The sequence below is a fragment of the Pyrus communis genome, chromosome 8 (assembly GCF_963583255.1).
Source record: "Pyrus communis chromosome 8, drPyrComm1.1, whole genome shotgun sequence".
Taxonomy (NCBI): domain Eukaryota; kingdom Viridiplantae; phylum Streptophyta; class Magnoliopsida; order Rosales; family Rosaceae; genus Pyrus; species Pyrus communis.
In genome coordinates this window covers 13,696,755-13,768,843 of record NC_084810.1, presented here as the reverse complement: position 1 = coordinate 13,768,843, position 72,089 = coordinate 13,696,755, and the positions used below count along the sequence as shown (strand labels likewise).

At 36.8% G+C, this 72,089-nt stretch overlaps 2 protein-coding genes across 3 annotated transcripts; both read left to right on the top strand.

Moving 5' to 3' along the window:
• The first annotated feature begins 19,170 nt into the window (after positions 1-19,170).
• Positions 19,171-23,589, top strand: LOC137742560 (uncharacterized). Of its 2 annotated transcripts, none has more exons than XM_068482464.1 (3): positions 19,171-19,392; positions 20,374-20,552; positions 23,064-23,589. In XM_068482464.1, the coding sequence occupies exons 2-3, from the start codon at positions 20,385-20,387 to the stop codon at positions 23,229-23,231; spliced, it is 336 nt and encodes a 111-aa protein (XP_068338565.1). In that variant the 5' UTR covers positions 19,171-19,392; positions 20,374-20,384; the 3' UTR covers positions 23,232-23,589. The 2 variants fall into 2 exon arrangements, with proteins under 2 accessions (XP_068338565.1, XP_068338564.1); XM_068482463.1 differs by lacking the exon at positions 23,064-23,589 and adding an exon at positions 20,879-22,427.
• A 34,241-nt stretch (positions 23,590-57,830) lies between these two features.
• LOC137742689 (ubiquitin-conjugating enzyme E2 variant 1D-like) lies at positions 57,831-64,116 on the top strand. The gene is made up of 4 exons (XM_068482622.1): positions 57,831-57,991; positions 58,864-59,003; positions 62,913-63,038; positions 63,731-64,116. Exons 1-4 carry the CDS (start codon positions 57,958-57,960, stop codon positions 63,869-63,871), a joined length of 441 nt encoding a protein of 146 aa, XP_068338723.1. The 5' UTR covers positions 57,831-57,957; the 3' UTR covers positions 63,872-64,116.
• Positions 64,117-72,089: the final 7,973 nt, after the last annotated feature.

Below are 72,089 nucleotides of genomic sequence, written 5' to 3'. Positions count from 1 at the left end.
GCTAAGTTTAGCAAGTGCCAGTTTTGGTTAGACCAAGTTGCATTTTTGGGGCACGTCATTTCAGCTTAGGGTATCTTGGTGGATCTTCAGAAGGTGGCAGCTGTGGAAAAGTGGGAGCAACCGCGAACAGTGACCCGTCACTGAGGTGAGGAGTTTCCTTGGTTTAGCAGGGTATTATTGACGGTTTGATAAGGAAAGATGTTAAATTTGAGTGGGATGATAAGTGTGAGCAGAGTTTCCAGCAGTTGAAGTATTGTCTCACTCATGCACCTGTTTTGGCGCTCCCGGACGATAGTGGTGATTTCGAGGTCTATAGTGATGCTTCTTTGAATGGTCTGGGATGTGTGTTGATGCAGCATGGTAGGGTAATTGTTTGTGCTTCACGACAATTGAAACCTCATGAGTTAGATTACCCTACACATGATTTGGAGTTAACAACCATTACTTTTGCGCTGAAGTTATGGAGACATTACCTTCATGGAGAGAAATGTAAGATCTTTACAGATCATAAGAGTCTTCAGTATCTTTTTACGCAGAGGGATCTTAATCTTCGTCAGCGGAGGTGGTTGAAACTGCTTAGTGATTATGACTGCACGATTGATTATCATCCTGGTCGTGCAAATGTGGTAGCTGATGCACTTAGCAGGAAGTCTCAAGGCCGTATTAATGCGTTGTACGCTAGCTGCGTTCCTCTTCTGGCAGATTTAAGATCCACGGGAGTGAGGTTGGAGGCAGAAGATCGAGAGGTGGCTTTACTTGCTAATTTTCAAGTTAGGCCAATTTTAGTTGATCGAGTGCTTGAAGCTCAGGTAGTTGATGAGGAAACTTAAGAAATAATCCAAGCTCGAGATCAAGGGAGGAGGAGAGACCTCAGAGTTCGTGAATCGGATGGCATGCTGATGCAAGAAGGTAGGATGTTTGTGCCTAATAATTTGGATTTAAAGAAAGAAATTCTTGATGAAGCACATATCTCGGCTTATGCTATGCATCCAGGAGCTACTAAAATGTATCATACCATTCGACCATTTTATTGTTGGTCGGGTATGAAGAGGGAGATAGCTGAGTATGTGAGTAGGTGTGCTGTTTGTCAGCAAGTTAAAGCGGAAAGGAAAAAACCGTTTGGGTTGTTGCAGCCGCTTCCCGTTCCAGAGTGGAAATGGGAAAACATTACTATGGATTTTGTGTACAAGCTTCCGCGTACACATAATGGTCTTGACGGCATTTAGGTGATTGTTGATCGGCTTACTAAGTCAGCACATTTCATTCCAGTGAGGGAGAAGTATTTTGTGGGCCGATTAGCTGAGTTGTTCATTTCGAAGATCGTGAGGTACCATGGTGTCCTTGTAAGTATTGTCTCGGATCATGACCCAAGATTTACATCTAAATTTTGGGTGGCGTTTCATGAAGCGTTCAGACGGAAGGACAGTCAGAGAGAACCATTCAGACGTTGGAGGATATGTTGCGATCCTCGGTGTTACAATTTGGTGATGCTTGGCACAAGTGGTTGGATTTAATGGAGTTTACCTACAACAACAGCTTTCATTCGAGTATTGGCATGGCACCATTTGAGGCGTTGTATGGTAGATCTTGTCGCACACCCTTGTGTTGGTCAGAGGTCGAAGAAAGAGTTTTGGTGGGCCTGGAGATTGTTGAGGAGACTACTCAAAATGTTCAGGTAATTAAGTCTAACCTGAAGGCGGCCGAGGATCGAAAAAAGAGTTTAGCAGATCGGCATGCTACTGACAGAGTGTATGAGGTTGGCGATTGGGTGTTTCTGAAGCTTTCACTGTGGAGAGCCGTTGTACGATTAGGAAAGAGAGGTAAACTGAGTCCCAGGTATATCGGACCGTACATGATCACCGAGCGGGTTGGTGAGGTGGCTTACAGGCTGGAGTTACCTCCTGAGCTAGCTAAAGTACATAACGTTTTTCACGTGTCTATGCTTCGACATTATATTGCAGATCTGTCTCATGTGATACCTCATTAACCCTTGGAAATCAATCCGGATTTGACTTTTGATGAGGAACCAGTGATGATTCTAGATTTGAAAGAAAAGGTTCTGAGGAACAAGACAGTAAATCTAGTAAAAGTTTTGTGGAGAAATCATTCCGTGGAGGAGGCTACTTGGGAAACTAAAGATCGGATGAGAGATTTATATCCTCGGTTGTTCTTTGATCGCTAGTGGTTGTTGTGAGTGGTTGTTTTGAATTTTGGGACGAAATTTTATTAAGGTAGGTAGGTGGATTGGCCCGCTCCACCACCGTAGCATGATATTGTCCGCTTTGGGCTTACCATTCCCTCACGGTTTTGTTTTTGGAAACTCACGGGCAACTTCCCAGTGGGTCACCCATCATGGGATTGCTCTAGCCCCCTTCTCGCTTAACTTCGGAGTTCTTACGGAACCCGAAGCCAGTGAGCTCCCAAAAGGCCTCGTGCTAGGTAAGGATGGGAATATACATTTAAGGATCACTCCCTTGGGCGATGTAGAATGTCACAATAAATGGTATCAGAGCCTAACCCTGGCCATGGTGTGCCGACGAAGATGTCGAGCCCCTAAGAGGGGTGGATTGTGACATCCCACATCGCCCAGGGGAGTGATCCTTATATGTATAGTCCCATCCTTACCTAGTAGAGGCCTTTTGGGAGCTCACTGGCTTTGGGTTCCATAGGAACTCCGAAGTTAAGCGAGAAGGGGGCTACAGCAATCCCATGATGGGTGACCCACTGGGAAGTTGCTCGTGAGTTCCCAAAAACAAAACCGTGAGGGTGTAGTCGTGGCCCAAAGTGGACAATATTGTGCTACGGTAGTGGAGAGGGCCTGGGTTGTGATGGGGGCCCGGGCCAGGATGTGACAGTATAATTGGATTTAGGGCACATTTCCAACAGCTTCTATAATTTTTGGGATTATTTTAGGCTCCACAATATGGTCTGATATGTTTTTTTATCAGAACAAATGGTGTTTCAAAAAAAAAACATTGTCTTGACAAATGTGTGCTTTTGGTATTTCATAATTTAATTGCATTGGGGAATGGTTGACTGCGCCAAGGATTTCAATTGATTTGTGAATGTATTTGGTTGGAATTATTCCTTCCTGAATACAATTCAAATCTACTCTTGAATTGATTAGGGCAATTATTTCTAGTTGGAAATCTTCAATTATTATTTTGACTTTTGAATACCATTTTCTGATTCTAATTTTGTTAAGTAAACTTAAAATTAAATTTTTTGGTCGAACCTTTATCATTTTCTTCATGGTTGTTTTCTCTTCGTTCTTCATCATATGAGGAAGAAGTTGATTCATTATTTTGTTTAAATTCTTGTTCAATTAATTTTTGTGTTTGAATGAAGCTGAGATGTCATATAATTTCTTGATTGTCTGTCTTAAGGATTTTTATTTCTTTCTTAATTTTGTTTACTTCGTATTGTAAATCTTTAATTGTAATTTCCTTTTTTGGTTGATTAAATCTTTCCAAGGTTATCCTAAGACATATTTTATTTTGTGGAGTTGGCTGCTGACTGGTGCCAGCTTCTTCTTAACTTACTATTTTCTTTAATTTTTTCAAGTAATGGGATTTTAATTTTGGATCATTGATTTTACTTAATTAATTCAATTAATAAACCTTCTTGTTTTTCTTGTTTGTTTAAGACTGAAATTATTTCACAACAACTATCTCTGCATCCCATATTTATGTCGGGGGAGTCAAAGCTGTTTGAATGGTTAGACTCTGTGGAGTTAGAATCGAACTCTTGTTCATTTTCACTTTGGTCTGTGTCTTTTAACTCTATTACCTAGATTAATTCAGTTTTCACTTCTTCAGATATTTTTAATTGATTAACTGTCTTTTTTACTCTGTATTTGTTTGCATAGTAGCCAAATTTACCACATTTATAACAATTACCTTTGTTTTGGTCTTTGGAATAATTTTTATTAAATGAATTTTCCTTCCAATTTTTGTTAGGTCTGCTTTTTTCATAGAATTTATTGGTGTTAAAATTCTTTTTTTTGTTGTGCTTGTCATATTTGTGAATCTTTTATTTGGGTATTTACTGAGATATCTTTTTGTTCTTTTCTTTTTACTAGAAGCGGCAATAAGGGGTAAACCGTATTATTCACAAAATGTTCCTAACTCATATTTGGCTATTGATTTATCATTGTTGACTTGTTTTGTTATTTTCATATCAATATAAATTTTTAATCCTTCCTTTTGGATAATATTAATAAATTTCTATAAGTAAGGGTATTATATGGTATGATACCTTCTTTGTTGACTAAAACTTGCATGATTTTGTGTGCAAACAAGTTTGGTAATCCATTTATGAACTTTTCTTTCCAAAATGACTCTTTACTGTCTTCTCTAAGCATTACTCTAGACATGAAATCGTCTTTGTACCACCTAAAATCGCTTAAAGTGGGGTATATTAGATTACTTAGTTGATCATTTATTATGGAGGTTACGTTACTTGGTGTTCCTATGAAGCGTTCAATTATTGTGAAGAGTAATGTGTAGGCAGCGCCTGGGACTCCCTTACCGATTCTTTCATCGAATACAGGGTTTCCATCTTCATCCCTTTTTACTGCATGTTTTATTGCATTTTTGGATTGTTCAGTGAGATGTTTTTCCCACCAGGAATGTAATATTCCTGTAAATCTAGTGACTAAGAGATCAACAACTTCTTGTTGACTGAGAGTATGATTGGTAACATAACTATTAGCAACCATAGACACATGTTGTAATTTTTTTTTTAAATTTCTTGTTCGGATAAACCATCTATATTCTATTCATAGAGTTTATCCGCCGACACTGAGAATTGACTTTAGAAATTTCTTTCTTCAAATTGAATATCAGGAGATGTTGGCCTTGGATACCAATTCTTGGTAAGAATGGTTGGATTTATTTTGCCTTTGTTCGTTATTCTTTTTAATTCAAAATTTTGGAAAGCTTCTTCCAATTTTTTTATTGAGTTGCTACCTTCTGATTCTGAGTTTTCAGAGGTTGTTTCTGATTTCAATTCTTGGTGTCTTACTACATTAATGGTGATTTGTTCCCTTTTTAATCCCTTTAACATTTGGTCTATTTTTTTCTCTAGTAGAGTTTGTTTTAGAGCTATTTTACTGGATAAGGCACTTGGGAAGTTTACTAGGGGTTTTTCTTTGGTTATGGTTTTTAGGTTTGGTAGTCTATTTATTTTACTTTCAATATTATCTAATTGTTTTCCTATGACATCTAGGCTTTGGTTTGTGAAATTGTTTTGTTATATGATAGATTTGATCCCTACATCTTCTTTAGGGATTTTATAAGGTGTGGTTGTTACTTGTGCATTTAAGGTGGTTATTAGTATTGTTTCTTGTGGAGGTTGACTCGAATAAATTACTGCTTTGTCTTGTTTGACCCAATTTTCTTTTGTCATCACTTTAATTTTCTTTTCTGATTCATAGTATTCTTCAACAAAATCAAAGAAGAATATATCAATCTTGTGTTTATTCATAAAGTTTTCCCATTTTTCGTAAATATCTAATTTTTGATCTTGGGTGTAACTCTGTTTGATCTTTCTATCCTTGGTATATTTTCTTCTGCTTTGATGTCAGCTTTTAATGATTTCCAAAGTATTTTAAATGGCTTGCTTAAAACTAATAATGGTTATTTTACATCAAAATCAGTTGTTGTTGGTGAAGTTGGCTCTTCTTGAGTTTTGATAGTTTTGGTTTGGGCTTGGTTTTCGTAGCAAGAGTGAGCAACTTGGAAGTTTGTCCTAATTTATTTGCGTCTCATATTTATTAAATTATTTTTTAACTCTCGGTCATGATCTAATGTGTTTGTTGAAATAGATCCTGACAAAGAATTTCTAACTGGTTATTTGGACCTCGTTGATTGACTTAATTCTTGAAGTTGGACGTTGGACTTCCTAGATGGAGTGTTGATATTGATTTTAAATGTACCATCAAAGTATTGTTCTATGTTGTCTACGTTGACTAAGTTGCTTTGAATATCAACTGGCTTACTTTCATTAATTAGGAACCAATCTGATGGTAAACTGATGTATGACCATTTGATGGTTCTGGGTATTTTGATATTGGCATTTTCTTGATTACTTTGGATTAATAAGGTATATTCTCTAAGACTTTTAGCTATGGCTCTGAAGTTCATGTTTGTACTTGTGCACTTGTAATAGACTCTGAAAATCAGAGCTATGGTTGGACACCTTCCAAGACTTGATAACCATAGGTTTTTATGTTTAACGTGAGTGCTTTTAACACATGTGGGTCCGTTAGGCTTACTATGAGGTTTGGGAAACAATCAAAATTGATTGGTCCGTTGTATAGGCTTGACTCAATCATTCCAGGAATGTTATCACTAAAGTCAGTCAATCTTTCATCTTAGAGACATAATAGGATATAGGTGTTGAGACTTCTTCTTGTTAATGGTTTTACTACGATATGTACAAGACCAATGTGAATGTAATTATGATTGTCTTTTCTATGAGCTCTTATTTGTTCTAGTGTGAATAGTTGACAAGTCTCATGTTCTTTACTGATAGCATAGGCTTGCTCAACTGTTCTTACATGGTGTTCACTTTTAAATGAAGAGAGTGACTGTTTTTTCTTATAAATCTCTTTACTCGATACTTTGGGGATATTCCAATCTCCAAAGTCGACACTTTCGTCTGACTGAAATTCTAACTTTTGTTCTTCATTTACTATGTCTGGGATCCTATTTAAATTGGATCTAGAGCTAGTGTGTGTGTGTATGTATGCTTAATATGCACATGCATATTATTAATTTATTATGTTAGTCTCTGATGAGACTTGTGATGATATTTGATAATATCTTTGGATCATCAATGATCTATTTTTACCACATGATCATCATGTGATATTTCATATAGCTATCTTCGGCTGTTGATTTATTTGCAAGCGATATTTGTCCTAATAGATGCTAGGGTTGATGATTATTACCGGTATTGAGATTAACTAGTTGATGTTAATATATTGCTTGCTTGTTGTACTTATGTTAGTTGATGCTAGCATGATTGATTGAAGGAAGGTATGATTTTTGAACTTGACTTGATTATTTTTGGTGGTATTGATGAATGAGATTTACTATTATCATAGTAAATATTATTATATAGTTTTTATATATGTTTTCAAAACAGGAGTTATTATGTTCAACGATGATTTTATAACTGTGATAAAATTGGTACACTCATGTTTTGTTTAAATCGACCCCTTAAGGATGATGCGAGTTTTATACGCGCACAAATTAAACCCTCTTTTTGTCAAATTGTAGTATAGGTGCAAGTAGGGATCGTTCTGGACCGGGGATTAGGAGGGATTGTTAATCTCTTGGAAACTGACTTAAAAACGTAAAAACAATATAAAACACTAAACTAGACTCAAAGAATTCAAAAATACTTTAAAACATAAACTAAACAGATTCTAACAAGTTCAAAAGACTCAAAACTCTTAAAAACACAAACTAAATTGATTTCTAACTAATTTGACATTAAAGTAAAGGGGGATTTAGGTTTTGACAAAATTAAACTAAATGAACAAATTGCAATTAAAACAGAATGTAAATATGAATGTGAATAAAATATGGATGATGGAATAGCCAAGGGGTTCTTCTCCACACATGTTACACTTGCATACAAGATTGATTCTCAGTTGGTCTTTCGATAAATTATGAAACTCAATGCTCCAAGTTAATTAGGTCCGCTTAAATTAACTTTCAGATTTCCCTAGATTCGTTGGATTGAATGGAATACGCATTACAACCAAATTATTCTTAATCAAAGTCCCTAACTATGGAATACGCATGATAGAGACATTCAACAAAGATCATTAAGTTCAACGGAAATCATAAACATCGACGAGGCATTCGTTACTATGGAATACGCATGAAACTTATGCCAAGAATTCGTTTAACGCGATTGTTTATAAGCAACCTCCACTACTTGTGAATATAAGTTCATTACGATTAGGTGAAATTCACTTATATTCTAGCGTCATATTTATGCATGAAAATTAAGCGCGCATTCTTAATAAACATTCATAAATAAGTTATCAATCAAACGGTTAAACAAATTGAATCCACAACTTATTAAATTCCAACCAAAAGTAATCAATTCATAATGCAAGCATAAACATGTATTTTGAATCACCCCCTAGCTAAAGGGGGTTTAGTTCCTCATAACTTTGAAATCAAAGAAACACCTAAACATTCCAACAACTCAAACTTGAATTGTATGAACGTTTAGGCACTCTTCTCTTCCATTCCTCATACGTACAAAACAAAGAGAATTAAATTTAAACTTTGAAATCAAAGAAACACCTAAACATTCCAACAACTCAAACTTGAATTGTATGAACGTTTAGGCACTCTTCTCTTCCATTCCTCATACGTACAAAACAAAGAGAATTAAATTTAAACTTTGAAATCAAAGAAACACCTAAACATTCCAACAACTCACACTTGAATTGTATGAACGTTTAGGCCCTCTTATCTTCCTCGTTGTTGTAGCACAAGGTCTAAGGTGAGGTTTGGGGGATTATGGAAATGGATGAGGAGTGGTGTTTGGATTATAAGGGAATGGATGGGAAGCTCACGGCTAGGGAAGGGAGAATGTGTTTGTAATGTGTTGTGTATGAAAATGAGATCTTTTTGAATGAATGAATGCAAGGGTATTTATAGGAGTAGTGGAGGGAACATATGGCTATGTCATTTGTAGGTGAAGTAGGTGGATGTTGTAGGTGAAGTAGGTGGATGTTGTAGGTGAAGTAGGTGAAGTAGGTGGATGTTGTAGGTGAAGTAGGTGGATGTTGTAGGTGATTATGAGTGATAAGTGATAAGTGTATGATATGTTAAGTGATAAGTGAATGATTATGATAAGTGATAAATGAATGTATGATATGATAAGTGGTGAATGATATGTGGTGAATGATAAGTGGTAGTGTTTAAGTATTTAAAATAGGGAACAAAGCCCTTCCTTGCATGGCAAGGAAGGGAGACACAAGGAAACACACGACAATGTCCTAAGGTTGCTAGGAATGTTGTTTTTGTGTTCTAAAATGCGTAGGAATTTTCAATGATGCTCAAACATGAGGTCTTTTTAGGATTTAACTTTCCTACTTCAAGTCTTCAATTTCGTCCATCCTTTTGGCTCCAAGCATATGATATCCATTCCAATCTCTAATTTGCTCCAAAAGGCTCCAAAAGGCATCCTTTTGCATACTTTGCCCTTAGAACCTGAAAACACACAAAAGAAGCATAAAGAACTAAAATAACTAAAGAAACATAACGTAAATGTACGAGAACAAGCCATTTAAGTCGCATAAATATGCTCCTATCAAAGGACATAACGAGAGTAAAGAAAATATTGGTAGGGATGAGTGCGCTTGGCAGTGAAGCCTTCATACTTTGGACTTTGGGTGTTGGTTCCTTTACTGCAGTTTTATCTTAGTTGTAATAATTATGACATGATTGTACTTTTGATTATGCATAGCACTGCACTCTGTTGTATTTACTGTTGCTTGAAACTTTTAGCTGTTCTAGTTATATGATAATAACGAGGTTAAACCCAAGATAATTTGTGTCCCCAAGTGGGGAGGCTGATAAGTGATTTCTTGTAGCAGCTTTGGATTTATATTACGTGAACATCTTTGGTTCAAATTCTTACACATCATAAATATCTTACTATGGTTTCATCATTAAATTGGCTATTGACATCATCTCCAGATGAGGTTATATGGTCAATTTAGTGTCGACTAACATACATAGCCTCGTAACTTATGTTATTGGGGTCGGGGTACATAATCAACAATTCTAGACACAAAAGAGGCCACTAGTTGTATAGAAAAATTACAAACTCAGGAAACAAAAACATATTTCTTATTGAAGGAATGAATAGTTGCACTATTTTCTTATCCAGTATAATTGTGAAGGAAAATATTTGAGAAACTAAGTCCATTAAGCAACATATTCCATGCATTCAACAATTAAATGGTGGAAGCATGCTTGTATGCACTTTAAAACAAAGCTTAGACCATGAACTTCAAAGCCTAATAGTGGTGGTAGACCATAACTCGACTCATATCACAAAAGAGTTGAGATTTCTTTATACCTTTATAGTTTCTCTTTGTATGAGAACAGCTAATCACCCATGAAAATGTCTTCATTCCTCTCCTTGAGTTGAACTCCATCCCCATCACCTTCATCTTGTAGTCTCCTTGGATTCTTGGATTTGGATGCTTGAATGATTTTCCAAAAGTCCCCCAAGTTGAAAACCTCCAAATTCTGACACTAAGGATGATGAAGGAAGAAGATGAGTGACATTGAAAGAGTTTGATATGTTATCCTTTCTTCTGGATCTACTGGATCAATGTTTCTGAATGTTTTTATTTATTTATTTAGGGTATGTGGAATGCCTACTCTTGGCAAGACATGTACATGTTGATCTTGCTCTCAATGATCTTTCAAAGAACTAGAACTCTCACCAATTCTTCAAAGAACTACAATTGAGGAATCAACTACCTCTAGTCACACAAGGGAAGAACCTCCACCAGGAGATCAAGAGCAAGATCAACATGTACCCATCCCACCATGAGTAGTCATTCCACATGCCCCAGATCACAAAAACTTCTGGAACATTGCGAGTAAATCCAAAAGAAAAGGCAACCTAATGGGAAAATGGTTGCCTAGGAAAAAGGAGAAATTCTCATAAATCCTACTTTGGAATTCAAAGAAGTGGCAGAAAGACTTGCTACGTCATTAACAGGATCACTTTGCAAGTGGTGGATACACTTGGAATAAAATACAAGACATGCTTGTCTGAACACACAACATCCGGTGTTATGTCTACTTACTCTCGTCTCTAGAGAGTTTGTAGGTGTGCAAGAGATAGAAGCAAGGCATTCAGAAAAGGAATTCCTTCAAAACAAATGTTGTGATGTCCTTAAGTTGAATGATTATTATCTTAGGCAAGAATAGTTATTCGTTAGCTTCAACAAAAACAAAATGTGACCCAAGGAACTTTCATCTCGAACATGCCAGCACCAATCACGGAGATGCTTGAAAAGAAGCTCCAAGATGAAGGCATCCAAGACTTAACTACTTGTAATCTAGCAAGCATGTACCAGAAAGCGGAAGCCTGGCTCAAAGAGCATTGTCAAGCTCAACATTTAAGAAAAATCATGAAAGTTTTTTAATAGTCTATACTTGCAAAATTTTGCAAGAATGATGTACAAAAGTTTGGATGCACAACAACAAAACCTTGGAACTGTTTCAAGAAGAAAGACAAGCATTGGAAGAAGAAGAAGAAACATTGGAAGCCATACAAAGGAAAGAAGTACAGGATCTTCAAAAAAAAGGAAAAAATCATCTTCCTAAGTCCAATAAATGTTCTTGTGTCGAAATCAAGGGCATAAGGCAAAAGATTGTCAAAAGAAGAAGAAACCTTTGGCACACTTGATTCATCTGATAGATGATCTAGAATTCCAGGATGATTAATACGAATGACAAGAAATCAAGAAAGGTCACATCATGTTGAACTATTTAAAGATTCAAGCAGTCAATCTTCAAACAGTTCTAATGAAAAAAACTGTATTTCCAATTCAGGCTACATATAACCCAGGAGATTTGTTCAAACCACGCATTCACCTGATTATTAAACCTCCAAATGAAGGTTCTATTGCAGTCACAACATTAGTCACCGATGCTTCCATATCTACTATTCATAGTAGATGTTTCGTGAAAGCTATTGGATTCCCAATTCATATCAACTTTAGGAACTTTTAAGTCACAAGCATATTTTAAACCTCTTCTCTGTTCGCTTACAGATTCCCTTAGTCACAGACATTCATTCTACCAGTATGACTATTAGGGTGAAGATGTTATACTGGGAATATATTTCCTTTCACTATCAAAAATATTTTCCTTCACAGCCCTAATATTCTAAATTGGTGATGCTACCCTTCCTTTGGTAGTAAAACACTCTTCTCTGGGGATGAAGTAGATTACATCATGGAAAACCGTCCTTGGTAAGTGAGAGGACATATTTTTCACTTCGAAAGGTGGATGAAGCACTTTAGAGAATGAAATCTTATAACATTCTTGAAGGTGTGGGTTCAAATCCCTAGATACCAATCCAGTTTAAGGATCGGGAAATCATGATGATTAGGCACCTTGTATGGATGGATGATAGGTTTATTAATTCCCTTAATGCATTGGCCATTAAGGTTATAATAGAAATCAACGTTCAGTTTACCACTCAAGAGGGTGCTAGTCGTGAATGAGGTTGAGGAGCTGTCAACTTTCTTGAGTTACGAAAAGCTGTTTGAGGTATACTTCTATTATGGGAGAAAGGCAATTAAGAAATGTGGATATGATCCGGAAGAGCTGGATGTAACTTGGTTCCTCATGAATAAAATGTTCAAGGATGGGCCAAACATGTTGCCAAAAGTAGTAGGGCAGATAATGCATGGGATGAGTTAATAGTTGGTCCAGCCGATAAGGACGTGGAGAGGACAATCAATGTGTTGGTTATGGTTTATCCGAAAAAAAAAATGGAGATTTGATAAGTGAAGATGTAGGAATTAGCAAGATGATGGGTGGCACTCCCTGAGCTGCACTCCGAATTGAGCTGTGTTGGTTGACATTAAGAAGGTGAAGAAGCCATTAGTTTAGTGATGTGGAAATTGTGAGTAAATTTAAAATAATTAGTGACTAAATGCAAGAATGCAGATGTGGACGGGATTGAACCCATTTCACACATGATGTCAGAGCATAAACATAGTACAGTAAAAGTAAAAGAAGAATTATACCATTCAAGGTACTTCCCTATACCAACATTTGCCAAGAATCCTCGTCGACAAAAAGCTCTGCCACTAAAACCTAGAGGAGTGAAAAACAAGGGTGAGTGGGCCTAAAGATAATGCTTTGTAAAACCTTTTCGAAAACGTAATTATCCCTCGCCGTAAAACAAGTATAGTTTTCAAAAATAGCATACTATGTATAGAATGAAAATACTTACCGTAAACAATAATATCTTGAGAATGCGATACTTCACAATATTTCGTAGGGAATTTAGCACTTCAAAAATCTCATTTGGCACTATAATTAGAAAGAAAAAATATACTTGTGAAGAGTATAGAATGAGATTTTTGGAGTGCTAATAACATTTCCCTATTTCGTAAATAAACACATAACATCCGGTAATCACAATATCTCGCATAAACAAACATATCATATCGACAACTCATTGACATATGTTGACACACGAGCTCATACAGAGATATTTTGACATGAACGGTTTTGGGTAATGATTTGATGTGAAATATTCTAACACTACAATTAAAACCCTATGATTGTAGTATATGAAAGTAGGGACCGTTTTAGGCCGGGGATTAGAAATGATGCTAATCTACTCTAAACTGACTTAAAAACACAAAACTAAACTTAAAAACACTTAACTAGAATTATATGACTCAAAACAAACTAAAAAGACTCAAAACAGCACAAAACAATCAAATAGACTCAAACTTGACTCTAAAGGGTGATTTGGAAGAATTCTAACTTAACTTTGACTCAAAACACTTAAAAACACAAGTTTGGACAAATTCTTACTAAGTTGACACAACAAAGTAAAGGGGATTGGATTTTGGACGAAATTAAGGTAAAAACAAGCAGATTGTAAAGATTCTAAACAACTTGGACAAAATTGGGTGAAATATGGGTGAATGGCTAGCTAGAGGGTCCTTCTCCACACATGACACACATGCATACAAATCGATTTCCAGTTATTATTCCTTTAAACCATGATTGACAATGCCCCAAGTTAATTGCATCGCACAACCAACCATCAGATTTTCCTTATTTCATTGAATTGAATGAATATGCATTACAACCAAATTATCTTTCTCAAGTTCCCTATATGAAACGCATGATAGAGATACATATCAAAAGTCATTAAGTTCTATGAAAATCATAAGCATTGACAAGGCATTCATCACTATGAAATGCATGAGACTCCTACCAAGGATTCACTTGACACAATCATGACTAGTGACTTCCACTACTTGTGAATATAAGTGAATAACTATTACGTGAAATTGCCTTATATTCTAGTATCAAATTCATGCATGCAAACTAAGTAGGCCTCCTTAATCAACATACAAGAATAAGTTATCAATCAAGCAGTTAAGCAAATTGCATTCTCGATTTATGAAACAATAATTGGATGAAATTAATTCCTATCACATATATGTTCATGGCTTTGAATTCACCTCTAACTAAAACGAATTTAGTTCCTCATGTTCGTAAAACAAAGATAATTAAATTTAAACATTGAAAACAAAGAATAGAATACACCTAGAAACACTCCAACAATCCAACGTTTTGAATGGCAAGCATGACTCCAAGTGTGGTGGATGGTGTGGTGTGAATTTGTGGTAGAGGGTGGTGGTTTATGAGTGTTGTGGCATCATGTATTTATAGGGTGAAGGGAAGGCACGAAATTGGGCTGAAAATGAGAGGAATTAGGACTCCAAATCACCAAAGAACAAGGACACTTTCAATCAGATTCCAAGGAGGACAAGGAATGATCCTTGTGGCAGATTCTAGAACTTCTAGAAGGGTTACATGTGGCATAAACTTAGGGCATGAAAATAGGGCTTCTAGAACTTGATATTTAGGTGATTTAATGTGAAAAGGAGTCCTCTTTGCAGCTAGAATTAAGGTAGCAAAAGATTAGGATAGGATAAGATAAGATAAGATAAGATTGGATAAGGTTTGGATAAGATAAGGTAATTTGGATGATGTTCCATGTTTCTAGCTCTTTCCTTATCTTCTTTGTCTTGAATTTATTTCTCCAGATTTGTAGCATGTTCCTAACCTCTCTTGATTTTCAAATTCATCCATCCACCTTGCTCCATACTTGTGCTATCCATTCCAAGCCCAAAACTGCTCTAACATGCTCCAAATTGCACTTTCTTGCCAACTTTGTCATTTAAACCTACAAACACACGAAAATAGCTTAAATCACTATAATAAATAGAAACTAACTATGTAAATGCAAGAAAACAAGCTAACTAAGTCGCATAAATATGCTCCTATCAAGATTTACGCTCAGTAGTACAATCACGTGAAGATTGGTGCTATGCACATCACATATGAGTCTTAATTGCCTATAGCAATCTAGGATAGGATTGGCACCTATAATGGATCCAAAGTGAGCGTCCGATGCAATGTGAACATACACGTGAAGGCTTGCCCTAGCCGGGGCGAGTACTAACACTAGTGTAGCAAAATATAATCATGTAACGGTAAAATCGATAATTCTAGTTAACATAATACTATTCATGGCTGTAAATATAATAAGGCATCATGTAGGATTTATAATGATCTCATAATTCTCATCACTATGACTTTTCTTATAAAAGTTAATTTAATTATGGCATCACGTAAGAAACTCATTATTAAATATATATGAAAATTCAATAAGTATATATACTATATAAAAGAAAAGACCCACTCACAGTTACCTGCAAAGTTGTAGCAGTTCGAACTAGTAAACACAGATCACCGATGCTAATCATACCTAAGCATAATCGAGACCCATTAGTAAAAATCAATTTAAATGTTTGAATTTGGAAAAACGGACGACAAATTTGGAATCAGTGCGTCAAAATACCTTAAGAAGAATCCCTGACAAATTTTGTAAAAAGTCAACCGAGTCGCCAAGGCGGTCAACTACATTAAAAATTTGAAATTTCACTACACGAATGCCAAAAATGGATTTAGGGTATTAGTTTAGAGGATTTCTGAGAAAATTTCGAAAAAGTCAACTAACGGCAAACAACTAACTTTAACGAAATATTTCAGAGAATATTTCAGCCGGATTGAGAAATGGGTCCGAGTGGAATCCAGGTCGGTTGGGTTAATGGTTCGAGTCCCGAGTTTAGGTCAGTGTGTGAATCCAGGTTTGGATTCGGTTCTGGGCTATCGGGTCGGGTTAACCTGTTTGGGCTCACGGGTTGCACTTGTCGGACTCAACAATGAAGAAGGCTGAAATTTGTAGGAGAAGCCCAGAAAACTTCAACGCCTCCGATAAGGGTCCTAAACTCAACCATTTTTAACAATTCAAAAGCCAAAATGAAGCTAGGGGATAAGGATTTGAAATATACCTAAATGAGACAAAGCCGCGACCGGAGTTGGCCGGCAAAAACTTGCAAAACTCTTGGAATCTCGCTGGAAAACTAGGGAAACCTTCCCCAAGCTATCTTTGAGTCTAAACAACACCAAAACATCTTTAAAATGTTGTAATCCTACTTCTACACACGATCTATGAAGATTTGAAGAGTTTTCAAGCATTACCTTCATCGGAGACGGCAAGAACTCATCGGGAAAAGTTTTGTACAGTGACAGTAGCACTGTGTAGAGAGATAAGGGGAGAGAGAGTGATCACATTCCTAGGCTTGAGGTTTGCGATGTAAGTGGTCTAGTGGTGGTGCGGTGGTGCTCCTCGGAGTGGCGAGAGATGGTGGTGCAACAACGGTGTACAAAGAGGAGAAAGAGAGAGCTAAAAGAGAGCTTTGATAGATGAGGTGAGGGAGAAGGGAGCTCGAGAGAGTTCTATGAGTTTGGGTTAGAGACGCGAGGAAAAAAGGGAGAGAGTTTGAGTGGTGTGGGCCCTACGTGCCACAAAACCCCAGCAAAATTAATTAAATAAAAGAAGAAAATATCTAACTTTCAATTTACTAAAATACCCTCGAATTTCGTAATTCCGTAAAATTTTAACTGTAACTTCGATTTCAATTCTGCTTGCGCCCACATGTTCGTAGCAACAAGTACTACACAAATACAGTAAAATAGTAGCTCATACGCATCACGAAATGACGGTCAATGAAATTCAACAATCTTACCTCTAAGGGCATTTTGGTTAATTCACAACTTTAAAATTATAAAAACCGTAAAATTAGGGACGGGTTATTACAGTGGGTGACAATAACTAATGAAGAAATTTACAAGTTCACAAGTTTAAAATGGTTTCAATTTTAGTTTTCATGTTGTGGTACTTTATGTTTCTTGTTTTAAGTAGTTTATGTTTTGCACTTGGTGTTTCTTGTTGTGGTACTTTATGTTTTGGATGACTATATGTTGTGGTACTTAACGTTTCTTGTTGTGGTACTTAATATTCATAAACATAAGGGCGGATTTCATAAACTATCACAAAACATTCATTCAACATAAGGGTTTGTTTAATAAATTGTCACTAAAATTCATTCAATATACAAGTATCATCTGAAGGATATCAACAAATAAGGGTTAGTTTCATAAACTATCACAAACAGTCATTCAGCATAAGGATTTGTATCTTAACCTGTCACACATTCTTCAACATATAAAATTGTGAGGGATGACACTTTAGTCATCCAGAACAAATAACAATGTTGAAGGAGATTAAGAAAGAATCCCCAAACACTTGGAATTCATCCAAATCAACTACAAAGTTGGAGGCCACATAGTACTTCTAGTGGTATTCCTCTCCACTTATAAGTGTAAGTGAGAGGTCTTAGGTTCGATTTTCATCAAATTTTCATCAAAAGCGAATTTGAACCACATTATGAGGTTTATCCCACTCCCCCCACTCCCTTAGAGTAGGGGTAGTATCTTTGTACCCCAAAAAATAAAATAAAATAATATCCTTATCAAACAGTTGTCCAATACAATGAGTTCATCCCAAACAATTACAAACTTGGTCAACAAATGGAAAAGATCTCCTCCACAGCATATCAGCAATATAATCACAACTAACATTGTTTCTACACTAAAATTTTTAATTACAACTCACTCTACACATTGTGCATCCTGTGCAACATGTCAATTGCCACCCTGGGTCGGAATGCAGGGACGTTCACCGACATAACTACATCCAAAAGGAAGGTCAGCAAACAACTCAATCACTTTTAAAATGAAAATACCGCAATCCCCCCTGTCCAATACAACAATTGAACAAGTTGAGAAACATTTTCATAACATAACTAAACTCAATAACAGATCAACAAAGATTTTATGAATTAATGGTGACATTTTATAAATTGAGATGAAACTAGCGACACATATCTATTATTGTCGCTCATGCATGCTTCGCAACTTATCGAGTTTAATCATCAATCCGGTACACCATTCCACGGTATAGAAGTTGTTTTTGTAAAATTACAGATAGCTAGAGGCAAGGAATTTCGAGTTGTGTAACGGTGTTGGGGCACTGCAGTGGAGAGTAGAGTCTGGTGTGTTGTATAGTTATTTTGATAGCTAGATCATCTGTGAGCTAGGGTTTATTATTAATTGTTATGCCACTGATTCTTAGATATATTTCTATAAATTTTCAAAAGATTTTCTTCAAGGAACTACCATTTAAAATTTGGAAGCCTTCATTGATACCTAAACAAATAAAACCATTAAACAGATCTAAAAGGGCTTCAAAGTTGTCTATTATGATATAGTAGTATTCATTTTCATTTGTAAATGAGAGATATTAGGTTCGATTTTCGTTAAAGGTGAATTTGAACCATATCATTGTTAACCCATTGTGAAGCTAAGATCACCCTATTCCTTTTTGTGTAGATAATATGGTTTTTTTTTAAAAAAAAAAAACAGAAAAAAAAAGAAGAGCTTCAAAGTTGGGATGAACAAACCAAAGTGCCATACGAAAGTAAGGGTGGCTTAGGGTGGACAAGCCACCTGTGATAAAAGCATCTAATAATTTATTGAGATACCGTTATTTGCACTTTACACGACGAACAACACAAAATCGGTAACCTATGGTTACCTGGAGAGGTATTTGGTAATATCAAAGATATATATTGGTGGTCCTGAATACTTGTCTAATGGTGTAATGAGTTGCGTATTTGTTTGGAATTGCTAAAAACACATCATGAGAGTAGAGAAACGCTTTTGATTATATTTGGTAGAAAAATTATGACTTATAGAACCGTTTTTTCAATAAGCACCTAGCTATCATCTCATCAGATACCGGACTGCTTTGAAAGGGGGATTAATCGGTCACTAATGTGTAGTAGGATACATTCTATATTAAAATACAATAAAATTATTAGCATAATAGCATGTTATAATAAAAGCACTTAGGATTTTTGTTTTTTCGGAAACTGAAAATATTACAGCAAGGGCCGAAGCCAACTTTCAAGTCCATTTTCTATTATCCGCCGGAAAAAGTGAAAATTGATTATTTTTCAACAAAATTGAAAGCTACCGCAAGCATCCTATTCAATCCCAATTAATTATTCAAAGCGGATAGCTTTTCTCAATTCCATTAGCCTATAACATTTTCGAGCCACCGATCATGAAGTTAGGGTTCTATAGCCCCTGCTGCCGATCTGTAAGTCTCCCCTTCCGTTTCAATTTGCGTCTGCTGATTTTCTATTGTTGGTTGACTTTCCTTTTCTGGGTTCTGTTTGTTTCCCGGGAAAAGTAAATTCTAGGACGGGAAATCGTTTAGCATTTCAAAATTTCAATCATACAAATTTGTTCGTATTTGGTTTGGATTGGTTGAGAGACAGAGCGCAATTGAACTGCTTTGGAATTAGTTGCACCTGAGTTACGTATTTGGATTTGATTTCTGCAGTATTGTCTAATTACTTATGATGTTTTTTGTTTGTTTGTTTCCTACGATGTTTATTGTTTAATGCTTTGCTCCGACATCGTTTCTTCACATGTAATGCTTCAATGGATGTTGTGTCTGTTTGGTTGCTGGGAATTTCTGGGACATGAAAATGGTCTGAAATTCCTCATTTTATGGACTTTGAATCACTTGAATTGAAGCAATAGTAGTTTCCGGTTAATGATTTTGTCTCATTGAGTCTGTAAGTTATCGGAATTTGTTGAATCCAGGCACGGATTAGGGCCTTTGGTGCTAAAATCATCACCAGTCGTCACCTGGTATTCAGTCAAGAAAACATTGCTTAGACAGAATTTTCCTTTAGCCAACAAAAATCAGTTATTATGTCAAATCTATGATGTTTGGACACAGCGGTATCCCCTCGTATCGTCGTGTTGTGTCGTATTCCCTTGTGGTCATACAGCGATTCTTCTTGTTAATTTGACATATCCCTGCGTCTACGTCCTTGTCCGTGTCCGTGTCCATGCATCGTACTGTCAAAGGGAATTCACTAGAAATTTTTCCATAAACTTCTATGTTACGTACAGGAAGATGGAGTGCAAGTGCTATTTCTTTGTCAAACTCTTTTCCAATACTTGGAACCCAAATTGGAAAATAGAAGTAGTAGAATATAACTTGTAGTTGATGAATGCCTAGTCTGGTTTTGTAATTCGTATTTTGCTTGGTTTGACTATTGAACAGGTCTAAAAGAAATGCGAACGATGTCAAGACCAGTGCTGCTTGTTTTTCTGCTTCTTATTCTCATAATCACTTCTCAGTTTGAATGGAAGCAACAACTTGTGCCTGATCTTGACACAACTCCAAGCATTTCCGAAAAGCAGAATCAAAACTCGAATAGGGAAGAAGTTGTAAAAGAGAAGGTAATAAGCTTCTTCCTGATTCATGTAATTCTTTGTATTTGTTTTTGGTAAGTCCATATTTCAGTATGTTTTCTTCACTTTGAACTTCCCTTATTCTTTGATGCTGAAACGGAGATATTGATTGTCACAAAATATTTCTTGAACTGAGACGAGCTGCGTATTGTAGACATATAAATGTGCAGGTTCGTCATTGTTTTTCAGTAGCTCAGATGCTGGCTAATATTACTTGAAAACACAATCATATCTTTTCTCAGTTATTCTTAAGGAACCAGTGACTACAAACATGTGAATTTATTTCTTTGTTTTTATTTTTTATCCTATTCCAGACGATGTTTAATGCACATACGGAAGTCGCAGCCATAACCAATTACCGAACTGATTCAGCCTCGCCCCAATGCGAGATCAAATACTTGATCTTTGCTGTCACCTCAGTCCTGTGTGTTTCTGTTTCCTCTAGTATTACTTTGAAACAAGCAAGTCTCTTCTCTTTGGAGGCACACAATCTATGCAGGCATATTTTGACCGTATATAGCTTGAATAAAAGATAATCCAATAGGCTTGTATCAATCAAGAAGCATTCAACTCTTCTGAGCATAAGCAATAATTATAGGGGTGTGCTATCCACACACCCCATTTTACTTCTCACACACCCTTTGATAATTTCTGTCCGTTGATCTTCTTCAATTCATCCGATCCGACAGCCGAAAATTAAAAAGGTGTGTGAGAAGTAAAATGGGGTGTGTGGATATCACACCCCTAATTATAAGCTGTTTACACTTTTTACATTGGGTACGTACTGTTGGTATGAGAGAGGTTAAAGGGATTGAAGCATCACCAGTTTGCACTTTCGAATTCTAAACCTAGACTTATGTTTACTAAGTTGCACGCTTCATGTAACCAAGCTGATTCTATGTGATGTAATGTTCATAGATTATTATTTCACATTAATATTGTCAAACACCGAGGCCTTTTGCACAGGAAATTCTGACTTATCATATACCCTATTGCACAGGAATGTCAAACGCTAAACATTTAAAATAATTCGACTTATCATATACCCTAGTTATTAATTCCTAATCTTGTTTTTACCTTTGACCTATATTTTAATAAATGTAGAATTTCTTTTGTCATCCATATGATTCTTCCTAGTTACCCAAACTTGACCTCAAGTTTTGTAATCTGAAGTTTAAGAACTCTTGTAATTTGGAATGCAAATCAACTTCACTTGTAATCATGGAAGCAGTAAAATCATTAAGAAAGAGTCATGTTATTTTTCTTTTCAGCCACACAATTATACAATTAAACCGGTAAGCAACCATGAACGGAGTGGTTACTAAGTATGTACATTCAAATATCCGATACTGAGTGCTTTCTTCCACTTCTGAACTCCAATATCACACTCCTTTGCTCTCGTTAAGCTTTCTTGTTACTATCCTTCTTTGTAATTAACCATGGACGTTGTTCCTCATCTGTATGATCAGGTCCTTTGATTCCTCCCCTTGGATCTGAAACTAGTGTTTCCTTGACTATTGAGTGTTGGCTTGACTCTTACGTATGGATCTCTAGTTCTCTACCTTATGAGCAATTTGGGACTGATACGTAGAAAAGGGACAAAAAACAGAGGCAGATAGAATATAGACGCTTACTTAGAACGAGAAGTAGAATATGATGAGAGAGAAAGGAATTAGGCTGAACTCTTTTACGATAAAAATTAGAGTAAACTAAAACAACTGATTAGAGGTGTAATATATGTTTACAGTCAGTCCCCAACTTAATTAAAAACTTATACTTGAGCACATCAATAAATAAACCTTAATAATTAAGGATGGTGCTATTGGTACTCCGAAAAATTCATCGTGCACTCCTCCCTGGGAGGAAAAAGTGCAAGAGGACTTTTTCTTTTTAGTGCGAGGAGCAATTCCCACTATTAGTTCCTGAACTCTAATGGATAAAATTTAACCCTTACGAGCACATGTTTTGATTCTCACATAAAAGACAGCACTTTGTAGGCAATTTATTGATATATCTGTTTTCCGTAAGGTGGTTAATTTCTATCAACTTTTTCTATTTATTACAAGGAGAATCTGTGGAATAATGTGTATATAGGTCCTCATAGATCTGTTATCCACCTATCATGCATATGTAGTGGCAGGGATCATCAAGGAACCAGACACAAACTCTTAAGTTTAGTGCTCGAGTGGTTTTGTAATTATGTTATGATTCTTTTGGCCTATTGGTTTTGTAGATGCAGCGTGACTTCCCATGAATCTAATGACATGAATGGACATTAGTTGGATCCATGTAGTGCATTATGCGCAAACTGGTACAATCGCGGTGTAACCTGAATGAAATATGTTTAATCTGAAGTTCCAATTGGTTTAAAATGACATGTTAATTTGCTCTAACGATCTGTTTCTAATCTTTCAATTGAATCTCCATTATCGATCCAAGTTCTCCTGTGGAATCGAAGGTTTTTCAAGTCTCCTAATTTTACATGTTTGCTTGTTGTAGATCATATTATTGCAAGAAAAGAACATCCAGAGACTTAATGAGCTTGTTCGCAGTCTTCGGGAACAGTTGGTACAGTGTAGGAGCAAGAATGTGACAAAAAATCAAACTGTAAGCTTCCTAACAGAACGTGTGACGGAACTTGAACGACATCAGATGTTTGATGACTAGGCTGAGCCCAAGGAAGTATATGGATACTTGTAATATGTTTGACCTGTAAAAGCCTTCAAATTTTTTACCAGGTTTCAGAAGTAATTCGAATGTAATGTTCATATCTCGAATAATCTTCTCGTCACATGTTATTTCTTCGTATAGTTTCTTTCATTTCTATCCACGTTTTCCTCCCTTTCCTTTTGCCTTTTTTTTTCTTTCTGTTTTTGTTCTCATATGCTTTCAAACCAAATTAGTTGGTCTTCCTGTTTTGTTTAACGAATATGATAAGAAAGTAAATGCCATTTTTGTTTGTGGTTAGAATATCAATTAATTTGTTTTGCTTTCTCTCTCCCGTCATAAATTTTCAATGTATTCGTCACATTGTTATTTGATACTTTTTCATCCATTACTCAGTTATAGCACGCAGATCTATTTATTAATGTTACAGCCCCAAGGGTTATACTTAATGGGTACACTTGTCGCTTCAACTTTCTATTTAAATAGATTGTCTTGTGTTATACGGGTTTTTTGGGTTGTATACCGGTTATAGCGCATAGGTTACACAATTAGGAAAACATATTAAAGCTGATAATTTGGGGTTAGAGGCTTAGGGCATCCACAAAAGAGATGTCAAAAGAAAAAAATCAAATGTAAATGTAAAGGCTAATGTGCCAAATGCGCAATTTTCTTTTGCTCCACCACATTTTTTTTTATTCAACTAATATTTGTAGGACCCATTCTTCAAAATAAATAAATCAAAACTAATTTTAATGGTTTATGATTAGTGCATTACTAGGATCCACATAACAAAATATAAAAAAGTAATTTGACATTAGCTTTTCTCATGTATCAAAATTGGTTGCCCTTTGCCAATTCACATAAGATTGACATATTGGTTGGAGCATCTATCTACCTTTAAATTATATTACATGCCTTTCCATTTAGAATTGGACCTCCTTTGGAGATTCTCTTAGGTGGCAAGATTATACAATAAAAAAAAAAAAAAAAAAAAAGAAGAAAGACGTGTCAAACGGGTTGACGTGGATCAGCACAAATGGGACTTCTACTTCGGTGTGAGTGATCAGCACAAAATTCACCCCTATAAATAGAAGTGGTTATGCAACATTCAAAGGACCTCTAACTCAACACATAAACGGCCTAGGCAATTTCTCACTTTACCCAAAACCCTCTCAAACCTTTTAGAAAACACTAACTTCCCTAACTTCGTCAACATACCTTCAGTTTAGATTAACAACACTGTATTAACAACCAGCGACATCTTCAGTTTGGATTAACAGCATTAGAACCGTAGAATCAGGCGACCGAGGAGTATCTTTAATTTGAAGTAACAGCACTACTTCGGGTTTGGCTGGTTATCTATCTAGTCTCTGCAGTAAGGAGTCTTCGGCCTTTTTATTGAAAAAGGTCATCTCATTAGCATTCTCAGCAAAGTGAGGCATTACCAAATTACTTAGTGTTTGACACAATGAAAGTCGAACCTTATTTGAACTTCATAGTGACTAGTAGCCTTGTATTCAGGCTTTAGAACCCAAAGGTCGAGACATGTTCCTTCCTCGACCGTGATCACTCATATACATAATTTAGAAGTGCGTTTAACACCACCACCACATTAGTCTTACTCGACAAAAACTTGGGATAACTTGGTCAGGAAGTTTTACGAGCAGTTTTACTAGGCTGAATTAGAAATCTCAATCTCCTCATTGGCTAGAATCGCTTAGGCACCTAATTAATCTCCTGATCAATACCTTTACAGATTCAAGGTAGCCAAAAACTATTGTCAAGTTCCCCTTTCTAAGGCGGAGTATGTTCGGATAACTCAAAATGGTCTCAATATGAAGTTTCAAAAGAGGTTTCTTGACATGAATTTCTATGACATGTATGAGTTGGTTGAACAACTGGAGCAGTATAACTCATTGTTTAGGGAAGAGATCGCCATAAAGACTGTGTCACGAAGGACCTTGTACAAGATTCCAAGCTTAAGCTATGCTTTGGTAGAAGAAATAGAATTGCAATATGTCAATGTTGACGCAGCTAGAATCGTAATTGATAAACCCTTCATTTGCAAACTCACGCCAACACAAAAGATACCAAGACCCGACCAGCTTTGGGCGAGGCTGCCGTCAAGACATCAAAGGTTTATACCTTTGACATTACCAAAACTTATGCAATCTTTGACTAACTCATTTCGGAAAAGACAATCAAGCTTCGGCCTGGCCGTAATATACCTAAGGCCAAAGATATGAAAGGGAAGGTATATTGTAAATACGACGACTCTAACAAACATGCCACCAATAATTGTGTTGTATTCCGAGACACCATCCAGTGTTGAATCTATAATGGCAAGCTCAAATTTCTAGAGAAAACTCAGATGCTAGTCGATGCCGATCCTTTCCCGATGGCAATGGTGAATATGGTCGATGTTCATCTCCTAAGGAAGAATGGTCATCAGAGGTTAAGCGACCTTTATTCAGCAATGTCTTATGTATCCAAACAAAGCCCTTGGCCAAAGTTGAAGATTAACCTATCACATAATAACCTGCCGACGCATCAATTAACTTCTACACACCTCTTTGCTCAAAACCAAAAGTTAAGTTCAAGTGATTCTAAAGAACCAATTTTACTATGCAATCGGTGCAGATCTGAAGTCACCATTACTAGTTCGAGGTTGAATCATTCGACCGAGAAAATGCAGCCTTTAGAATCCTCAGAAGAAATTAGAAAGGAAAGTTCTTCCTCTGGTTCCCAACCAGCCAGCCAAACTTCAAAACGGAGCTAGACAAAGGTATTCAACAGGCTTGGCCTTCGGCCGATAAATCAAAAGCCTCTGGTCCGACGACGACTTAATTTTGATAGACTGTTGTATAATGAAGAGTCTTTTACTCATAATGCTGGCAATTTAAGTTTGTCACCAGCGCCAAAGACTTTTAAGCCACTAGAGCCAAAGGATAATTGGTGGCATGGATACAATTTGTTGCCAGTGTATACACCGTAGAATTAAAGGCTCAAAAGTGCAAGCGGCAGTGCAATGGATGTGAGCTTGAAGCCTTGCGGAGGCTGCTAAAGCTCGAAGAACAATTCCAACCTAGTAGCCAGAGAGAAAATGCAAGAGGATTTTGAGGAACAAGTCCATTCAAGTCTTACTAAAATAGCTAAAAGGAAAAATGTGGAAGTACAGGGATTGAAACCGAACTCGAGGACTTTGAAAAGAGGATAAAATATTGCTTCAGCTTGGAGAGATGAAGGCTTGAATCAAGAACTTCGCTAAAGAGGCCAAACATACTCTTCCTCTACTTCCACCACATGAACCATTAATCAAGGTTCGCCGTAATAGGCATCCTCCATTTGCCAGTGAAGCATTGGAATATATTCCATAAGAAATACTAGGCAACCAAAGGAGTGTCAAGAAAGGCTTAGTGGTGTTCTCAAGAACAAGACCTGACAATGAAAGCTAGGTTTCAACATATCCATAAAGGCAATCTATTGGGGTTTGAGATTGATCCATATGTCTATATAGATGACAATAAAGGCATCATGCCTAACATTAGTAACACATCTGATGTTGACTTCCAGATAATTTAGTCTCAGCGGATGCCACTAACAACTCATTTTTCCCCGTTAGTAATGAAGAATTTAACATCTATAAGGACGCGGGGTCCGACATAGAAAAAGGTTCAGATGAGGAATAACAAGATGCTATAGTAGGGCCATCGATCGTAGATAACATGGAAACTAATTTGGTGCATGTTCATCCTCCTGAATTCTAGTTAGCAGGTCAACAACCAATTTTTTTAGGAAAGAGACTTAATAATTGAGATGTCACTCAAGTTGATTTTGTGACGACCGAAGATGTTGACAAGATCAGTTAGGAGGAAAAACTGGAATCTGCTTTATTTGAGACATTTCCTCTAAATTCGACCACCAATTTACACCATTTGAAGCCTTTATATGTCACTACAGACATTTAAGGCTTCCTAGTTTCTAAAGTGTTTGTAGATTGTGGGGCAACGGTGAACATTATGCCAATCTCAGTAATGATAACCCTCAAAGGATGAGCTCATACCATCCAGCATCACCATGAGCAGCTCTGTGGGAGAAAAGTTCGAGACCAAAAGTGTCTTACTTTGGAAGTCACGATTGTTAGCTGGCTGCACATGGTGGCATTCTTCACTGTTAGTTTAAAGACTGAGTATAATGCTTTACTCGGTCAGGATTGGATCCACCAAACTAGCTACATTCCATCTTTGTTGTATAAAGTTTTAATATTTTGGAATGGCAAATCAACTGTAGTTCATCTCACCGACAGTCAGTTATTCGAAACCAACATGATCCGAGCTTACTGTTATGATGAACATGTCATCTATATTACACTCCAAGGCTTCAACACCGATAAATGGCCAACAAGGATATCCATATAGAAAGTCGTCGAGGTAGGTGCCTAAACCATCTAACAGGATTCGACGAGACTTAGTCTGGCTGACCTTATAAACTTGTCCAATGAATAATGCAACCATCACTTAAAAACGACAGGCCGCAATTTCATCATGGAGTGTCTGCTGGCCCATTGGTCTGCAATCTCGCAAAAGCCAAACTCTGGGATTAACTTAATCGAGTTCCTCACCGAATGGGATAAAGACAAAACCTTTTTTTCTCGAGAAGGTCAAAGCAACTTTGGCCAAACTTAAGGATACTCGGCCATAAGTCCAAAACCCTTTAAAGGAAATTAATGTAGGAATGGCCGATGATCCTTGGTCTTTTTTTATTAGTGTTTTGCTACATAGGCCCTTAAAGGCCGAGCTTTGTAATTTGCTCGTTGAGTTCAAAGATTTTTTGTCTTAGAGTTGTCACAAAATGATTGGCCTAGATAAGTTTTTGGTTGAACATGAGCTTCAAATAAAGAAAGATTGCAAATCATTTTGCCAACCACCATAATGATTTTCAACCAAAGTGTATCTAGGCATCAATGACAAGATCGTTCGTCTGTTGAATGTCGGCTTCATTTGAACAGCTTGGTACATTGAGTGGTTGACGAACATTGTGTAGATCTTAAAGAAAAACAGTGCCCTTAGAATTTGCATTGATTTTCGTAATCTAAATGTGGCAACTTATAAAGATGAATACACAATACCAATATCTGACTTGTTAATCGATGTTGCGGCTAATCATGAGATTCTCTTTTTGATGGATGGCCATGCCGGTTAGAACCAACTTTTTATCACGCGAAGCCTGTGTGCATAGAATGGCCTTTTAGTGCCTAGGAGCCCTTAGCACATATGAATGGGTTGTAATACTGTTCAACTTGAAAAATGTTATCATCAACCTACATTGTATTCAATTTTTCATGGTCTCATTGGCACAATTGTTAAGTTATACATCGACGATGTTGTGGTCAAATCCCAAAAATGCCAATCCCATATAGACAATCTTTGGTGTACCTTCGAGCGTTTGCGCCAACACAAGTTAAAAATGAATTACAAAAAATGCTCTTTTGGGTCTCGACCGATAACTTCTTAGATTTTTTGGCCGATCATAACGGGATTGAGTTCGATAAGAATAAAGCTTGAGCAATTATCGATACTCCCTATGGACAACTAAGAAATAACTCCAGTCTTTACTTGGTAAGATTAACTTCCTTCATGGATTCATCTCGAATTCTCCCGGAATCTAGAATAACCTCATGCGTGGGAATGATTGAGTAAGCGATGGTCAGATTCAAACTAGTTTCACTAGTTGGTGCTATAATTTTCCTTTTCCAGGGTTATGAATCCTTTGAAGCAATAGGTTTGCCAATATTCAGGGTAAAAGCAGATGCTTAGTTAGCCACCAATGTACGGGTCTTGCAGCCAACCATCCTTCAGGGGTGACTCATCATTCATGGCAATGTTTCGACATACGTGAGGTACATCTATCCCTACAAGCGTGTTTCTAGTGGGTATATATTATCTCTTCACCTTTGCTAGATTAGTAAAATCATTGGGCATGCTTTGAGCAACACTCTGTAGATTTAAAAATACGACACACTCATGTTTTAGACTATACAATGTAAGGATCTAAATGAGACATAGTGGGGGTAATCCACGACAATTTGCAACGTATTTTAGGAATGTTAACGTTCTTATCTCCCCTTAATGACAGGAAGATTGTCTCATCGAAGTAACAATATGCAAAATGTGCGATGAAGAGATCGTTTATCAGGGGCTCTACGTAAAGAATAATGAATGGTGATTCATATTCGATGTAGATTCTAATTCTTCTCTGACAACTCATTTTGGTATGTAGTGGCGGCCTGATTTCCACGTAAACTATGCACACAAACATAGGTAAGTGCGAGACATCTGGCTTGTATTCGGTAACCAACTGTAACGGTGAAAAAGATTGAGTAAAGGTGGGCCTTAGACAAACCAACGAAGCTATGTGCAAAATTGCTTAGCCCTAAGCAAAGACCAGAAGCTTGGTGTGCATGAGCAAGGTCTGAGTGATCACTTGAAGAAAAGTAATGGACGTGGTGTAAACATGAGGTACTAGATTTTCAACTTCAATCTCAACTGACATGTAATTATGGTCGAAAGTCTGTGACGTAAAGTCTCCAACATTATCCGGTTGAATCAACTTAATAGGATAATTAGGGTGATGAGGCCTAAGATTAATAATTTGTGCTAGGAGTTTCACAAATGCAGGATTATATGTTGATAGTAGGCAAACATGTGACCAACGTGTCGATGCATCAACCAACACCATAAAATATTTAAAAGGTCTGTATGTTGGTTGAATAAGTTTGCAAATATCCCCTTCAATCCTTTTAAGAAACTTCGGGAGAAGGGAGGAACGAGGTCATGGATGATCTTTGTATTTGAGGGTTGAGTTAATAATTTTCTGAAAGAGCAAAGCTTTACATGTCATGTTCCAGGAATGAGTTTCAAAATTCAAGTAATAGGATGACAATTGTGCCAAAGCAAGAAAGTGCACTGAAACCCAAACTTCTGGCTAGCCACGTGGTAGGCCTTCATGGCTCGTATGGTTGTAATGGACAATCCCATTAAGGAAGAGTTTCATCTTCTCGTGAATATGCTTTTGGCCACATCCGTATAAAGTGACACAAAGATATTCCAAACCACTCTATTAAGTAGTTTCGGCATGATAATTATCTTCTCGAATATCCTTAAAGCTCAACAATGTTCTTTCGGAAGGGAGTGAGTAAAGGGCATCTTTAATGGTTAATTCAATACCCTTGGACAACATGATACGGCAAGTGTTGTACCCCTCAATCAGGTTGGATGTGCCTGAAAGGGTTGTGAGAGGTGAAAATTTTGAAACAAAATTAGTAAAATGGTGGCATTCACTCAAAATGGTGTGCGTAGTTGCACTATCTGCTACACAACTAACTTCCCCACAAGACATACCTAGAAATAAATTAATTGAATTGATTGCATGCATAAGGTAAAATTCGAATTCCATTCATTCAATCAATTAGTCTAGAATAATGTCCACAAAGTAATTATCCGAAAAGTTTAAAACAAAAGACCAAACAAATGGTCCAAATACATAGAATTTTTTTGGAAAAGTTAAATTATAAAAATTAGAGCAGGCGTGTTGTTTCAGCCACTAATAGGTTCAATGATTAGTTGTGAACTCGGCCAACATGTCTAAAACAAACTTAATCTAATCTTCCACCGAAGCGGATGCATCTTGAAAATCCGAAATCTCCATGGTGGTATCTTTGGGATTATCCGTTTGTGCAAAATTTGACTCAATCTTCTGATGACGTACTTAGCAGTAGTGTTAGGGGAAGCTCAGCAAATAGGAGACGAATGTTCTTTAGAACCACGACGATAACACATATCAAGCAATAGAAACTTGATTGGCTTGAGCTTTGCCTATATTTTTAAAGCTAGAAGCCTTGAGACCTAGGGAATTGTGCTTCATGGTTGGATTTTCACCCTTGGGTGGGCCAATGCTCTATCAACCTTAGGCATGTGGCTGACGGTTAGACCTTTTTTCAATGGCCATGATGCTTCTTGCATCCCTTGTGGCCTCGAAAAGTGAAGTGGTTACATCTGTCGCGGTTGCAGCACTCAAGCTAGTAGGTATGGCTTAATGATTCTCCATCAAAAGTCGGTTTTGCTTTTCAGGAAGTAGCAAGACAGAAATCAAATCTGAAAACTTAGTGATTTTATGTGCCCTATATTATTGTTGTAGGACAATATTGGTGGCATGAGAAGTTGAATAGGTGTTCTACAAGAAATCTTGTTCAGTCAAGTCCTCATTATAGAACTTGGAAATGATCGAATTCGAGAAACTTCAAAATTGTACTCATTCATACACTTGAATCTTAGAAGTATAAGTGGCGCCAGTCGTGTCTTACTTTAGACAAAAAGATATATTTCTAGTGACCAAAGCATTCTTCCAAAGTGAGCCCGAAAGTGTGTGGATTATTGTTAGTGAGGTATTCAGTTTGCATTGTGTCATGTATATCTTTTCAAATGAAGATCATGTCGTTTGCTTTGTCAAGTTTGCCAATAGGTTCGTCTGTATCCTCTTCAATGGTGGCTATAAGAGTTTTGGCGGTAAGATGTAGCTTCACCTCTTGAACCCACTTCATGTAGTTTCTGCAGAGACTTCTAAAGCAATAAAGTCGAGTTTGTTCAAGTTCGACATGTCGGTGCAATGGAAGGAACACAATCATGGTTAGTCTTATGGAAAAGTAAGAATCCATAGACATTTAGTAGCACATTCAGTATCTATAGACATGTCTTGGTTTAATTTTCATGAAAAACTTCAGCTTTCATGGGTTTATGTTCCGTATGAAAATTTCGGATTTCAAAGGCACTAAATTCGAAACTATAGATTTGATTTTAAAGGAAATCCCAGTTCATAAAAAGGGTACCTAGAAAACACATAATGCAATATACAACCTAGTGTAGTGAATTGTGGTTGCTTCGGGAACCTAATTTGAATAGCTTTGGATCGACAAAAAGATGTCAATGGTTCAAATAAAAATAATAAAATATTAAATCATTAATTTACAAAAAAAAAAAAAAAAATAATCGAATTAATGGACTTAGTGTTACTAAATTAATTCAATATACTAGGACCAAACGGTTCGATATTGGAAGCAAGAAAATATAAGCGTTCAGGTTCTTTGGGTTTGGATGGATGTGGGTTAAACAAATGGAAAATAGCCCAAAATGTGGTATAGCGTGGCACCCCAACATTTAAGGAAAGCCAAAATTGGCTTTGGTCTGAGCAAATGAGCATGTCGTCAAAGGCAGGGTGTTGTCTGGATAACCCAGCATGAGCTGGGTAAGCAAGGTGGCCCAGCAAAACGAGGCAGGCCGAGAATTAGAAGTTGAGGCAGTTGTAAGCTGTGGGCTAAAAGCCCAATGGAATGGCCTTGGGCACAGTGCCCACAACAAGCCCAAAAATGTGGGCTGCACAACAGATGCCAAAATGGCTTAAGGTGGCGCGGCTTAAGGCAACATTTTTCCTTGTTTTTTTACTTTAATCGTTTCGGGTTTTGAAAATCCTAGTTGTTGCTTCTATTTTCTTATTTTTCTTTGACTCACACAATTTAGGATAACAACATAGGATAATAATAAAACATAATATTGCATATGCAAAATAAACATAATAATATTGTGTATGCATGAACAAGATATATAAAAATAGAACAATATATGAAGTATAAGACAATAGATAAAACATATATAAATTGGGGATTTATGCATCATGGTGAATATTTTCATGCTATCAGGGCTCATGAAATATTGATCCTATGTTTTAGAACAACCTAATTTGAGGGAAACGAAAAAAAGCCTATGAATATTAGTTGTAGAAGAACCTTCAGTTCTTTAATAATACCTAGAACGTGCTGATAATGTGTTGTAGGCCTGTTTTTAGTAAGAGATTATAAAGAGAGGGAGGGAGGCAAGGCGGCAAGAGAGAGAAAAGAAGAATTGGTGAATTCTGCGGTATGTATTATCTCACCCCCACTGTACCTTTATTAGTAGTATGGAAAGGAGAATCCTTGCCTTTCAAGTGTTTCATTACAACTAGGAAACTATCTAAATATTATAGAATCGTATAAGGATTTACACAATGATGTTACTAGTTAATTTAGGACTCATTTTGGTACGTCATGGTGGCGGGAGGGATTTTCACATAAACTATGCACACAAACACATGTAAGCACAAGACATAAGGCTTATATTTGGTAACCAATTGTAACAGTGAAAAATATTGGGTAGTGGTAGGCCTCAGATGGATGAGCATAGCTACGTGCAGAATTGCTTAGCCCTAAGCAGAGACCGGAAGCTTGGTATGCATGACCAAGGTCTGAGAGATCACTGAAGAAACTTAATAAACGTGGTGTAAACATGGGGTACTAGATTTTCAACCTCAATCTCAACTGACATGTAATTATTGTTGAAAGTCTGTGACGTAAAGTCTCCAACATTATTCTATCGAGTCAACTCAATAGGATAATTAGGGTGGTGAGACCTATGCTTAATAATTTGTTCTAGGAATTTCACAAATGCAGGATTGCGTATGGACAATAACTAGTCTGTCGATGCATCAACCAACACCATAAAATATTTTAAAAGTTCAATTTGTTGGTTTAATAGGTCTGCAAATATCCTCTTTAATCCTTTAAAGAAACTTCAGGATAGAGGAGGGGGTCACAGTTGATTATTGTATTTGAGGGTTAAGTTAACAATTTTTTGAAAGAGCAAAGCTTTACATGGCGCGTTCCAGGAATGAGTTTCAAAATTTTAGTAACAGGATGACGATTGTGCCAAAGCAAGAAAGTGGTCTAAACCCCAGACTTCTGGCTGGCCATATGGTAGGCCTCCACGATTCGTATGGTTGTAATGGACAATCCCATTAAGGAAGAGTTTCATCTTCTCGTGAATATGCTTTTGACCATATTCATATGAAGTAATAAAAATATATTCCAAACCACTCTATTTAATGGTTTCAGCATGATAATTATATTCTCGAATATCCTTAAAGCTCAATATTTTTTTTCAAAATAGGTGAGTAAAAGGCCTTTTTCTTGGTTAATTCAGTACCATTGGACAACATGAAATGGCAAGTGTCGTACCCCTCAATCAAGTTGGATGGGCCTGAGAGGGTTGTCAGAGGTGAATTTTTTGAAATAAAATTAGTAAAATAGTGGTGTTCACTCAAAATGGTTTGCATAGTTCCACTATCTGCTAAAACTAACTTCCCCACAACATACCTAGAAATAAGTTAATTGAATTGATTGCATGTATAAGGTAAAATTTGAATTCCATTCATTCAATCAATCATTTGAGAATAATATCCATAAAGTAATTATCCGAAAAGTTTAAAACAAAAGACCCAACAAATAGTCCAAATATATAGAAATTTTTTGGAAAAATTAAATCATAAACATTCGGAGGGGGGTTGTTTTGGCTACTAGTAGGTTCGACGATTAGGTATGAACTCAACCAGCTTGTCTAAAAAAATAAAAAATAAAAACTTAATCTAATTTTCCACTGAAGCAAATGCCTCTTGAAAATCAAAAATCTCCATGGTGGTATCTATGAGATCATCCATTTGTGCAAAATTTGTTTCAATCTTCTGATTACATATTTAGCAATAGTGTTAGGGGAAGCTCGGCAAATGCAAAACTAATGTTCTTTAGAACCACAACGATAACACATATCAAGCAATAAAAGCTTGCTTGGTTTGAGCTTTGCCCTTAGTTTTAAAGTTAAAAGCTTTAAGGCCTAGGTAATTGCGCTTCATGGTTGGATTTTCTCCCTTTGGTGGGCCTATGCTCTATTGGCTTTGGGCCCGTGGCTAAGGGTTAGGCTTTTTCCATGGCCATGACGCATCTTGCATCCGTTGTGACCTCGAGAAATGGTTGCATCCGCTGCAGTGCAACGTTCGAGCTAGTAGGTCTGGCTTGATGATTCTCCATCAAAAATTGGTTTTGCTTTTCAGCAAGTAGTAAGGCAAAAATCAAAACCAAAAACTTAGTGAATTTATGTGCCCTATATTGTTGTTGCAAGAAAATATTGGTGGCATGGAAAGTTGAATAGGTGTTTTATAGGAAATCCTGTTCAATCAAGTCCTCATTATAGCACTTGAAAGTGGTTAGATTTGAGAAACTTCAAAATTGTACTCATTCATAGACTTGAATCTTGGAAGCGTAAGTGATGCCAGTCATGTCTTGCTTTAGACAATAAGATATATTTCTAGTGACCAAAGCACTATTCTATAGCGAGCCAACGAGTTCGTGGATTCTTTTTAGTCAGGTATTTAGTTTGCAGTGCGTCATGCATATGTCTTCGAATGAAGATCATGTTGTTTGCTTATGCAGCTTTACCAACTGGTTCATCCGTAGCCTCTTCAATGGTGGCTCTGAGACTTTTAGTGGTGAGATACAACTTCACATCTTGAATCCACTCCATGTAGTTTATGCAGAGACTTCTAGAATAGTAAAGTCAAGTTTATTCAAGTTTGACATGTCGGTGCAATGAAGGGAACATGATTGTGGTTAGTCTTATGGAAAAGTAAGGATTCATATATATAAAGTAGCACATTCAGGTTCTATAGACATGTTTTAGTTTAATTTTCATGAAAAACTTCAAGTTTCATGGGTGTATGTTTTGTATGAAAACTTCAAATTTCAAAGGCACTAAATTCGAAACTACAAATTCGATTTTAGATGAAATTCCAGTTCATACAACGGTACCTAAAAAAACACTTAATACAATATACATCCTAGTATAGTGAATTTATGGTTGCTTCGGGAACCTAATTTGAGTAGATTTGGATCGACGAAAAGATGTCAACAGTTCAAATAAAAATACTAAAATATTAAATCATTAATTTACAAAAAAAAAAAATCGAATTAATGGACTTTGGATTACTAAATTAATTCAATAGATCGAGACCGAAAGAGTCGATCGGGGAAGCAAGAAATATAAATGTTCAGGTTATTTGGGTCTAGATGGCTACAGGTTAAACAATTGGAAAATAGCCCAAAATTGGGTATAAGTGGCACCCCAACATGGAAGACAAGCCAAAATTGGCTTTGGGTTAAGAAAAGGAGTAGCCCGTCAAAGGCTGGTTGCTGTCTAGATAACCTAATTGAGAATTAAAGCCCAACAAGGCAATTGTAAGGTGCATGTTAAAAGCCCAATGGAATGGGCTTGGATTAGAGTGCACAACAAGCCCAAAAATTAGGGCTGCATAACAGATGCCAAAATGGCTCAAGGTGGCGAGGCTTCAGGCAATGTTTTTCCTTTGTTTTTTATTATTTTTTTATCGGTTAGGGTTTTGAAAACCCTAGTTGTTGCTTCTATTTTCTTGTTTTTCTTCGACTCAAACAATTCAGCATAACAATATAACATAATAAAACATTATATTGCGTATGCAAAATAAACATAATAATATTGTGCATGCATGAACAAGATATATAAAAAATAGAACAATATATGAAGTATAAAACAATAGATAAAACATATATAAATTGGGGATTTATGCATCATGGTGAATATTTTCATACTATCAAGGCTTATGAAATATTGATCCTCCGTTTAAGAACAACCTAATTTGATGGAAATGAAAGAAAGCCTATGAATATTAGCTGTAGAAGAACCTCTTCCAAGAACCTTCAGTTCCTTAGCAATAGCTAAAGCGTGCTGATAGCGTGTTGTAGGCATATATTAGTAGGAGATTATAGAGAGAGGGTAAGAGGCCCACGGCAAGAGAGAGAATAGAGAATTGGTGAATTCTACGGTATGTATTATCTCAACCCACTGTGCCATTGTTTAGCAGTGAGGAAGGGAGAATCCTTGCCTTTCAAGTAATACATTACAACTAAGAAACTAGCTAATGTTATAACCATTGTATTTAAGTGTGATTGTGTAAATCCTAGATTAGATTTGTTACTAGTTATTATTCCCTATTAGGACTTGTATTCCTTGGAGGAGAAGGATTCTTCCCTCCCTTATTACTATAAATAAAGGCACTACGTAGAGAGAATAACGCATCCTTTACACAACCTTACAAACACATCTCTCTCTCCTTACTCTCTCTTTGCCATGCGCCCCTTCTCTCCCCCGTCAGATTAAAATAAGCCACAACACGTTATCAGCACGCTCCTACCACTGTGCTTAGGAATCTGACTTGGAAGTTTTTCTAGATCAAACCAATTCATCAATATCATCACGCAATCAGGTTCTTCCAAAACAACGATTTTTATCTCGATATTTTTGCAGCCCTGGTAGCATGAACATTCACCATAATGCATGACCCAACTTTATGTTTTTCGAATTTTAAATTCTACATAAATTTTATATCCATAATTGTTGAATTATGTGAATTGATATTGCCATGAATTGCATCAAATATTTGTTTTTGCATTGATTTATGTGTTGAATATGCATTAAATTATAATATGGCAATTTGAAGAAAAAAAATTAAAATTAGGGTTTTTTATTTTAAGAAACCCATTACGTCACCATTGTGCCACGAGCCGTTGGTTTCTAGCCTACCATGTCTAGCCACCAGCACCAGGCCTGCAGCCTGTATGGCTTTGCCGAGCTGCAAGACCACAAGCCGGAGCCATAAGCTCCTTGTTTGACACCCAACAAAACCAGAGGCCTTCAATGGCATCTCTACCATCGTAGGTGGGATAGCAACCCAACTTTGACCCTAGGTCTGATGAACGTCTCCCGCGAGTTTTGCTAGAGATTCCTTCAAATCTCATCGAATGTTTTCAAAATTTTGATTTGAATTTCTAGGGTTTTTGTTAAAACGTTGAGATTTTCTTATCTTCATTCATATTCGGGATCCCCGTTGATTCACGAACTCGCCTTGTAGCTTGTGAGTCGATGCACCTGCACTGTGACACACCTGATCATAGCCCCCAAGGTTATGATGTTCCCATGTGCTGCAACACATAGGAGTGCATCCCTTAGGTATATGTACAGTGCGAAGCACTGGAGCATACCTTTGGATAGGGCCTGTTGCCCCAGCTTGGTCCTCGCCGCACCACCTCATAGTTTTTTTTGGGCTTGGGCTACACAGTCTAAATCTGCTTAGCCCACCCGTGGGCTTTGGCCTATTATTTTTGGGTCCCAAGCTTAATTGTCAATAATTTGTCTTTAGACAATTTGGGTTTTATAATTTTTCAATTATAGACTGAAGATCTATTTGCATATTTCCTTGTATATTTCTGTATCTATATTTGTGTTTTTCTGCAGGAACATATGAACCTGAAGTTCCTAATGGATTGATTTTTTCTCCATTACACTAATCATATTCTTGTCCATTTATTTTGTGATATGGACATGTCTAATTTGAACAAACTCGACTTCACTGCTTCATAAGTCTTTGGAAGAAACTACCTCAAGTGGGTCCAAGATGTGAAGCTCCACCTCATTGCAAAGCATTTGCGTCCCGTCATTGAAGATGAGATAGACAACCCTGTTGGCAAAGCTAAGAAAGTCACTGCCATGATCTTCATCCGAAGACACATTCATGATGCACTGCAAACCGAGTACCTTCTTGAGGAAGATCCACGAGAACTTTGGGTTGCTTTGGTTGATCGCTTCGATCACTATAAGGACATCTTTTTGCCTGAAGCAAAACACGACTAGCAGCATTTGTGCTTCCAAGACTTTAAGTCTGTGAATGAATATAATGTTAAAGTTTGTCGAATCCGATCACTTCTCAAGTTCTGTAATAAGAACTTGATCTAAGAGGATCTCCTGGATAAGACCTATTCGACCTTCTCTGCTACCAATATTGTCTTGCAGCAATAATATGGGGCTCAGAAGTACACTAAGTTTTCAGATTTGATCTTTGTTTTACTTCTTCTGAAAAGCAGAATTAGCTGTTGATGAAAAATAATCAAGTTTGACCTACTTAAGCGATAATTGCGCCTGAAGCACATTATAGCACAAACCAAAGCCCAAAACACCAACATAGGCATGGTAAGGGTGGCCAAAAGCCACTTTGTCAAGGTCAATAGAGTCATGGCCCATCTAAGGGAGGAAACCGAGCCCAGAAGCGTTTTAACCTCACTCCCAAGGCCTCGAACTTCAAGAATAAAGGCAAAGCACCTGACACAATGGATGCAGACATATGCTACCGATGTGGTTCAAAAGACCATTGGTCATGTGTTTGCTATGCTCCCCCGAAGGTTGTAGCTGAATATCATTCTCATTGTAAGAAGTTTGAATCAAACTTTGTGCAAGTGGATGAACCAGATAGTACTAAGACGGAGGTTTCTGATTTTCAAGAGGCTATTACCCTTATGGAAGATTAGAATCTTAGACACTAATTTTAGTTGATTTTAGAACACCTGGGGCCGAATTCTACTTAGTGGCCGAACTCATCCCTTTGTTTTTTGGTTTAAGTTTGAATAATTTTCCTTTATGTTTAGATTATTTGTTGGTGATTTGTTTTTTGGATATTAAGTTTTTTTAATTACCATCCTTGAATACTTTAATTATTTTGAATGGATATTTGTTTTTTGAACTTTTATGCATGTGACCTATTCAAATTAAATTTTATTTCTATGTATGACTAGTAGGAAAGTTAGTTGTCTGACAGATAATGCAACCACACACACCGTTTTGCGTGAAAGTATATATCACTAACTTCATTCCTAAGAATGCACCTTTGACAACCCTTTCAGGCCTATCCAACCTGATCGAAGGATATGGTAAGACACGTATAATGTTGTCCAATAGTACAATCTTAACCATTGAAAAGGCACTTTATTCTCCACATTCTGAAAGAATGTTGTTAAGTTTCAAGGACATTCAAGATAATAATTACCATGCTAAAACCTATGTAGAAAATGAAGTTAAATTTATGTGCATCACTTCCTACGAATATGGCCATAAGCGTATTCTACAGAAGATGGAGTGTATCCTGAGTGATCTGTATACTACAACCATATGCCCTATAGAAAGCCATTATGTGGTCAGCCCTACCTAAAAGACCACGCACGAAATCACATTTTGGCATGATTGTTTGGGACACCCTTGACGAACAGCAATGCGCTAACCTGAAGTTTAGGTTTGATTCAAGGAATCACATGTCAAACCTGCTCTATGGGAAAGCTTATTATTAAGTCTTCTTATGACAAGATTTGTTCAAATCCTCCTATCTTTGTACAAAAGATTCAGGAGACATTTATGGACCATTTCACCTTCCTTACGGACCATTTAGATATTTAATGGTTTTGGTTGACACTTCCACACATTGGTCACACATGTGCTTGTTGTCCACAAGGAACGCTACATTCTCCAAACTGTTGGCTCAAGTTATCAAGCTTAGGGCTCACCACCCTAATCTATTCAATTGGATAATGTTGGAGAATTCACATCTAAAACTTTTGATAACTATTGCATGTCAGTTAGGGTTGAAGTTGAACATCCAATACCCCATGTGACACCCAGAAAGGCCTGGCAGAGGCATTCATTAAGCGCTTACAACTTGATCATTGGTCATACGTACTAAACTTCTGATCACTGCTTGGGGTTATGCAATAGTGCATGCAGCCATGTTGGTCTGCCTGAGGCCTGTTGTGACCCAACCATATAACGCATTTCAGTTGGTTACCGAATACGAACCCAACATGTCGTATCTATGCGTTTTTGGTCGTACAGTCTATGTGCTGATTTCGCCGCTTTTGCGTACAAAAATAGGGCCTTAGCGAATGATGGGAATTTATGTCAAATATGATTCTCCTTTAATTATTCGTTACTTAGAACCTTGACAGGCGATCTGTTTACTACTCGTTTTGCGGATTGTCACTTCTATGAGACAGTCTTTCCATCGTTAAGAGGAGATAAGAACGTCACCAGTCCTGAAGAACGACATAAATTATCATGGATAACTCCCACATTGTCACATTTAGATCCCCGCACTGCTCAATCTGAAATTGAAGTGCATCGCATATTAGATCTTCAGAGCGTAGCTTAGAGCATGCCAAATGCTTTCACAGATCTAGCGCGACTGACAAGATCACATATTCCAGCTACAAATGTGCCTGCAAAGATGGATGTACCAAATGTATGACAGACTTCCCTCCTGGATGCCTGGGACACCCTAGTGGCCGATCCACGTACATTAGCGGCTAGCCAATTCTCTGCCCTTACAAAAAAGCGTGGCAGACTACTTGGTTCAAAGGATTCACACCCTCGAAAGAGGAAACCCACGGCACAGGCTATTGAGCCTACCGTGAAATCCTACTATCGCCTACTCATTCTATCTAACTCATGAGGAAATTTTAGATTACGGAAGCGTCCTTAAAGAGACGAATCCACCTCCTGAGAATTGAGATAATTCAGTCTGTTATGCTAGCTTGGATGATGTTTGTAGAAATGAGATAATCATCGACTATGCATTAGCATATGCAGTAACTATTGAGATCATGTTGAGCGATGACATTAAACTCCGTTCCGTGAATGTCGACGTAGAACTGATTAGTCAAACTAGAAACAAGCAATCTAAGTTGAACTCGATTCGCTTACAAAATGTAAGATGTTTGGACTTGTACCTCATACTCCTCCACATGTGAAGCCCGTTGACAACAAGTGGGCTTTCTTTAAGAAGCGTAATGAGAAGAACGAAATTGTGCATTACAAAGCTTGTCTGGTTGCGCAAGGCTTCTCACAACGCCCCAGGATTGACTATGACGAAGCTTATTCACCCGTTATGGATATGATTACTTTTCGCTACATTATTAGTTTGGTAGTTTCTGAAAAACTGAGTATGCAGCTGTTGGACGTAGTAACTGCAGATCTCTATAGGGATCTTGATACAAAAATTTATATGAAAGTTTCCGAATGACACTTCGTCTAACCATGCTGAATTCTCGCCCTACACGAAGCAACTTAGGAATGCTTCTAGTTGAGAGCAATTGTGGGCCATATTCGAAGCTCTTGCAATCTTTATCCCGTTGTTGACTTCTCAACGATTATCTATGAAGAAAAACCTAGCATGCATTGAACAGCTCAAGAAGGGTTACATCAAAGGAGACAACACCAAGCACATTGCGTTAAAGTTCTTCTTCTCATATCAACAACAAGAGCATCAGAAGATTGAAGTCACACAAATCCGTTCACAAGACAATCTAGTCGACCTCTCCACCAAATCACTACCAAAGGTGACGTTTCAGATGCTTGTTCAAGGAATAAGTTTGCATAAACTTTCTGAGTGTAACATTGTTAGTTTTCTTCGAAATTATGTCGAACTCAGTGGGAGTATCCTGAAGGATACTTGCTTGATCTTAATGTACTCTTTTTCCCTACGATTAGGAGAATTTTTCCCTTTGGGTTTTTGCTACCTAACGAGGTTTTAACGAGGCACCTACCTTGGGTTAATCATATCCATGATGATGTCCCGTAGACGTTTTTGTCCTTAGACTATAGGTTTTTGTCCCTACTCAGGTTTTACCATAGCCTTTGGTTTTTTGTGAGATTTAGTTCCATATGCAAGTTCCTACTTTACTTTGAGACTAGCTTGTTCCTAGAATCAGTGTCGATGAGTCGACTTCCTCAACTTTACATGATGCCAAATCTATTTGCGTATTTACACACTCAAGGGGGAGTGTTATAAACATTCTATTTAAGTGTGATTGTGTAAATCCTAGATTATATTTGATACTAGTTATTTTTCCCTATTATGACTTGTAGTCCTTGGAGGAGAATGATTCTTCCCTCCCTTATTACTATAAATAAAGGTACTACATGGGGGAAAAACGCATCCTCTACACAACTCTACAAACACATCTCTTTGCCCCTACTCTCTCTCTCTGCCATGTACCCCTTCTCTCCCCTGTCAGATTAAAATAAGCCACAACATCTAAAAAATATTATAGAATTGTGTAAGGATTTACACAACCACATTACTAATTAATCTAGGTGTAGACATGTAAATTTTGTTGCATACAAATGATGCATCACAAAGCTCCACGTGGCTTATGACTCATCACAAATGGACAAGTCATCAATGACATGTGGCACAAATCAAGCAAAGGAAGCTCAAAAGCATTCCTAAAATTAGGCAAAGGGGAAGAAATCTCTTTAAAATTGGCAAGGGGCCCAAATTGCTCCCCAAAACCGGAAAGAAAGCTAAAGCATCTTCACAAAACAAACAAGAATTGAAGATTGCTTACAAAATAGGCAACAAGCCCCATAGATTTTGGCCAAGCAAGGGAAGGTGGCTGAAAACAAGACACAAAACATGCCTAAATTCTCCCATGGATGAATCAAGACACAAATCAAAGCCAAATTCACCCAAAGGCATGGCTTTGGAAGTCTATAAATACAAGGTCCCAAGACAAGCATAAGAGGTCGACAATTTCTACATTCAAGGCTGAAATTCTCACATTGAGAAGAACATTTGCCAAATCTTTGAAGACTAATACGCTACCAAAGCTCTCTTCGAAGAACGCACAACCAAAGCCGAAGCTTTCTTTCGACAAAAGCCGAAACACTCCCTTGAAGAATCAACAAGCACTTGTGCTGATTCCTTCAAGACTTTGTTACAAGCTCAAAACTTGTAACAACGTTCGATTCAAGATCAAGTCGCCAAGACCCTTAAATCAACAAAATCCTACATCAACACTACCTTTGCCGCAACCCTAAACCTGAGGTCAAGACCATCCACGCATTGTTTTCATGCTTGAAACTTGAAGCAATCATTCAATCATTCGTCTGAGATCAAGTCATCGCAACCCTGGGATCAACAACCTACGCATCTACATCAAATTTGAAGACTAAATCAGCGGAAAGTTGTAAACAGAGATTGTAACCCTACAAATTCATCAATACAAATCTACTTTGTATATGTGTTCTCGTTTCATTCGTTACAGAATTTTCATGTTTACACTAGGATTGCAACAATCTAATTATAAACATTCTCTTTTTTAATAGCCGATGATCAAGCCCTTACGTGTAGTTTTTTTCGGTTAATCCTTAAACTGTACGGGAATTTTAGATTCCATCTTTCGCTTGATATTGGAATTCTTCATCATAGATATTGATGTGTATTTTTTTTTTTTTTTTTTTTAAAAGAAAAAAAAAAGAATTCTCTAATGTGTTAAAAGATTAATCCAAAAGTTTGAATTTCCCTCCAAATATAGATTAAAAACAAAGGAAAACTAATGAAAAGAGCTTGAAAACTTTGAATTTTAACGAAAATGAGAAAATAAAGGGTAAAGTGAATGGTATCAGGATTGACTTTTTAGTGTAAAAATATGGTTTTTCGTTAAAGGAAACATTACCGGAGTTTTTTTGTTAAAGTTTCCTAAAAACAGTTGAAGAAGCTGTAGGTACAAGAAAGAATATATGGATAGGTATGAATTTATTTTAATTATGTTTTTTTCCTGTGATTTTAAATACACACTCCAAATCCACCAGCCTAGATAATTGAGAATACACATCATATGCTGGCAATGTACCTCCTTCCAGCAAACATGTAGGTATCTATCTTTATGTTTTTTTAAATGCAATTCATATATTATACCAATTTCTGTATTCAAAAAAAGTATATTTTAATTTTCTGTATACTCTCTTCCACCCATTCTCTTTATTCTACGTTCCTTAATTTCATAAAAAATAAAAAATAAAAAATAAAAAAAAGAAAGAAAAACTAATTAACCATTACAGTTGGCCCCAAAGTCTTCCCTCCCTCTTAAATGCTTGGCCTTAGAGGTCCAATTGTAGAACACCAACCACATAGATTTGTTGATTGTTCACCCGAAGTCTTCCCTCCCTCTTAAACTCCTATATATAGCTGGTTTTACCTTTAGCATGTCTTCACCACCAAACCATTGTAGTCACTCCCTAAATTTTTCTAATTTTCTTTATCTTTCTCCAGGTAAAACGTTGATTTATTATGTACACCTATATGTTAATTATTTATGAACTGATTAGTGTCTTTGTATACTAATTTGTTAGGGTTGTCGCCAGGTGCGTTTTCAGGTATTGAAAAAGGAGAGAGCTAAAGATGAGCAGAAGAGGAAGTAGTAGTCCAAAGCTTGAATTGAAGTTAAATCTGTCTCCTCCAAAGGCTAACTCCTCACTAATTCACTCCCCAAATGCCTCCGAGTCATCCATGGACATGTCAATCGACCGCAGCTCATGCGTGTCGTCGGAACCTGATGACGAGACGATTCATTGCCTGAGCAGGCCCGAAGCCAACGTGATGGTGCTCGCAGGGTGTCCTCGGTGCCTCATGTATGTCATGCTATCTGAATTGGATCCAAAGTGCCCAAAATGCAAAAGCTCTGTCTTGCTCGATTTCCTTAATGCAGAAAGCACCAAGAGGAAGGGAAAGTGAGCAGGAACATGTATGGCCTACTGAGGCTTGTTGGGGATATGCCTTTTTCTTCTTCCTTAGAAACAATTTTATGTTGTTTTTGCCCCGTCGAGTTGATTGCCTTTGGCTTCGAGTACCTTGAAGAGTTGTTAGGTTGTTTATTGTAAGATTGTGGAAATTTCATTTTCTAGACTTTTCTTCTTCTATGTGCATGGATCCTGATTTATATAAAAAATTGTAGTAATGGTCCCTCAACTTTAACCCAATTGAATTAATGATCTCTCAACTAAAAATTCATGACTATTAATGGTCTCTTAACTCATCAAAAGCTTCAGTTATGGTCATTTTCATCCATTCTGTTAAAACTTCCATCAACATGAGTCACGTGCCGCGCACATGAAGTTGAATCAAGGGGCAAGTATGAGAACCTAAACGAGAAAACTGTAGAAATGGTCTTTCAACTTTAACCTAATTAGAGAAATGGTATCTCAACTTTAACCTAATTGGTGCAATAGTCTCTCAACTTTAACCCAATTGTAGCAATGATTCTTCCAACATAATTTGTTCTGATAGAAGTTCTAACAGAGTTGATAAAAAGAACCATAACTGCACCATTTTGGGAGTTAAGGAACCAATGATCATGGATTTTTAATTCAAGGAACATCGCTTCAATTGGATTGAAGTTGAAAAATCATTGCTACATTTTCCTCAGTATAATACTGTGGTTTATTGCTTCCTTTGAAGAACTGATGAAGATGAAGTACAGTCAGCCTTCTTGATTTAGTTCGGTCTAGCGATCTCTATTTGGAAGTGTTTTTCTATAAAACACTTCTCATTACAAGCACGCCTGTACTTTTATTATGGGACAAAAACTAAGTGCATGCTTTCTGAAAATGGACTTGAAGAAGCACCTAAAACTTTTAACTTTTTTCAATCAATTAAATTGTCATATATAAACGCTTTAGATTACCTGAAAACGACTTTAGCTACTTTAAAAATAGTTTAAAACAGGCAAAAATTCTGGTTCCAAAGAACCAAAAAGATGCTATTGAGTCCTATATTTTCATTTTTATTATCTTGAATGATAGATCCAACCTCTATTCAATTACTTATGGGGTGGGTTTCTATACAGTGTCACGTTAATATCGTAAATAATTCTCATAATAATATGAGAAGAAAAAGAAGGTTGAGACAGGAGTGGGTCAAGAAAAAATTGTTGGAAGTATGCCCACAAAGCCACTCATTTGATGTAATAGTTTTTGGAATACTTATTGTGTTAAACTATTATATGTTTAATGAAGGGCAAAGCTTATTGTTAATCACTATTTATTGTATTATGTGTTTAAGCAATAAGGGAATCCAAGGAATGTATTTAATCTAAGAGAGAAGTGATCTAAGTAAGTTAGATTAACGAGACCTCTCTCTTATGTTCATTCCTAAAACATTCCTAGCCATAGGATTGCCAATTGGACATTGACAATCCGCTAAGGTTAGTATGTGTTATGTTAATTCAAGTGTGAGTATAACTGGTGTCAAGTCATTTAGTGTTGGACACTGAGACAAACATATAGGTCCTCAAAATGGTAATCGAATACACTGAACAACGATCAAAAGAGAGTTCAAACATACATGTCATGTAAGAACTCGTAAGTTGCAATATGCAAAGTACTCCTTTGACCTGAGGTATCATAGATGTCTAATGGTTAGGTCCTTGATCTTTGATCATATCAAAGGCATTCCATCGAGTGTCCACGACATTGTTGGGGTCAAGCTATCTAGTCATATAGGCATATGAATGCACAACAAGGGATCTCTAACCTTCCATGGTGGAGGGAGAATACTCTGAGATATGATTCGGAAGTCTTTGGCCAAAGCATACGAATATGACTTAGGAAGTTTGTTTCAAATCATATTCAATTGAATCATACAGAGAAGTATCACATTGGATAGTAGACATGAAACAAACTATCACTCAAACAATGTGATTAAGAGTATTGTATTAGAGAAGGATCGTATTGCATTGTAATTGTAACTGGACAGGTTCTCCAACCACTTCTACTTAGCTTGGGTAGCCATGACATACTGCTAGGTGTCACTCATAGTTTGTGGAAGCCCTGAAGATTAGCAAACACTAATCTTCATCAAGGGGAGAATTGAAATGTAGTTTTCAATTCACAATCGATCGTTAAGAATAACAATCGCCCACTGCCTCGCTAATTGGAACCTAATGGATCGTACACCGAGTAAGGATGAAGGTGAAGAAATATAAATGAGATGGATAAGCAATTAAATGGTTTAATTGAGAATGGTCAAGATTAATTAATTATACGAAAGGTTCGTATTGGGCTTTCAAGTTAGTTTTGGGTCTCGGGCCCCAAAAGGGTTTTTGTTCCACAAGGCCTATTATATTTAAGTTGCGTGACAACTAAAACAAAATGGGCAATTAGCCCAATAACTAAAGGATGGCCGGCTATAGGGTGAGTGGAGTAATCCCTTATCTCGGATCGGAGATGCTAACGGGGCGGGAATCAAAGTGGTAGTGAAGCAGGCATAATTGCAAGTTTGCTACTCAAATGTGAGGTGCTATAAAAGGAACTTTATAACTTTACCACACTAGATTTTTCTTTTGAGGCAAAAGAGCAAAACTCTTTCTCTCTTTGTCTTCCAAAGAGGCCGGCAACACTTAGAGAAAAATAGCTAGCAATCTTCCTTCCTCTAAGTCATCCATTTCATCTTCACACCTCATCCTTGGTGTGGAGACTTAGAGACACCAAACTTTTGGTGTTCTTGGAGTTCCTCTCCTCAAATCCTCAAGGAACAAAGGAGAAGCAAAGAAGCAACCATCCAAGGAGCAAATGAGGTGACTTGAAGGCTCTCCACTTGGGTGAATCCCTTGTGTAAACAAGGATGAGCTTCAAGGGTAATGAAACTCAAAACTCTCTCTTCTCCTTAATTTGTTAAAGAGTCTTTTGGTTCACCATTCACTAGGCTTTGAAAGTCATGGATTTTAGAATTGTTTTTGAATGCATGCATACTTTAAATTGTTATTAGTTTGCTTATGTGTTCAAATGTTCTCACATGTTCTTAGCTATGACAAATTTTTTCCTTAAAAAATAATGTGTTACAAATCACTGATTATGATATTAGTAGTATCCTTATGCTGAACTGTTAATTTTTTAGTGCATTTTTGCTCACTCCTAAAGTAAGGTTGATTCTCACCCTCCCTAGATTGATTGTCATTATATTAGTTAAAATTTTGAGATTAGTGTCTTGAATTAATTAAACCAAATTAACCCATTATAATTTTCTTTTTGATATATGAATGACTAAATCGTTTTTAAATTGAATGAAAATTAGATGACGTTTAAACAGTGATTAAAAAATAAATGATTAAATGATTCATATAGGAAATTGAGAGGCTTTTAGAGATTGTATCTTCAAATTTTTAAGGATTTTAATTTATTACGATATTCCTAATAATAAATTTATTAGCAAAGTTATGTATCTTCAAACTTTTAAGGATTTTAATTTATTACAATATTCCTAATAATAAATTTATTAGCAAAGTTATGTATCTTCAAACTTTTAATGATTTTAATTTACTATGATATTCCTAATAATAAATTTATTAACAAAGTTATCTTTTATGATGAAAGAAATTAACTATTTATATTTAAAACAAGAAAAAAATAGTGTAGCTTAAAAGGTCAGAACCCGCACATGCCCAATATGAAAGAAACCCTAGCATAGCAGGAAAAAAAAAATCATAATAAAAAAAAATGACCGAGTACGGACTCAAATCGAACCCATAAATACAAAAATGGAAGAACCAGTAATTACCAACTCCACTATGACAACTTTGTTAATTATGTTCACATTTATTGTATATGTATATATTACAAAGATCATTAAAATTTAGAGGCCCCAGAAAAAACGAGGACCATGTGCGATCGCACACCTCACACGTCCCTTGACATTATGTGCAAAACTGAAAATAAAGGAATATAATCACCAATGGACACGACAGATAAATCAAAAGATATTAGAATGTCGTATAAAAATGAAATCTCTCCAACATATTATTATCATGTATTAACAGGTTTCTTGACATTCATTTGAAATTAAAGAAATGTCAAATTAAAATTTAAAACCATGAAAAAAGATGAAGATTTAGTGTTATGGTGATTCCTGAAATAGATACATCATTGACCAAAAAAGGAAAGAAAAGTGTTATTGGCACTCCAAAAATCTCATTCTACACTCCTCACAAGTGTATTTTTTTTTTCTAAATATAAAAAGTTTGGAGTATAGAATGAGAAATTTGGAGTATAAAATGAGAAATTTGGAGTGTCAATAACAATTCCCAAAGGAAATAGATACATCAAATAATGAATTCTCATTTTCTGTTTGGACCATTTCCAATTCAACAAGGGTAGTTGAGCTAACTTTTCTCGTATTAGTCGTACTTCCAAAACCTAACTTCAGCTACTCGTAACTTACACTTTGTCTTTTTAAAGGGTCAATTACATTTTGCTCTCTCAATCTTCGGTCAATTGCAATCTCATACAACATTTTAAAAATATTTCGATCTCATACGTTTACTACTATTACATTTTAGTTTCATACATCTGTTAAAAATCTGTTAAATTAACCCGCTAAGTGATGTTCAGACAAATATAAAGTTCCTATTTATTCTGACGTGGCTGCCAAACTTGTGCCATAAGGCCAAACAATTAATTAAAAAATTAGAATTTATTAGGATATTAAAACATTAAAATAATTAATTTTAAAAGTTCACAAATTCTCCATCTTCCCCACCCGAGCCACCCCTTGCCCCATCACTTCCGCACCAACGACCTTCTACTTCCAACACCACCACTATCAATTTCCTCATCCGCAAAGCCCCGAACAACACAAAGACCCCCAAGGCCTCACCATGAATTTTGCCCCCACCTTCCTCAACACCTCAGATTCTTGTCTCGATTTCTTCTTTCAAGTCGTGCCCTCCACCCCCGCCTCCTATGTCAGCCAACAGCTCTGGCTCGCTCTCCGCCTATCCCTTCGTCCTTGTTCTCACACAAGACGACCACCAAACACCCCTACCTCACCAGACGACTCACCGCCCGCCATTGACTCAATTCCAAATGACTCGCTCGACTGGAAAGAGTTCAGCGATTCTGCCGCCACGCAATCCGGGAGGTGCTCGACTCGGGCTCCTAGCGCCCAATCTTCAAACTTGACTCCTTGAAGCCCCACCCGGGCACCCACTCTGACACTGGGCTCATGGATGACACTGTTTTGGAGATCGAGGACTCGGCTTTCCGCGGCCACCCGCACAGTGAGTTTTGGTAACGCTTTCACGTACACTGGGCATCTCGATTTTTATAACGGTACGGTATCGCCCAAGGGGATGAAAACTATGAACACATGCCTCTTCCTCGGTACCTTATCCTTCGGTTTATTCTTCAGTAGCCTCCTGGTTTGGATTGCGAATAAAGGTGACAGAAGGCAAAAATGGCGGATGGCTTGCAAAAACCATAAATCAGGACAGGCTCAATTTCTCTGAAACCCCAATAGGTGCTCGGCTTGCAAAAACCATAAATCAGGAAAGGCTCAATTTCTCTGAAACCCCAATGGGTGCTTACCGTGCTTTCGACTTCACCGAAGACGATTAGGGCGTGGAGGTTTCTCTGAGAACCCATCATCCAATTGAATTACTTGGATTTGGGATTAGGGTTTAATCACTGTGGAATCTGGATAAAATTAGATGAGGAAATGGGGAATTTGGGATTTTTTATTAGAGGGGGTGCGGAAGTGATTGGGAAGGGGTGGCTAGGGTGGGGATGATGAAAAAATTGTGATTTTTTTATTTTTTATTTTAATTTTAATTTATTTTTTTTAATATTTTCATTAAAATTTAAGTTTCTTATTAATTGTTTGGTCATGTGGCATAAGTTTGGCAGTTACGTCAACATAAATAAGGATATTATATTTTCCACGTCATCATTTAATGATTAATTTAACAGATTTTCTACTTTATAGCTTTAATCTCTTTAGGGTTTCTTTGAGAAAATATGAGGAAACACAAGCTCTCTCTTTCTCTCTACAGAGGTTGGCCATATAGGAGAAGGAAGCCAGCATTTCCTTCCTCTCATATCACTCATCTTTTTCCTTCCATCATCCTTAGTGTTAAAACTTGGAGGCCTCCAACTTTGGTGATTTTTGAAGAGTATATTCTTCCATCCAAATCCAAGAAGACAAGGAGTCGAGAAGCAAAGTTCTTTTATCCATATCCATGGAGCAAAGAAGCAAGGATGCAAAGGATTGAAGGCCCTCTCATGGGTGATTAACCTTACTTGTGTTTCGCTTCGTTACTCATTTTCTCTCCAAGTTCATTTACTTTGGAAATATTTATTAGATTAAATTTTATTTTGTGAATAAAGGAAGTAAGAGATGAGAAAAATAAAAAGACTCATGCAAACACATGTTTATTATCAAAGTCCCATGAAAGGGCACAAAAGAGTACAACTACTTAGGGGAGACAAACCATTACCCCTGGCATGCAAATTCTCCTAAAAAGACCACGAAGTAGACTTGGCCAGGATCATCATCTCTGATGAGGATCAATCGCCATTGGCGTCTACCCCCAAATGATGTGAAGAGAGCACCAATGAAGAACCCTATGAAAAATCTCTATACTTTGTTGAGATTAAACCCGTGTGCAATAACGACGAGAAGCATGTTGCATGGGGATGAATGTTATGGAACATGCTGCAAGAAGCAAGAAAGATTATTATTAGATTGCAACTTAATTCTGGCTTACTTAACCTTGGTTGGCAATAATTGATGTGGTGAACGTAAGTTCATGGTTTGAGGATTTTAGACATTGAAGGTTCAAAAAAAGGAATGGGTTTGAAAAGAGGATCATGAAGAAAACAACAAGGCTCCATGATACAAATTGAATAAAAGAAAAAAGGAAAATATGAAAAATCCCAACCATGAAGGGGCTATTTAAAGACAAGGTACCAAGCAATCTTACAGTTGAACACAAATGGTCTTTGCCTCAAGATTGGTGGATACGGAGATCAAAGCTACTCGGAGAAATGAATGACCGTCTCTTTCAAAATGTGCCCATGCAATACTTATAATCATTACGATCTTTGTGGCACAACGTTTGAGGCCACATGTCTGAATCCATCGTATCTCCACTACTCCACAAAAAATCAGGTCACCATACAAAGACAAAAGGCCAAATGGTACATATTCCAGCTTACTCCGAAAGGCATGGTTTTTGGATAACTATCCATTCTCAAGGGAACAAGTGCCACTCAAATATATAGTTCGGGGCAATGTAGGACCATGATTTTCTTGGGCCAGAGTAAGGTTGATCCGAATATCGCTACCTCAGAAGTCTAGTCATGGACTCAACAGCTTCGAGCGGAGCTGGATCAAATAGAGCAATAGTGCCACCATCGCGCTATCCTTGGGCAATGGGTGAAGTTTGAGCGACTTCACTAGAATAACCATGTTTGTTCCGCAGGACATGAGACTTGATCTGGTATGAAATCAGCTAGATCTCGATAACTCTTAGAGTTCCCACAATCTAGAATTTGGCAAGCACCCTGCAAGCAATCATAACTCCTCAGAGGATCTAATATCTACTTCTAGATATCTTCTAGGATTCTCTAGGATTAGAACAAGGATTCTATCCTAAAAGTATCTTTCTCCTGGTTGGTGTAAATGCACCTATCTAGGGTTTGTCTCTGGTAATGTATTTTATGCACTTTGATTCTCTTGCCCACTATTTTAGTCATATACTTGTTTACTAACTTGATCGTCGGAGAGCTTTTGACCAGCACATCCTCCGGTCTAAGGCTTGCTTATGGTTGTTTGCTATTTTATAGTTTACTCAAATTTGTGCATCTTCAGCACTCATGGGGGTATGCGAATTTGGTTCCAACACTTGTCAGTTCTTCCCAAGTTTGGATGAAACCTAGCGCAAAGGTAGTATACCAATCGTACACGGTTAATTAGACTCTTCGAGAACTCCTTGATAAGAAAGTTATAGTCATCGACATAAGGACACAAAGTGTTAATGAAATGACTTATATGTTCCTTAGGGCCACCCTTCCTTACATCAAAGAAGATAAAGTTAGGAGTTTCATAGTTTTTGGGATATGGCATATGAAGAAGGTTGACTAGGTATGGCGACTTAAGAACATACTTCTAGTCCTCCGAGCTTATGTCCAACTCCTTTTTTATTATGGCGATAATGTCTTCTTGAGTGACAAATGATGGTCATTTCTTAGAACCTTTGCCATCAGGGGCAACTAACTCTTCATGGGAAGTCTTTTCCATGTGTGTGCAATTCTTGTCACTCGTCATCTTGCTTGGTTTTGGGATCGAGTTTTTCAACTCCTTCACAACAACGATTTCTTTTTCGCTTCACCTAAAGCATGAATGGCTATAATGACATGTGACATGGCGTACTTTCCCAAATTTTCCTGGCTCTCATGGTGTTGTTCCCCTCGTTGAGACTCATCCAATTAAGATGTGATGCAAGGTGCAACGGCTAGAAACAAAATAAAACGAAAAGGAAAATTGATATATAAGGTCCACTATCTCCTAGTGTGACGAGAGACCTGAAAACCCTAAAAACTTTGTCTCTAGTACCAGCCTACAACATAGACAACTAGAAAAACAAAGCAGAACAATCTCACAAAGAGAAAGGCACAAAATTGAAACAGAGAAACACTTTGAGTATTTTCATTAATCAAAACGTCCAACTTTTTCATTTATAGAAAGAAATGGTTTTTATAACCATTTTGTAACTTACATTCAGAAATTGAAAGACAATAGGATTAAATTGACATAAAACTGAATTAAAGTCACATAAAACTGAAAATTACATAACTAAAGTACTGATACCAGCCATAAAACGCCCTGGAAGTAAACTGATCAGCCAATATTTATTAAACCACCCTCTTTATTTCAGCACATCAATTTATCTTCCAATAATTTATGTGCTCCGCTCAAAATGCATCTGCTCTTTTGAGTTATAATATTTTTATTTCACGTCCTGCAGCATTCTCCCCTTCTTGAAGAAAACTCGTCCTCGAGTTTTGTTTTGTCTTCCTTGATCTTTCGGATGTCCAATGAATATTTTCCACTTCATCCATATTAGCAAATGAAACTTCAGAATTTTTCAAGTGTTCCTGCCCACAAATTCATGCAAGTTCCACTGCAGCCTTCCAAACCATGTGATGTTTAATCTATTCATAATGTAACTTCACTTCAAAGCATACAAGTAAGTACAAGTAAGTTTTCCAAATAGTTTCTAGTGATAAATAGGTTTCAAAGAGTAATCCAAGCTCAGAATCAAACGCAGTAAGCTTTTTTTGCAAAGGTTTTCTGATGTCACGAGCAACAAAATCTTCCCAAATATAATCCTGATACAAATGCGAAACTTTTACCTCTTGATGAAACTGGACATGGAAGTCTTCATCCATTGTAGTCAAAACGTTACTATGGTACTCATCATAAATTGGTGGAGAGTACCAATCAACAAACTTCTCATAGACTTCTAAATCTTCATCACAGAAAAAATTATAATCAACTTCATCGGTACATTCCATATGCTGAACTTTTGTTTCAAATCCAATGTCGAGAGTTTTTCAACCTCAAAACATAAACCACCACAAATGTCACAAGAACCATTTGAACAACTATCGAACTTTGGACGAAGGTCAAAATTTAGGAATCTATCATCTGAAAAATCTGAAGCACTTGTTTCTTGGACTTCCGTTCGTAGAACATATGCATGCTCAAATATTGACTATAGCGACATGTTTTAATAAAGTGAGAATATTGTTTGGCACAAATAACGGATTGGAAAACTGCTTGAAGATTTGGAAACTAGATTGGAAGGGCTTTCTAATGATATATGGCTTGATGGTTAAGTAATTTTTAATGAACTTGAAACCTAGCCCACAACACATATGATATGTTGGTTTTGCTCAACACCAACGCTCTATGGTGTTTTGCTAATATCTGTTCATGCAAAACTTCGTTTGAAGCATAGTTTGTTGCATTGGAATTTAGACTCCTTGAGCCTTCCGATGATGTATAACTCTCAAAATAAAAGTAAAGGAAACTGAACCAGATTTGATGATTAACAAAGATGATGTGCCAGTCCGAAGAATGTCTTAAGCTTTGATACCAATTGATGCAGGGTGAAGCAGCTAGAAACAAAATAAAACAAAAAGGAAAATTGATATATAGGGTCCACTATCTCCTAGTGCGAGGTGATAAAAACCCTGTCTTTAGTACCAACCTACAACGTAGATAACTAGAAGAACAAAGCAGAACAATCTCACAAATCAAAAGGCACAAAACTGAAACAGAGAACCACTAAATGGTTTTTATAACCATTTTGTAACTTACATTCAGAAATTGAAAGACAATAGGATTAAATTGACATAAAATTGAATTAAAGTCACATAAAACTGAAAATTACATAACTAAATTAATGATATTAGCCATAAAACGTCCTAGAAGTAAACTGATCAGCCAATATGTATTAAACTACCCTCTTTATTCTAGCACATAAATTTGTCTTCCAATAATTTATGTGCTCCACTTGAAGTGCATCTGCTCTTTTAAGTTATAATATTTTTATTTCATGTCTTGCATCAAGAAGCATGTTCGCCTGCCTCTGAGTCACTACCACTCCTAGTAGTGTTTCTTCTAGATCTTAAAGCTATTGATTAAGATTGTGACTTGGTTTCTAGTGACCAATTTATGTTGAAGGACTTTTGGGTCGAGGTGGACTTAGGCTTTGTGAGTAACCTTTTGCTTCCCTGGTTCGCTTTCGTACCAAGTCTTAGAATATCTCGAAAGAATTAGTACGTCTTAGGAAATATCCCAGTTTGATCAATAACTCAAAGATAGCATGGTTAAGCAAATAATGGCTTGCTTAGGTGACATGCGGTGCGGAAGCTAGAAGTTTACCTATTTAAATTAAGAGAGAACTTTGCATAGTTGCATGATATTTTTAAATTGGATGATCTGGGCTTCCTAGGGTTCTAAGAAGGCTCTTATTGACTGAAAGGATTGAAGGAAGTTTAAAGAAACCACTGAGGTTGTAGGAAGGTGACCCTCTCAAAGAATCAAGATTGTTTGCACTTAAAGAGTGATTTCCTTTGCTTAGTGCAGTACAACCTTGAATCGTTTTCTCTCTCATGTTTTGTCTCGCTCTCTCTGCACTGGATTGAACCTCCTCTATTCAAAACCTTTGACCTTTCTTTTGTAAGTGAATGATTCTCCCTTCAGTCCTCCTAAGGAATCTCTAATTATAGCTAAGTCTTCCTTCCCCTTTCTCCTAACACAACTTTGACCTTCCTTTTTGGTGTAAGACAGATAAACACCATTACCCTACTGAAAACTGCATCGCGCACCCTTCCAAGAGCGTTCCTTCCCCATGTTAGCTTCCACAGACGTTAATTCCAATAACGCGTCTCCTAGCCTTCGTTATTCATTTTTTTTGTGTGAGTTAGGAATGGAAAGCATGCATCTCTCTTCATTAAATCCAGGCTTTTTTGGGCTTTTACATGAACTTGAAACCTTGAGTTTTGTTCCTTTCTAACTGGCTTAGTTGGCTTAGTTGGCTTACTAAGGAAAAAGCAAAAACTTAGTTTGTTCTCTCTTAAACTTACCTTTGTGGACTTTAAAAATTGTGGGCTTGGATTTTCGAGTTCCTAAGCAGCCCAAAATCTTCCGTAATCTTGACTCCGTCTAGGCCCAATAAACTTTCATAACCATCTACACCATGATTCACTTCCCAAGCCCTGGTACGTGGCTTGAACTTATTTTAGCATGAAAAGTAGTTAGTGTGATAGAGCTTGGCGTGACGAATACGCATGGATTTGCATGGGCATGGTGTGATTATGCAAACATCTAATATGTTTATCATTATTTTAATAGCATGGCATGATCGTGAGCATTTTCATTTCTCGATTCCGCACCTTCGTGTGTGCTTAAGCTTGACTTGGTGCTTTTATGATAATTGGGCTTCAAGACTTGATTGCAATTGAACATTTTTAGGCATCAACATATTTTTTAAAGAATATGTTATTTCTTAAATTAGTTTTAAGTTCAATTTTTCAAAATAGTTACACTAAATAAGTTTCAAAAATCTAACTTGAAAAATGTTTTTGAGTTTAAAAAATTGAATCCTATGTAGTGGGCTTTAACTTTTACTTCACTTTTGCTGCCAGCCCGAGTCGTCAGTCGTCGTCCCCCTTTATACCCGCGTTCTCGTCCATCATTGTCTCTTCTGCTTTCTCTCAACAAATATTCCCTGCCCTCCCAAAACCCCTACCCATCTCTCAATTCCTTCCCCTCTTCCATGACGATTGGGTCTGCCGGATCCAGCATCATTGGTATATCAATGGTCCCTTTCTTTAATTTGTTGTGAATTGCTTTTTATTGCAATTGAATTTGTTATTTGCGATTCGATCGCTCTGATTGGTTTGCTTGTTTGGTTAATCTGTTCTGAATAGATGTTTGATGTAAATGGGTTTTTCATAAAGGGATTAATAGATTGATTTCTGTTGACTTGTTGGGTTGTAAGGATCTATGGTAAGTAGCTGACATAAGTAGATAGAACAGATAGTTGTTCTTCGATGGCTGAATTGAAGATTGAAACACTCCGGCATCAAATGTTATCTAAATGATGAAGATTAGTTATTATGCTTATCTGGTCTGTAATAACTTCCTTGAACATGGAAATTGTTTCGTAACGGTGTAAATCTGATATGAAAGGCTAAGATGGGTCCATTTTGGTCGATCTAACGGTTAAAGACAAGTCTCATCAATAACCTCATTTGAATACATTAGTTGAGAATTTTTTTTTGTGTATTTATAGAATTATGTGTGTACATTGTAAGGAGCTAAATAAAAAGGCAACTTATGGAGGTACCATTTTCGGATATATCTTTACAAGGTGAGAAAGTGTTCTATTCCTTGTCTTTAATAGAATGATCCAAGATTATACCCTTAAGTTGGTTTCTTATTCTAGCTCTTTATTAGAGTCAAACAAGATATATGTGTTTGGTACAATTCATTTGATGTATAACACCAGAATGCTCCTTTCCGTAAGAGTGCTATAGACATTTGGACACCCATACAAGTAGTAAAGCCTACTTAATCTGAAATCTGTCAATGCCTCATTGAAGTGACTTTATTTGATCCAATGTGTTATTTGTATATTGCAAGGTTGGGATGCTTAACCATATCTTTTGATGTTGTGTAGTGCCGCGAAATTTTAGGTTGCTGGAAGAGCTCGAGCGTGGAGAAAAAGGTATAGGAGATGGAACTGTAAGCTATGGAATGGATGATGGAGATGACATTTACATGCGCTCTTGGACGGGTACCATAATTGGTCCACTCAATGTAAGCAAGTGCCTCAATAATCCCCCCGCCTCCCTGTTTCTTCTCCTATGAATTGTTCTTACGTAAACTGTTTGATTTAATGGTATTATTTTCGTGAATTTGATGTGTTACATCATGTGTGTATTCATTTTACGGATTCGGTCTCATTCAGGATGAATTTTTTATATGCTTTTGTCTAGATCATCTCATATCCATAATTTCACATTCACTTGGTTTGTCATTGAATGAGTGCAACGTAAGAAAGGCAAATCCCACATGGTAGACAAAATTTGTTTACGATCTAGATCTGTGCACTCTAGAGGTTATTTTAGAAGTTGAGTCTCCCACATGAAAATTGCAAATAGGCCTTCTCAAGCAGTTCTTTAACGGTTGTTCGTTAAGAGACATTTATGAACCTAACATTATTGAGTCACATTTAGAAAATATGTAAGATGATTAAGACAAGTTTATTTTGTTGACACAAAAATATCTTATTGCTTTTGCTTTTTTACTTTGCGGATGTATTAGATATGTTGCGTTATTTACGATCTAGATCTATGCACTCGAGAGGTTGCAAGTAGATGAGTCTTCCGCATGAAAATAATAAATGGGCCTTCTCAAGTGATTAATTCATGAAGAGACGTCTAATTAAGCTACGATTATTTAGTCACCTTTAGAAAATATGTGGGATGATTAATTCAAATTTATTCTATTGACAAAAACATTTCGTATTGTTTTTCCTTTTTTTTCTTGGTGACTGCATTTTAGATATGTTGGATTAGTACGGTCTAGATCTACGCACTTTGTAGGTTGTTTAGTAGATGAGTCTCCTGGATGAAAATGGCATGTGGGCCTTTTCAAGCGATTCTTTAACATTTGCATATTCATGAAGAGACTTCCAAGTAATCTATCATTATTGAGTAATATTTAGAAAATATATATACGATATGATGCTTACACAAACTTATTAGTTGACAAAACATTTCTTATTGTTTTTTTCATTTTTTACTTTGTGAGTGCAATTAGATATATTGGATTATGAGGACATTATGATCTATTCATTTTCAGTGTAAGAACAATTGGAGGTGAAAATAAGTGAGCTTTCAGTTATGTTTTGTGTTTTTGAGTGTGGCATGCTTGTGCATTATGCGTGGGTTTTTTTTGCCTTTTGATAATTCATGTCTTGGTGACATAACGTGATACAATTCTTATAACTCTAATTAAAGCTACAGGGTAAACTATATTGAAGCATTTTTGTCCCTGAATAAGGATCCTTGTGAAATAAATTTTAGTTCCTGCATGGGCTCCAGATGAGATAGGGGTGAGGATTGGAGATTAGGAAGTACTAAAGAGTGAGCGCTTTTGTTATCTTGGATCTATCTTGCAAAGGAACGGGGAATTGGATGGAGATCTTAACTATAGAGTACAAGTTGGATGGATGAAGTGGAAGAATGCATCGGGTGTGTTGTGCGACTGACGTATGCCACTAAAGCTCAAAGGAAAATTTTATAGGACACCAATAAGGCCAGCAATGCTTTATGGCACATAATGTTGGGTAGTCAAGCATCAACACGTACAAAAAATAAGTGTAGTGGAGATAGGACTGCTTCGCTGGATGTGTGGGCACACAAGAAAGGACAAGATTAAGAATGAAGATATCTGAGGTAAAGTAAGAGTAACTGCAATCGAAGATAAGATGATATAAAATCGATTAAGGTGGTTTGGACATGTGAATCGAAGATCTATAGATGCTTCGGTTAAAATATGAGATTATGAGATTATGAGACAGAGGCTCAGGGAAAAAGGGGTAGGAGGAAGACGAAGTAAGACATGGAAAAAGACTAAAAAAAGACATGGTGTACTTGGAGTTAATGGAAGACTTGGCGAAAAAGTTCCGAGCGCAGTAGCGTTCTAGGATTCATATAGTCGACCCACTTAATGAGATAAGGCTTTTGCTGTTGTTGTTTATAAAGTTCAATTTATAGACAATGGGTCTTATTTAGTTGGTGAGTCCAATAGTCTAGTTAGGCTTTCAGATTTCTAAATCTGAATAGTGCTGAAGTTGATATTCAGGTATTGGATTTATGAGAAGCATTCATGCCTAAGTTTCTCGTTCTCACTAGTGGCATGATTGGACTCATGTCTGTCCAAGAGGTTATGTATTTGGCAAAAGTTCTAGTTTATTAAATATGAGATACTAGATTATAACATTTAACCTTGCTTCAAAAAGTTAAAGTCCTTGTTGGTCAACTCTACTGGCACTGGCCAGTGGGAGTTCTTTCCTCTTAAGGCAGATGCACTGACTCATCAGTGGTAGCCCTCACATGTTTTAGTAGCATCACTGACCAATGTACCCCTTTACTCCGTTATGTCCAGTTATTAGTTCGACTCCTCTCCTTAGATATTTCCACTCATCAATGGTATAGGTCTGTTATGCACTGTTCTAAAAATCCCCACCTAGCGTCGCAAAGCATTGTGGCTGGCCACCGCCCCGATTTATCCTTAGGCATTTGAAAATTTCTAAAGGATGCCTAGACCTGCTTAGGCGCCTGCCTAGGCACGCGGCCAGGCCTACCTAGTAACCTGCCTAGGTCGCAATTCACTTAGACAGAACATAGATAACTTTCATTTTGCATGTTATTTTTTTCAATAAATTGTAAGAGACTTGTTCAATACTTAGATGAACACACATTATATGCTTGTTCACCATGTTTTCGTTATGTTTCAATACTTTATAATGTATGTCATTCTATTTTGCAGTTTATGATGAAATTATATATATTTTTAAGTATAAGCAAACACTTATTTATATGATTTATAATAAATTTACTTAATCTCGCCTAGCCCGCCACCTGAGTAGTGCCTAGCATCTTTTAGAACCTTGCTATTATGTAGCGTCATTCATCTATGCTAGCATCATATCTTTGGCAACTTCGGTCTTGAAATGGTGGCATTTTTCTTTCTTAGGTAAATTTCACTTATCAAAGTAGCTACACTAATCAATAGGAGCCCCCTTCTTAAGTAGCTCCACAGTTGAAAATCTTTTGGAAAGAATTCAGGCATGCTATTGTTAAAGGGATGCTCTCGGAAAGTTAGTTCTGACTATCACCCCAGTTATTGCTTTACCAGATTTCTCCTATCCTTCGATGGTGGATTGACACTTGCAAACAATGGAGTCCTCTTCTGTACCAACCCATTGATATTCTGGGAAACCACGAAATTATTCATTTCTTGGATCAGCGCATTTTAACTTCTGATGGGCAGAAATTGTTGTTCAAATTTTTTGGATATAAGCACATTGTTGAACACCGAGTAGATTCACAGAAAAAGTGCCCAATGCTTTGTTCCACCAGCATGTACTTTTGAAGATAATGGGTTTGTCTAGTCCCATGCTCAAAGCTTTGACCGACATTGAAGCAGCTTATAAGACCAATCCCGAGCTAAAATCCTTACTAAAATGTTTACAAGATGGTTCAATGTCCCAAAGATGGGTGTCCTCCGACAAAAACTCCATTTTTGTCTTTTTAGTTTTCTGGTGTCATGCCCTTTAACCAAATGAGGTGCACAGAGTTATAACGATAAAGATCATGGATTTTAAACTCTTGCTTGATTTCATCTTGGGAAAATATTTCATCAATTTATGGTTGGATATTAGTTATTTCATCTTCTCAGCTACCACTAGTAAGTTGCTTTGCAGTAAGGTAGTTTCTTTGTCCAACCCAATTAATTTAGTGGTGGAGTATGTCACTGCTTGTTAGAAGTGAGCAGTTTTTTGTTAGACTGTTGATTTTTCTTACTGACATTATTGTTTACTTAATTTTAATTCTGTGTTGTCATGAGAAGTTGATATTTGTGGTCATGTTTTGTATTTTACTGGTTCATATGCTAAAGTTCAAACAAAAAATTATTTCTGATCATTTTTTACCTCAGACTGTTCATGAAGGACGCATATATCAACTTAAGCTTTTCTGTGACAAAGATTATCCTGAGAAGCCACCAACTGTACGATTTCATACACAAATCAAAATGGCTTGTGTCAACCAGGAAACTGGCGTGGTAATGTTGTAATTTTGTTTGGTTAGAATGCCCCAAATTGTCCAATACATCTGTTGATTTTGTAAAGTAATTTAACTGTTTGTATCATGTCTTATCTGGGCTTTGCTTTGCTCCCAGTATTATGTCAGGCTTACCATCTACTCCTGGTTAAGGAATGATCAGAATAAAGGCATTTGTGGAATCCTTGTAATGTTATTAGTACTCTTTTTATAGCATGATAACCCTTGTTTGGGCTTCTGTTATTAGGTTGAACAAGTTTATTTTCCCTGTATTTAACGTTTAAAGATTGAAAATGAAAAAGGTGTAGTCGATATGAGTATAAACAAAAGATTAGTATAAATTATTGCTCCAAAATATACACAATGAAACAAGGTGAGGAAATTCATATATCTTTGGAATCTCCTTCAAAGGACTAAACATGACTTTAAGGTTTATATGGTTGTACATCATAAGAATTAGGAGGCAGTTCGTCAAGAAAGTCCTCTTGAATTACTACTTTCAGGTTCATGCTCATTACTAAATGTAAGTTATTATTTGCACTTAGTTTCCTTGGATCTCTGTCATACATTCCATCTTGTTGCAGTGATTGATCGGACTTCTCTCAGAAATTTCTCGTTCTGATTTCCTAATTTACTGTTCAGGAGTTTTGTATTTGACTCCCGTTGCTTAATGAGTTGAGTGATTGGTAACAGGTTGAAGCAAAGAAGTTTGGAATTCTGGCAAATTGGCAGCGGGAGTTCACCATGGAAAACATACTGATACAGCTGAAGAAGGAAATGGCAGCCTCGTACAACCGGAAGCTTGCCCAACCACCAGAAGGTACATACTACTAATTGGATGCAACTTTGATGGTTTGTCGCATTTGTTGAACAGATGAATTGGCATAAGCTGAATCACTTGTATACATGTACAATATTCCATTAATGGTAGGTTTAACAAAAAGAAGTGGTTCTTAAGGGGCTTTAATAAAACTCTTCCCCCTACCTAGCGTTTCTCTTTTGGGTATTTCTTTTGTAAACTTTTCAAATGAGATTTTTCTCCATGTCTTGATTAAAATGCACTTATAATTTGTGAGCGAGTAAGCTTTTCAGATACTTCGATTGCAGATTTTGCTTGTTTCGTTTCCCAATTCCTTATAGGAGGGTAATTTTGGATGTTGATTAGTCATACGATGTTTTGGATATTGATTTAGATTTGAATTAGAAGGTAATCCATGTGGATTAAAGCATCTTAAACAACCGCGAAAGTTATATCTTGAGGTGGACTTCAGGTAATTGTTTACAAATTACTACCAAAACCAAAACCTGTAGAGATTAAGATATACTTTTGTTGCTTTTGGCTTCCAATTCAGGTAGTATGTGATACTATAATGTGTCCGTTTGAATAAACATTTATGTGTCGAAGCAAGAAAAGAATGTTTCTCTTAAAGCTTTGGAGCTAAAGTGTTAAAAAGCGCATACCTTGCACCTGAGGTTGTGTTCAACTTTCTTTTGTACACGTCTTTTGTGAGCGGTTGCGTTATTCATAATGTGGTCATTTGTTGCATAGCCTTGTTACGTAATATCGTTTACAATTAAATTGGATACTTGTGTAGAATAGCATCGTATGATAAGCCTATGTAGATGCATGAGTTTATCCTTAACATGGATTGTCACAATTAAATTGAAGAATAGTCAAAATCTTGGGGTGTGGCTGCAATACTCCGTTACTTTAAGCGCAACGTGGGTATTAATTGGATAGATGAAGGTGTAAGATATGTTTCTTTAAATCTCAACCCGTTCATCTCATGCTAGATTGAATGCAATGCAACATGGTATTTTAGATTTGTACAAATGTTATGTCCCAAGTAGTAGTGAAGATGTAGCTTTATGCTTAGTTTAGGTTAGGTGTCGATTATGGAATGCCTTCTCATAGCTCTAAAATGTTGTGAATTTGGAGGAAGATGGCAATCCAGATGTAACGCCACTCCCAAGGTCAGATGGATAAGATAATCAGCAAAGTAACAGAAAAATCCTAACTTACCGCATCATTAGAGCAGTTCCAGCCCAAGCCATTTGCACCGGCACCAAGTGAAAAAAATAGACTGGCACCTTGTTCATCACCTCCAGCCCGCAAAACAGGCTGGCACCCAGCCCAAGCCAGGCAGCAGCCCAGCCCATTTCGGACAGACCCAGAAGCCGGTCCAAAAGGCTGGCGCGTGCACAACACGCGCGATTGTGCCTAAGTAGCCGACAACCATTGCAAGCGGTGGGGCCCGCGTATAGGGCAACTTGCGTTCGACCAGCTGAGGGCTACGTGGCCCTCCTCAGAGTCATTGGATTTCCAACGGCTAGTTTTTATAGGCCGTTGGATTTCCAACAGTAAAAAAAATTTTAATTTGATTTTTAAATTGGACCGTCCGATCACAGATCAACGGTCCACGTTTTTTTTCACCAAAAATTTAAAAAAAAAAAAAAAAAAAAAGCCCAACGGTCAGAAATTTGACCGTTGGCCACGTGGCAGCTGGTTGGCTGTTGGATTTGATTATTTTTCAAATCCAACGGTTCAGATTAATTACAACATTAAAATTTATTAAAAATTAATTAAAAATTGTGAAATTTTTTAAAAAATACAGAAAAATTTTAAAAAATTTAATTTTTTTTTTCTATAAATACCAAACCCTCATCTTCAACCTTACACCACATTTCAATATTTTCTACACTTTCTACACTTTCTACATTTGAATATTTTGTACACTTTGAGAGAAAAAAATGACTTCGTGGAAGCTCAGTGAAGATGTTACGTTGTGTGAATGTTGGGTTCGCACTACTCATGACCCGATCACGGGTAATGAGATGGATAAGCGAGAAATGAGGAGTAAAATTACGAAATTGTTTTGCGATGTACATGGAAAAGATGCCAGATCTAGTCAAGATCTTCAAGGTCGTTGGAAAAAAACTCAACGCATCCTTTAATTGTTGGAAAAACGCCATCTCTCATGCTTCTGGTAATCTGCGTAGTGGGACAAGTTTAGCGGATGAGGTAACAATATTTTTATTTATTTATATGCATTCCACCCACATCAATATTTTAATTTATTTAATTTCTTATGTAATTTCTATGTAATATGCATTCCACGTCCATCAATATTTTAATTTATTTATTTGTGTTACACCCACATCAATATTTTAATTTATTTAATTTCTTAGGTAATTTCTTATGTAATTTATATGCATTCCACGTCCATCAATATTTTAATTTATTTATTTGTGTTACACCCGTATTTTTTAATACTATCTTATCCCACATTTTTATAGACACTACAAGCACAAGCATTCTACAATGCAAAGAACCATGACAAATCATTCAACAAATGGGAGTGTTGGCAAATTGTCAAAGATTGCCCTAGATACAAAATTGTGGCAACCGGTCCAGAAGTTGTCATGCACGGTATGGGTCTACACAGTTCGCCAGAAGCAGACACAGGCGAACAAGAAGCCAACACATTTGAAGACACGGAAGGGACGCCTGAACAAGTGCTAGAGACCCAACCGACTCGTCAGTCCCTCAGGCCTCAAGGTAAAAAGGCATCAAAGAAAAAAGGTAGTTCTTCCAAAAATGACTACACTAAATATATGGAGGAACTTACTCGTCAAGGTGAACTGAACATGGCATGGGAAAAGGAACGAGATGAGGAAAAAGCTACTGCTATGGCAGCAATAATAGCAGCTACTGAGGCTCGTGATGCGGCGGCTGAGAGACAAAGAGAAATAGTTAATCGAGAGAACGAGATGATTAGAGAAGCACTTCATCGAGAGAATGAGATGCTTAGAGAAGAAAGGATGGCTCAAACAGATCGTGACACTATGAACAAGTCTCTAGTAGGACTGTCTCCGAATTCAAAATATTTTTGGACATCAGAAAAAAGAGATGTCGTGCGAAGAAGGCGTGCAAGAGATGCCGAAACAAGTCAAGGGGGTTCCAGCTACAGAAATCCTAGCAACCAAGATCCTAGCACCACATATCCTAACTCCACAGACTTCGTATAATTTCGCATTTATTTGTACTACTTTATGTAATTTCTTATGTAATTTGTTATTTATTTTTAGAACTTTATTTAATTTCTTATGTAATTTGTTATTTACTTTTAGAACTTTATTTAATTTCTTATATAATTTCTTATTTACTTTTACAACTTTATTTAATTTCTTATTTATTTTTAGAACTTTATTTAAAATTACACCAAATAACATTACATAACCTCACCATTTAAACTTCAAAAAAAAAAAACACACTAAAAAAAAAAAAAAAACACACCAAATAACATTACAATACACTTTATTCTTCAACCACAAGCCTTATTTTAATTATCTTCGCCTTCGTGCAATCTCCACTGATGGTCAATCAAGTCATTCTGGCGGGTTATGTGCCAGTATGGCTCTTGCAATGAAGTGTACCGTTGAACAATCAATTCATTGTAACGTCCATCCCGTTCGAACGGCTCGTGTTGCACCGGATCTTCGGTCCGGTCATGAGCATAGTAGATTTGTGTTCTTGAGTTGTTCATCGGATCGGGCTCGTATTCACCGACGGCATCATAATCATACTCGTCTTCAACAATCATGTTATGGAGAATAATACACGTCATCATGATGGATCGAAGAGCCTCGACATCAAACATTCTAGCTGCAGCCCTGACAATGGCCCAACGAGCTTGCAGGATACCAAAACAACGCTCAACATCCTTCCTACACCCTTCTTGACACTTTGCGAAGTGTTTCTCTTTTTCACTCTGCGGATGTGGCACTGTTTTGACAAATGTTGACCACCTTGGGTAAATACCATCTGCAAGGTAGTATGGTCCCTTGTATTTATTACCATTAACCCAATATGTGCATCTCGGCCCATTTCCTTGTAGCAGTTTGTCAAACACTGGAGATTGGGTAAGGACATTTAGGTCATTCTGAGCTCCTGGAACATCAAAAAAAGCATGCCAAATCCATGTATCAAAAGAAGCCACTGCTTCCAAAATGATGCTTTTGGCTCATTTTCTGTCGCCATAAACTCCTTGCCACGCACTTGGATAGTTTTTCCATGTCCAGTGCATGCAGTCGATGCTTCCAATCATGCCAGGGAAGCCTCGCATCTCACCCTTCCTCAGAAGCCTTCACATGTCCCTTGGCGTGGGTTGCCGAAGGTACTCATTGGTGTAGAGGGCTTCAATTGCAGAGCAAAACCGCATCAGGGACTCCAGAACTGTTGTTTTTCCCATCCTTGCGATCTCATCCACTTGATCTGCAGATACTCCATATGCAAGCATTCGCAAGGGAGCCGTAATTTTTTGCTCAGGAAGAAGACCTAGAACATGAAAAGCATCCTCTTTTTGCACAAAATATGGATCATGGTTGCAAACATCACTCATGATTTTATCGAACAAACTTTGTTGCATTCTAAAACGACGTCTAAAAACATGATCAGGGAAAACGCTGTTGGGAATAAAATAATCTTCCAAGAGATCTTTACCTCGTCTTTCCCTTCTTCTATCGATGTTTGCCGCATGTCTGGGTTTGGCTATCTGACCCATAGCTTCCATGATACGGCGAGAATGTGAGGCCCTCCGCCTTCTATGGTGATCATCCTCATCCTCCTCCATTGCGAAGGCCTCATCTCCACCTCCACCTTGGTCAAGATTGACCAATTCTTCCTGTTATGCCAACAACCTTTTCTGCTGCTCTTGCAACTGTTTATACGCTCTCCTTGAAGAAGACATTGTAAGAACTCAAGATTTGAAAACGATAAAGAAGAATTCTGAGCTAAAAAAAAGGATTGAGTTTAGTGTGAGGATGGATGTAGGGATGTAGGGTTTATATGGACAAAAAAAAAAAAAGATGAGGTTCTGGACAATGCCACGTGGCACTACGTGATTGGTTGAAAATCTTATTGAAATCTTGCCTAAATTATTGTAAATAGGAAGTGACACGTGGCGTGTCGGGATTGGTTGAAAATCTTAGCGGAAATTTATTCAAAAAATAGTACGTTCGGATAATGACACGTGGCGTGACGAGATTGGTTAAAAATCTTATCGAAATCTTGCCTAAATTATTGTAAACAGGAAGTGACACGTGGGTTGTCGGGATTGGTTGAAAATGTTAGTGGAAATCTAATAAAAAAAATAGTACGTTCGAATAATGACACGTGGCATGACGAGATTGGTTAAAAATCTTATCCGAAATTAAAACTATTTTTTTTATTTATTATTTTATAAAAAAATTATTTAATATTTTAAATGGACTGGATGCCAGCGCATTTTTAGACTGGGTGGCAGCACATTGGTTTTGGCGTGGAGATGCTTTGGCCTATTACTGTTATTTCGGTCTATTACTGTTCAATTAAGTGGATAAATGGGTTGGGTGCTGGCGCAAAGTCTTTAAGGGTGGAGTTGCTCTTAGCGTAATGAATTATTGTACAATGAATCAAACCGAAAATATAAATTCACACAATTTCAATATCTTAGAGCGAAATATGAAAAAGATTTGTTGAATTTTTCAGGTCGATGGGCTAAGGCCCCTATTCCAACAACATCGATATTGTTCTCAACTTGATTATTATTACCTATCCAATCCGTTAGGTGTATGGTTTTATCACAAAAGACCTCGGCGTAAGTTAGAGTGAAGTAATCTTATTTAAACTCTTATTCTTCTTTCCCTGTGGCCGATGTGAGATTTAACAAGATTAAATCTTTATAACCCATTTGAAGTATCAGTGTAACATAAAATTAACACTTATTTTAATTTCCGAATAAACTTATGTTGTATATATGTCCAGCAGAAATGTGTAATAATGCATTCCCCAACAACGACTAAAAGTCAAGTTGGTTAATTTCTTTTATTTGGTTCTATTTAATTTATTTAGTCTAATAGTAAAAAATTAAGAGGGATAAATGGAATATATATATATATATATATATATATGTTAATATGTGAATAACACCACTCTTAAATTTTGGTTTTTGAGTTATGAAGGAAATAAGATGGAGAAGGTACGAGAGTGATGTACTATCCAAAACGAAACTTTATAACTCCTTGCAGAAATACAATTAAATCATCACTTCAAATGACCCGCATTTCAGTACGGATAATACTTGAATCTGTAAGGAGTTATTTCTCCACACATTTTTTTTTTTTTTTTTGTCGACTGATAAATTTTATTAGATTAGTTAACGACGGAATTCGAACCCACGTCGTAATGCAAGCGCTCAATTCGTTATCGGTAACACATGAAATAATCATAGTTATTGATCCTGAAAATTACACAACCTACATGGCGCATAATAGGCCGAAGTAACTAAGGAACTAAGGACATCCTTCGATGGTTCATTACTGATGCAAGTGTGCCAATTATCTACCGAGCTTGGCTAAGCGAATACTTCTAAGTGTGATGGTGTGATAGAATGCACTCTTGACTTCTAAATCAGGCGACCTCGACCGAGGAATAAATGCTCTCAGCCCTTGGTTCTAGAACTTGATAACACATTTATGTCTTTTGCCACGAAATTCAGTCTTTAGCACCTGGTTTGGCAACTTCAACTATATTATTGAAAATATAAGTGTGCCGAATCGGTACCAAACTATAGAGACAAAGATAATCAAAAGAGATAAGTGTTTTTATGGCAAAAGTGGTTCAGCCGTTTGAATGCTGAACTCTGAATTTCATTTGAGAATATCCAATCATAGTACACCTCAATTCACCAAGAAAACTAATGAAGTGACCTCCTACAACGGAAGAATCAAAGACTCTTCGCTTGTTGAGATTTATGATAGACAATCAGTCGAACTTAGGAAAACTCTTGTTTAGCTAAACTGCCAAGACTCCTAAATCGAAATTGATTTTACAACTATGGTGTTGTTAACCCAAACTGTCACCTTCACTGGTTGCCTCTGGAAATGCTGTCTAACCAGATGGTTGCTATCCATTGGATGTCAACCCAAATCTGTTTAATCAAACAATGTGTTAACTGCCAATAAACCAATTAGTGTGTTTTTCATAATTGTAAGAGTGTTTCGCATAGAGCATTGATTTATTTGTTGAGTTGAAGGTCTCCTCTACATTGAAAATCCTTTTGTATTTATAAGGACAAATTTCTTGATGGCCAAGACTGTTGAGTGATAAAATCCTACAAAGATTGTGATTCCCCGGTAAACATATCTGGATACACATAGCATCATCCTAAAAAATACCTCTTCTGTCGAAACCCTATCCCTATCAAATCTCAGCCTCTTCGACTTGAACTTGGACTTGGAACCCAGCCCCTCTTGCGTGATTAATTCATTCTTTATTTAGTTAGCCACAAGTTTTTCCTAGCAAATTTCAGACTTTTTCCACTTGAACTACGACTTGGAATAATTCGATTTAAATCTTATAAAAAAACAATCAATTGGACTTAGTTGAGCCGTCAACGTCTCACTTCTAGGCCGAATACTTTATCAAGCTCATATCATTTAGGCCCAAACCTTGGATTTCAGACCCAAATAATAGTCCACTTTACTGAGTTAATCCACTTCTTTATTAGGAATTCGATAAAATAGAGAAAGAAAAAAAGAAAGAAAAAAAGAGAACAATTGCCAAGATGAAACCATAAGTAGTCGCAAAGGGTTCATTGGTCCAATTGATTCAATCATACATTAAACTCATAAAAAGAGAAGGGGTAAATATAGTTATTGAAGACAATAACGATAGAGCCATTGAACGTTCGAAAGAGTAAGGTTCTATTTTTATACTGGTTTATATTTGGCTACGAACATGGGCAAGCCAGAAACATAGCTTTTGCCAGTTATTCATACGAATTATCAACATGCAATAAAAACAATATGCTTCATAAATTTCGAAGGTTGGCAGCTGCCTCAGATAAAAAAGTTTCGAGCCATCGATTCTTCATATGATCGGGAACCTGAGTTGCTTTTCTCCTTCTTCTTGTAGTACTATTTTGCGCGGGTTTAGAACTCTGTGAAGCAAGTGACAACGTGCAATAACATCAAAATCATTTAGGTACGTGAATACTATCAACAACAATGT

Coding starts and splice junctions, on each gene's coding strand:
- LOC137742689 (XM_068482622.1), top strand. CDS start 57,958: ATGACGATTGGGTCTGCCGGATCCAGCATCATTG. Junction 57,992..58,863: donor TGCCGGATCCAGCATCATTG/GTATATCAATGG, acceptor GATGTTGTGTAG/TGCCGCGAAATTTTAGGTTG. Junction 63,039..63,730: donor TCAACCAGGAAACTGGCGTG/GTAATGTTGTAA, acceptor GATTGGTAACAG/GTTGAAGCAAAGAAGTTTGG.
- LOC137742560 (XM_068482463.1), top strand. CDS start 20,385: ATGCGAACGATGTCAAGACCAGTGCTGCTTGTTTTTCTGCTTCTTATT. Junction 20,553..20,878: donor AAGAAGTTGTAAAAGAGAAG/GTAATAAGCTTC, acceptor ATCCTATTCCAG/ACGATGTTTAATGCACATAC.